We start from the raw sequence: 72089 nt of genomic DNA, 5'->3' as shown, positions 1-72089 counted from the left end.
TTCCTCCTTTGGTCAGAGCTGTCCTGTGCCATCCATCACCACCAGGTGCCTTGGGCCTCCAGCAGCACTTCCAGCTGATTTTCATAGCTCCTTATCCTTACCACACCATGGTGCCTGATAAACACTCAGAGCACCCAAAGGAGAGCCGCCCTTAGAGAAATCCCCAGTGACTGGGCACAGGGCTTTCTCTATGTCTAACAGAGGAATGGTCTTGACAGAGGCAATGGCCTAGACTAGATAACTCATTCATTCATTCATTCACTCATTCACTCTTTCACTCTTTCTTTCTTTCTTTCTTTCTTTCTTTCTTTCTTTCTTTCTTTCTTTCTTTCTTTCTTTCTTTCTCTCAGGCAAGGAGTGGGAGAATGTGCCATGGCACCCATGTGAGGTCAAAGGACCATTTGTGGGAATTGGGGTCCCACCTCCCACTATGCAGGTTCCAAGGATTAAATCAGGTTGTCAAGATTGGCAGAAAGCATCCTCATCTGCCGAGCCTTCTCACCAGCATGATGTTTTGTACCACTTCTCTGAAGAAGAAGGCAGAGATGAAGGGGGATTTTTTTTTTTTTATGCTTTGCCTTTGGTCCTGGTATCATTTTTCATCTTTTCTCTACTCCTGGGTGTTCTCTCATCTACAGGGAAGTTGTTGCTCAGCCTTCTGGGTAAGTGAAGTGCCCAGCTTTGGAGGATGAGAAGGATGATCCAAGAGCAGGCAGACTCCTGGGTATATCTTCCATTTCCAGACAGCTCTCCTGGGGATCGGCTTCTGAGGGGGCTAGTTGCGGTGTTCTGGGGACAATACCTTGGAAACAGGAGGGGAAGGAGTAAGGCTGGGCAGAAGGAGAAGGGAGCTGGGATGAAGCTCTGACAGAAACCCAGCCATTCCCGAATGGGTGCTACAAAGATAGGGTAGTTGGCATCTGCCATTCCCTGCCGCCTTAGGCGAGCGGAGGTGAACTGCTCTGTGAAGGGGTCCCCTTGGGAGAGGAGTGCTCTCTATCAATGCAATCCTCAGGGGCATCACAGGTGAAGCCTAAGGGGACCTGGGAGCTTATCTCCCTGATGCAAAGAAAGCCTGAAAATTGTACGGGTGAGGTAAGGCTTGAATCCAGTGTCCTCTGTGAGAGCCAGTGCGGAATAAATTCTAACACAATGTGTACATGAGGAGGGCCCTCTGTCTGCAGCCAGCCTGCATGCAGCTCCGATTCCATGCTGAGTAAATGAGAACAAGGGCACTCCGTTTTTTTATCTTTGTGCATACCTTTGGGGACCTCAGAAGGAGGCATGTGGGCCCCTACTTCCCTCACTAAGGCAGCAGAACTTAGCATCCCATGAGAGAAAGAGCTCATCTTTGGGCTGGCTTTCCAGTCATGCTCCTGAAAGCACCACTCCCCCACCTCTCCTCCTCCTCTTCCTCCTCTTCTTCCTCCTCCTCCTCCTCACTCTTCTGGACTTTTCTATCTAGCAGTGGGAGAATCTACCCAACAGACATCCTCAACGAGATTCCCTAACTCTCTGCTTGACTGCTGATGTATCGAGAGCTGGACTCAGATTGTCTTTGATCTTCTACCAGCTCTCACTGGCTGTGTGGCCCAGGGCAAGTCCTGTCTAATTCAGTTTTCTGCTTGGGAAAAAAAAAAAGCGACAAAAAGAACAGAGAGGATAAAATGACCTCACATGTATAAAATCCTTACAGCTGTCCTAGTCATGAGGGAAATTTGAGATTCCTTCCTTCCTTCCTTACTCTGGCCTGGTCAGGCCCGGGGGACCCACCTCCCTCCTTCCAGCAGCAGCTACCTCCTTGTATCCTGCCATCTCCTTCCTTCCCCAGCCCACCGCTGGACACTGACCAGGTTAGTGAGCTCAGAGCTGGTGTGGAGACTCAGGGAAGGAGTGCACGGTGGGAGACTGGGAGCAGTGGACCATTGTGAGGCAGCCATCAGAGGCAGTAGCTGGGCCCTGTGAAATGAGCAACTCACTCAAGAGGAAACACTGGAGGAGCCACGACTTCTCAGCCGTCTGTGGAGCTGGTCAGGCACAGGCTGACTGATTGAAATCTTGAGAGACAAAATTCCACAGGAAGGGCTTGGAGATGCCTCCAGCCCCCTGGGATCCACGTGCCTTTCTACACTCCAAGCCCCCAGCTCTAGGAGCTTTGGTTTTGTCAAATGCCTGGACCCCTGGGCTGGGGCTGGGAAGGTCTTATGCCCACATCTACAGGACGTAACTAATGATGGAATCTCTTTCTTTTAATTGATTCCCCAGCTGCTACAGCTCCAGGACCCAGGCCTCCAGCTGGATCTACTACCGGACCTGAGGAAGAAAGACTTGGGGTGGCTTCTGGCCAGTCAGGAAATTGAAACAAAATGATGATGACAGGAAAAAAAAAAAACTAATACTTTGTTGCTGGGGGGGACACACCCCCCCATTCCAGACCACACAGCATAGAGGCAGGGACAGGGCCTGGGGAAGAAATTCTGGGGGGACAGTAAAAGATGATGGGGTAAATATGATAAAAGAACATGCTATTATCGAATGAAAATATCATCATGAACCTTGTTACTCTGTAAAATAAATATAAGACAATAAATATTTATAAAATATTTACCCAAAACAAAACAAAAAAACAGTTTTTGTTCTTCCTTCTCTAGGATGCTTTGAATGATAATGTCATTTCATTCCATCATGTCCACCTCCTAGGAGATCTTTGATCCTGGTTACGAAGGTGGAGGGTCCACCAGGTATGAGAGAGAGAGAGAGAGAGAGAGAGAGAGAGAGAGAGAGAGAGAGAGAAGAGACCACTAAGAAGTAGCTGGCTGCACAAACTCATGGGAAGATGAGACGGAGCTCCAGCTCCAGAAAAAATATCCTAATATTTCAAACAGAAAACAAAATCGCTTAGACCACCCCGAGAACAGGACTCTAGTGAAACGCCTAATTTTCCAGCCTGAGGAGTCGAGGCGTGGTGCACGTGGGGGAAGCTCCTGGTGATGTTGAATTCTAACACAACCTGTGGGCCACCGAGCAGTCTGAGGGACATTTGAAGCTGGGTGAGGTATAAGCTGCCTGGAAACCTGCTTTCTCGTGATGTCTTCTTAGCTGCTCAATTCCCTGGCTGGAAATCCTCTCTGTACCTCTTTCGTTGAATCTCTATCTTTGCTCGCTTTTGTCTGTGTATAGCGCGCCTTTCTGGCTTCCTTGCTGTTTACCTGTCTGCCTGTCTTCCTGTACTGTAAGCTACTCAGGTTCAGGATTCAAGTCCCGCTAGCTCCCTCTTCCCCGAAGTAACCTGTCAAGCAAAGTGGGACTGCAGAAAAAGCAACAGTCCTGAGAGTGTTATTCTCCAGAAGATGGGCAGAGGACGCAGCTTCTTCCCATCCACCTGCTAGACGCTAAAGGGGTGGGGGGTCGGGGGCTCGCAACAACTCTACCTCATTCTCAGGAAAATTGCTCCCGAGCCGAAGAAGCTGACCTAGAGGCTGAACACATCAAAACTGATAGCAGTAACGTGAGGGAGCCTTCAAAGGTCCTAGCTATTTTCCAGGGCTTCTTTGTATGAGTTCAAGAGGAAAAGGCTCTGGTTACTAACGGGGTAGTGATAGGATAAATGCGGCAACCGGAGGACCCATGCCAAGGTGGACCCATGCCAAGGCGTGCTGCTAATAAATTAGGCCAAACAACTGACCTAGTGTAAAAGGTTTGTTGGAGAAGGGGAGAGTGAAAGGCCACCTTAGAGTGGGGACAGGAGGGACAGATGGAGACAGACAGACAGACAGACAGACAGAAAGAACAAGACAAAATGAGGGAGAGAGGGAAAGAGAGAGAGAGAGAGAGAGAGAGAGAGAGAGAGAGAGAGAGAATGGGAGAAAGACGGAGAGGGAACGGGAGAGAGAATGCAGTGGGGTGGTGATGTAAACTGCCCCTAGGTCTCCCGAGGGCAGGGCAGTGGAAATGCCCTCGATTGCTAACAGGTAGTTGGGTGGGTCTCTGTTTTGATTGATAAGTCAGGTCATCATATAATCCTTTCTCTAGTTTGCATGTCTTTTCCCACGCTGCATCTGATTTAACCATGTGCTCACTCAGCCAGGGATAGCCATAAGATGGCCAATAGGAAGTTCTCCCTAAAAGGTGACCAGAAGACGCAGTCTTGACATACCACATCTGCACCAAAGCCAGCTCAGGCTGGACTGGCCCTTCTAGTCTTCATACCTGGGTCCACTGGGAACTCTCTTAAATAGCAGCCATCAAAACTGGACTGTCACCTGGGCTGGGGAAGCTTGTACTATTATTTATCATTGTTTACGTGCTATTGTTATCAAGTGGGTCCCAGGGTGCATTGCTTGCAAGGGAGAGTAGTGTGTACTCGTGGGAGCTGGAGGTCAAGAAGGCGGGCTGCCAAGTACGTTACTACGAAAGGGCACGGGCAAGCATAACCGACCCCAGACGGTGATGACAAACTACACTACCTGCTGTGCTTGTGTGCCTCAGAGCCGCTCCCTCTTCTTCATCCCCTCCCCTAGTCCTCCAAAGGACCCCGAACTGATACCCCAAGAAGATGTCCACATAGTTTTAATTTCTTGCTGCTTCTCCTTCCTGCTAGACCCTGAGGCGCCTGGGCCTGTGTTCTGAGAGTCCTGGTCTCTGAGGCTGGTTACCAGTGCATGCCTACCTCCCTGCGAAGCGTCCTGTTCTTTTTTTCTGTTAGTTTTTGTTATTCCCTAGGACTATATCTACTCCTTTGATAACATAGATCATGTCCATAAACCAGCCTGGCCGAAGGTGGTCTGTGAGGCCCCTTGTTGCCATACTTTAAAAAAAAAAAAGCTATTTCATTTGGGTTCTTACACTTCTACCTGCCTTCCAAACCTTATTCCATCCAAATCCCCTCCAACACCGAGTAGGAGAGAAAGAATGTTACGGGGAAAGGGGGTGTATCTCTCTATAGACTACTTCATGCTGGTTAGGGGAATTGGGTTCCTTGGGGCAAGTCCAGTCTTCATAATCAGGATGTCTGCAGCTTCACTTTTTTCATGACCACTTGCAAAAAAAAAAAAAAAAAAAAAAAAGTCACATCCCTGCTAGTGCAGGAGGCAAATTATGGTTAGCAGCTGTGGACAGTTTGAAGCAGCCCCATATCTTACAGCTGGGATTGAAACAAAAACATATTCCCATAGCATAACTGGGTTTAAATAAAACAGCCTTCTCACTGCAGCCCCTCCCTCATCAAGGAAGAAGGCTGAGCCTTGTCTGTCTGACTCCGGCCTCCGCTCGGGGAACTCATTTCACCGAGAAACAAAATCCCTCCACCAGAGAGGTCCAGGCTTTTGTTTGGCACATGGACCACTTCTGGGGCTTCTCGGGAGAACTCTCTCTCCCCCCCGGGGCCGATTCTTACTGTGGTCCACGAGGCAGCTGGAGCCCTTTTTATCTTACAGACTCTGGCACTCCGGTGATGGCTGGAGCCTCTCTTTTGTATTGACCCCCGAGAACGTCAACAGCCAGGTTCTCAGCCCATCCCTGGCAGATGTCAGGGATCCCATGGCTTGACCTCAGCATTCCTGATAATCTGTTTTTCTTTCACTATTTGCCCTGCATCCTTCTGCATCTAAGGTTATTTTGTTTTAAGTGCCATGCTTTTATTTAAGCCCCCTTGAGTCTATTGCACACACACTGGGGTGCAATTATGCTCATTACTTAAACGTGTCTTCTCCTTTGAGTCCTACTCAGCCAGCCTAGCCTGGTATTCATGCTCACAGCCACAGAATTATCCACACTTCATTTATAGTGTGGGGAGATGCAACCTTCAGGAGGGGATGGAGCTCCCATAATCATAGTGGATTTATAAGAGAGAAGAGTGAAGACAAGGGATGGAGAGATGGCTCAGAGGTTAAGAGCACTGGCTACTCTTCCAAAGGCCCTGAATTCCCAAAAAAACACATGCTGGCACTTAACCGGCTGCAATAAGATCTGGCGCCCTCTTCTGGCCTGCAGGCAAACCTGCAGGTAAAATACTATGTAAATAATAAATCTTAAAAAAATAAAAGAGTGAACACAACTCCTTGCACAGACAGTACTCTCCTTGCACATGATATGCCCTGTGCAACCTCAGGATTCCGCCAGAAAAAATCCCATCACCAGGTCAGCTTTTTGACCCTGGACCAGAACTATTTTTTCTTTTTAAACAAAGAAGCCTCCCTGAGTTATTTTGTTACAGTCACAAAAACTAGACTGATACAGCATTTTATTTAGCTGGAGGAGGGGAAAGAAAGAAGATATTAAAATCCCAATTAAAAATTGAGTGAGTAAAAAGAGAGATTCTTTTTGTATTATAGTTTGTAGAAGTATTTTCAGTTAGACTGTCATAACGTTGATCTTTAACTAGAAATACACATTCCCTCAGGCATGACTTTAAATTCCACAAACCTGTATGTAGAGAAAGAATGCAACTATACACCTAGACTAATAACCACATGAGAAACACTAAGTGCTTTATCAAAAAAAATGTATCCTACACAATGAATCTATTCTAGGTGCATTCCTTTTGTCTGTGTGTGTGTTTTAACTAAAAGAACACTGGCTGCTCTTTCAGAGGACCAGGATTCAGCTACCAGCATCCACTTCCAGTCCTAGGGATCCAAGCCCTCTTTCTGCTTCCATGAGTGCTCAGTACACACATGGGGAGTAGACATAGATGTAGACAAACACACATACACATAGCATAGCAACGAAGAGAAGTTTACAAAACAGGTAATAATTCTCATGTAGTTTTTAAGGATATTTGAACAAAGGTAAAATGCTAGGCAGTATATAAGATGAATACATACAAGCTAATTCTGAAATCTGACAGATACCACCTGTGAAGGGACAGAAGAACAATTCACTTTGGAAAAACAGATGCAGAAATCCCAAATAAGGAGCTAGAGAGTGTGCTCAGAGTTTGAGAGTACTTGCTGCTCAATCGTGAGATTGAAGTTTGGATTCCAGCACTCACATCAAGGAGCCCCCAAGGGATCTAGTGCCCTCTGCTGGCCTCCAAGTGAACCTGCACATACATGCACACACCCTCAGACACAAATAGACATATGCATACTTACACATAAATAAATTTTTTACAAGTCCCAAATAAAACTTAGGAAATAAAATAAGCACCTTACTAGAACCATCCACTAAACTCAACTCAAGGCATTTAAGGCTTAATCACAGCCTAACGTTAACCTAAAACAGTTAAATTCTCAACAGGATTGATCATATTACTATAAAACTGTGGCACTCTGTTAATGCTAAACAATATTAAATAATAAAAAGATGCCTTTTGAGGAAGCACTATTCCTAGTTGTCTGAGAAAGCGCCAAATTGATTTTCAGAGTGGTTGTACAAGTTTACATTCCCACCAGCAGTGGAGGAGGGTTTCCCTTTCTCCACAACCTCTCCAACACGTATTGTCACTTGAGTTTTTCATGTTGGCTATTCTGATGGGTGTAAGGTGAAATCTCAGGGTTGTTTTGATTTGCATTTCCCTAATGGCTAATGAGGTTGAGCATTTCTTCAAGTGTTTCTCTGCCATTCGATATTCCTCTACAGAAAATTCTCTGTTTAGCTCTGTTCCCCATTTTTTAATTGGATTACTTGGTTTGCTGCTTTTCAGCTTCTTTAGTTCTTTATATATACTGGATATTAGTCCTCTGTCAGATAAAGGGTTGGTGAAGATTCTTTCCCAATCTGTAGGCAGTTGTTTTGTTGACAGTGTGCTTTGATTTACAGAAGCTTTTCAGTTTCATGAGGTCCCATTTATTGATTGTTGATCTTAGAGCCTGTGCTGTTGGTGTTCTGTTCAGGAAGTTGTCCCCTGTGCCAATGAGTTCTAGGGTATACCCACTTTTTTTTTCTAGCTGATTTAATGTGTCTGGTTTTATGTTGAGGTCTTTGATCCACTTGGACTTCAGTTTTGTGCAGGGTGATAAGTATGGATCTATTTTCATTTCTCTACATGTACACATCCAGTTGGACCAACACCATTTGTTGAAGATGCTATCTTTTTTCCACTGTATGGTTTTGGCATCTTTGTCAAAAATCAGGTGTCCATAAGTGTGTGGGTTTATTTCTGGGTCTTCTGTTCGGTTCCATTGAACCACCATTCTGTTTCTATGCCAGTACCATGCAGTTTTTATAACTGTTGCTCTATAGTACAACTTAAGATCAGGGATGGAGATACCTCCAGAAGATCTTTTATTGTAGAGGATTGTTTTAGCCATTCTGGGTTTCTTGTTATTCCATACGAAGTTAAGGATTTTTCTTTCCAGGTCTGTAAAGAATTGTGTTGGCAATTTGATGGGAATTGCATTAAATCTGTAGATTGCTTTTGGTAAGATGGCCATTTTTACCATGTTAATCCTGCCAAGCCATGAGCATGGGAGATCTTTCCATGTTCTCATATCTTCTTCTAATTCTTTCTTCAGAGACTTGAAATTTTTTTCATACAAGTCTTTGACTTGCTTGGTTAGGGTTCCACCAAGGTACTTTATGTCATTTGTGGCTATTGTGAAGGGTATTGTTTCCCTAATTTCTTACTCAAGATCCAGCCATACCACTCCTAGGCATATATCCAAAAGAGGCTCAAGTACGCAATAAGGACATTTGCTCAACCATGTTTGTATCAGCCTTATTTGTAATAGCCAGAAGCTGGAAACATCCCAGATGCCCCTCATCTGAAGAGTGGATGCAGAAATTGTGGTACATCTACACAATGGAGTATTACTCTGCAATGAAAAATAAGGAAATCATGAAATTTGCAAGTAAATGGTGGGACCTGGAAAGGATCAGCCTGAGTGAGCTGTCCCAGAAGCAGAAAGACACACACGGTATATACTCACTCATATAGACTTATAGAATAAACCTAAAATCTGTCCATCTAAAGAAACTAATCAAGAGAGAGGACCCTGACTAAAACGCTCAATTCCCATCCCGAAAGGCAAAGAGGATGGACATCAGAAGAAGAAGAAAGCAGGAAACAACCTAGGAACCTGCCAAGAGGGCCTCTGAAAGGCTCTGCCCTGCAGACTATCAAAGCAGATGCTGAGACTTTATGGCCAACTGTTGGGCAGAGTGCATGGAATCTTATGTAAGAAGTGGGAAATAGTAGGTTATGGAGAGGACAGGAACCCCACAAAGAGAGCAACAGAACTAGAAGATTTGAACACAGGGGTCTTCCCAGAGACCCATACTCCAACCAAGTACCAGGCATGGGGATAACCTAGAACCCCTGTGCAGATGTAATCCATGGCAGTTTAGTGTCTAAGTGGGTTACATAGTAATGGGAAGAGGGACTGACTGCCTCTGACACAATCTGATAGGCCTGCTCTTTGATCACTTCCCCCTGAGGGGAGAGCAGTCTTACCAGGCCACAGAAGATGACAATGCAGCCACTCCAGATGTGATCTGATAGACTAAGATCAGATGGAAGGAGAGGAGGACCTCCCCTATCAGTGGACTTGGGGAAGGGCATGCATGAAGAAGGAGGAGGGAAGGTGGGGTCGGGAGGGGAGGAGGGAGAGGCTTATGGGGGGATACAAAGTGAATAAAGTGTAAAATAATAATAATAATAATAATAATAATAATAATAATAAAAAGATGCCTTTTGGTGAAAAATACATTTCGTATACAATTTCTTATCATTAGACAAGTAAATTATTTTTCTTATTTTATTTTATTTTTGTTTTTTTTTTGAGACAGAGCTTCCTTGTATAGCTCTGGCTGTCGTTGAACTCACTCTGTACACTTACCTGGCCTTAATCTCAGAGATCAGCCTATCTTTGGCTCTGGAATGCTGGAATTTAAGGTGTGTGCTACTACACTGTATTTTATGTATGTGTCTGTATGCCTGGATGGGGGTATGTGAACCATGAATGTTCTGCTGTCCGTGGAGACAGAAGAGGGCATCAGATTCCCTGGAACTGGGGTTACAGGTGATTGTGAGACTCCATATAGGTTCTGGGAATCAAATCATGGTCGTCTGTAAGAGCAGCGAGTGCTTTTAACCACTGAGCCATCATCCTAGCCCTTAAATGGGTTATTTTAAGTAGATTATTCATCATATTTCATCTTGCATTGATTGAGTGTCCAGTGCAAGACACATTATGACTTGAAGAAATGTTAAAGCCATTTCATTAAAGGCAACATGCAAACAGAAGTGAATCAGAGAGGCATCCTTCATGACACCTACAACGGAGGCAGAGCTCCTGATGACTTCTAGGGAGAGAAAGCCTATAAAAGGCATTAACATATGAAGGAAAAGAATGCAAATATCCCGTTTTACCAATTGCCTAAAATAATCAAAAGAAAGCAACTAAAATGCTGTTAGAGGTAATAAACGAATTCTCTGGAGTCACGGTGTCCAAGATGTATTCTCAAATATCAATCGTGTTGTTATACCAGGGGCACACTGGAAACAGGATAAAAACAAAGGGCACATGAATGGTCCTAAACATTTGAACAGCAACATACACCATCAGAGATTTATTCCAAAAGCATTATAAATATTTAGTAACAGAAAGAAGATACTGACCAGTGGGGAGAGAGAGCTATGTCATGTCCTGGCATAGCAAACGCCATCGGGGAAGAAAACACTGATGTTGCCTCGGCTTTCTTCAACTCCACTGATACTGGGTCCTCAGTTGTTGTAGAGGAAAAAAAAAAAGTGGGTTGCATTCTTTAGTGGAGGCCAAGGCCTTGCAGACGTGGGCAAGTGCACTGCCTCTGGACCACCCTAGCACAGCATCATCTCCTCTCTGCCTGTAATTGTGGACATCAGCCTGTGACTCTCACCCACGGTTTTAGTCAGTTTTATGTCTCTGTGAACTAACAAACTCAACTTAAGTAAGAAAGTATCTGTTTTTTTTTTTTTGTCGTTTATTTGTTTTAGCTGTGTTTTATTTATTTGTTTGTTTTTTGAACCAGGGTCTCAAATACCTCAGTCTGGCTTCAGTCTACCTACAGCTCGCTCTGTAACTGAGGATAACCTTGAACTGCTTTTTTTTTTTAAGACATTTATTTTCAATTATGTCTCCATGTGTGGGAGGAACTGTGTGCATGTGAGTGCACTCTCTGAGGGCAAGAAACAGGGTTGGGCCCCTTGGTGCTTGGGTTATAAATGATTGTGAACCACCTGCCTGATGTGGGTGCTAGACACAGAACTTGGGTCCTCCGAAACAGCTCTTCTTGCTCTTAACTACTGAACTGCCTCTCTGGATCCAGAGCTTAAACTTCTTATTCTTCTGCCACCGCCTCCCAAGAGCTAGAATTATGGGTGCTACCACGCTCAGTTTATGTGGTGCTAGCGTGAGCACCCAGGATCCCTGGGTGCTAGCCGAGCGCTGAACCGGCTGAGCTGCACACCCAGCTCAGGGGCTCACATTTTCAGAGACTGCAATCCCTGTGCCCGCCCTTGGCTGTGCTGCTTCTGGGCACAAACATGATGAGCTGGTGTATCATGGCAGGGAACGTGGGTGGGCTTTCCTTACAGCAGGGCAAGGTACAACACACATCCTTCTAAGGTACACCTCCTAGTGGCCTAGTTCCTTAAACAAGATCCCACTTTCTGGCATTTACAAAACCTGTCAATTATGCCATCAACTTATGAATCGTCCCATGGAGACTGGTGCCTTCAGGATCCATTCACACTGCCAAAGTCCCAACTCTACAGGGCTGGAACACACCCTTTCTGTATCGGAGACTTCCTTCCTTCCTTCCTTCCTTCCTTCCTTCCTTCCTTCCTTCCTTCCTTCCCTCCCTTTCTCTGTCTTTCTGTCTCTGTCTCTATCTATATCTATCTGTCCCTCTCTGTGTGTGTCTCTCTCTGTCTGTCTGTCTGTCTCCCTCCTTCTCCCTCTCTTGAGACAGGCTGCCCCACTGAACCTGATGTTCAGTAATTCAGCTAAGGTGGCAAGCCTCAGGATTCTCCTGTCTCCACCTCGCCAGGCTTGGGACTACAGGATTCTGATGTGCCTGGCTTTTTACAGAGGTTCTTGGAGTCTGAACTCAAGCCCTCAGGCTTGTGCCACAAGTACTTGCCCACGGAGTCATATTTCCTGCCCTGAACTAATATCTTCTTGACACCCGAGGCTGACTCTTTAATATTACTCTCTACAGACTCCACTGGGTCAGAGATAAATATAAAAATCGAATCCATAAAAAATTATCTACAAGAAAATAGAACAGAATATTTATCTCAGTTGGTGGGAGGAAATAAATTTATGAATATTAAAAATGGAGGCTATCAACAGAAACAAGATGGATGCGTAGAAATCCATAAAACCAGGAACTACTGCACAATAAAAAGCAATAAAATAAACATCAAAAGGAAGGCAACAGATAAGGGAAAATATAGCTGATAAATACAATCAGAAATATTTGCTGCCCCAAATATATGAAGACTTGATAAAATATATAAGATGGATGCCCAGATTCCCCAAAATAAGAGATCAAAAGAGATGAGCAGAGAGTGCTAATGGAAACTGAGGTGATAAATCAACTCAGAGAAGAGGCATTCACACTGCCAATTAAAGACATGCACACGAAAACCAACTGAAGGTGTAATTATACTCATTTAATGAGCAAAGCCAAACAAACTGCCAGAGGGAAGTGGGGATGGACTCCTTTCCCGTCAGGTCTCCAGCTACCGCTTTTCCTACCCGTGACTCACACTGGCGGTGGGCGAGCGTTCAAGGGCACCTGCACTGCTTAGATGCAGCATGAATTCTGAGCTGAGTTCAGCAGGGAAAGAAAGAAGTGTGTGTGTGTGTACAGCACTAGTGAGCCAGAGACAAAATCCCAGCCAGCCTAACTGAATCAGTGAGCTCTAGAATCATTGAGACAACATCTCAACAATAAAGTGGAGAGCAATTGAGGAACATATGGGACATATCTCTGACCTCTACATGCACACAAAAATGCATACATATACCACAGACACACAGACACACAGACACACAGACAGACAGACAGACAGACACACACACACACACACACACACACACACACGAAAAAGAAAGTGAAATTCCAGTGAGTAGCCAGTTAGGAGTCGTCCTGTGCAGTTTTATGCACAATCCTAGTGTGGATAGCTTAAAGGGCTGAGGCAGGCATAAATGTTCACTGACTGCCGGAACATGGGATAACTGCCTCTCATCTCTCCTACCCCCTCCCCCACCCCCTCATGCTCCACGCAGTTTAGGCTTCTGGGACTTTGTGGTAGGTTCATAATGAATGGATAGAGAAGTGGGACTACATTTCCCAGAATTCCCTTCCCCGCGTGGAAGACTCGAGCCATAAAAGAGAGACCAGCAGTTGAGGTGCTTATCCCAGGAAGGGTAAAAGCCAGCTGTGTGTTGTAGCTCATAGATCTTTTTTTTAATCTTTCAAATCTGCTGGCTTCCTTTGCTGGTTGGGCTGCGTTGGGTCCCTTTCTCCGGGCCGTTGCGGAAGGACCCCTTTGTAACCACAGAAGTGTGACCAGAATCCCTCCTTCCACCTGTTGCAAGGATTCGATCGATGGGCACTTACCACTGTGGCTATGTAATGGGTTCGAAAGTAACCAGGCGCTTCAGGGATTCGTAAATGCTGTTCCTAAACTGGCATTGACTCCTGAAGAGCCTGACTCCTGAAGAGCCAAATTTCCACTGTGGTTCACATATCGTGTACATGAAGGTGAGGCGATCACCCTGGGCCCAGTGAGCAGCCATCTTGCTCCTTAGGTATTTCTTTTCGTTTTAAAGGTTTATTTATCTTCTCTGTGTCTTTACATGTTTTTGTGTGCACCATGTACAGCTCATGGAAGCTGGAAGAGAATGTATTGTGCTGCTGTGTGGGTCCTAGGAACTGAAGCAGGGTCCTCTGGGGGGATACTCTTAACCAACGAACCATCTCTCCAGCCCCTTGAGGTGTCTCTTGAATCATTGTTGATATGAACAGAATTGGCTGATAGAGTAGAGGTCAGATGGCATTGAAGGAGAGTCCTGCTTTACTCTCAGGGGGTCATGCTGTAATCTTGCCTCAGTTTTCCTTCCACTGGCTCCTGATCAGGGAGTGTGGGTAGCATGCTGGGGACGCCATGTAGGGCAGTCTTTTGAAGATCTGATTACTGATACCGCTACTGGCAGCTTCTGTTGGAACTCAGGCCAGGTCCCCTAGGTTTATTATTTAAGTCAATAGCAGACACACCTTCACTCATTTTTGGACTCGGGGACTTTTGCTCATTTATGGATCCAGAGATAGAGGAGAAATAGTGTATATTTCCCATTATTATCCTTAGAAAGTCATGAGTTAAATTTTTGCTTCCCATTTCCCATGTCTTACGGCTCAGTTGCTGAATGCTGCTGAACACAATGATGATCCCATGAAATTAGAATCTGGGGGCTGGGAGGTGGCTCAGTGGGTAAGAGCACTTGCTGTGCAATCCTGATGGCTTGAGTTGGGAGGATGGGAGGCAGACCCAGGAGAAGCCGCAGAAGCTTATGGGCCAGCTAGCCTATGAGGAAAAGTAGCAGAAACGAGAGACTCTGCCTCACAAAAAGAAAAAAAAAAAAGTGGGAGATGGGAGAAATGGCTCAGTGGTTGTGAGTGCTTCCTGATCTTCCAGAGGTACTGATTTCAACTCCCAGCACCCACATCGGGTGGCTCACAACGCCCTCTTCAGATGCCCCCGAAACACATACACACACAACTTAAAAAGGAATAAAAGAAAATGAAAGTCAGTACTGTGGCCTGGGCACTTCCTGACCTCCTCAGGGTAGGGGTTCAAGAGGCAAAGAATAAGGTTAGCTGAGGTGCTAGACTCTAACTAAGGGGCTAATTGAACACCCAAGTAGGAATAGGAGTTATGCGGATCCAGGCAGTCTCCAGGGGGATACCCTAAGATTCGCACATCACGTGGCTTCAAACATGAAACACCAAAACCGTACGTGATTCAGGGTCTAGGTGTTGAAGGTTTGGACCATGAAAGGTGGAAATGGTTCTTGAGGGCCAAGAAATATGACCTGAGTAGGAGAGGAGGTGTATTAGAAAACCCAGTAAAAGCTGAACAAGGCAGATATTAATGATGGGTATTTCTTTTGTATTTAGACACAAACAGATATACATACAGGTTTATTTTCATTATTGTTCAACTATGTGTGTGCATGTATTTCTGTGTAGGTGCCTATGTACATGCAAATGCAATACTCATGGAAGCCAGAAGAGGGCACTGGATACAGAAGAGGGCCAGAGTTACGAGTGGTGTTATCCATCCAATTTGGGTGCTAAACTCAGGTCAGCCACTGTTGCTTCAAGTCCAGGATGAATGTGTTCAGTATATGTTTGACCATTTTCCCTCTGCGTTCTCCTGCCATCCGATGGAAGTTGTATTTGTGATAACTGTTTTTCAGAACGAAAGTTAAAAAAAGATAAGGAGAAATGGAGCACAACTGTGAAGAAAAGTAAACAGAACCTGGAGTTAGATAAAAGGAAACACTGTCCTTTGTGTTTGGGAACAGGCCATATTCTGTCATGTGAAGGGCAGAGTCACCTCATGTTGGGTAGGTATGTAAGTCTATAAACTTATAAGACTGAGGGATATATATGTCTATTCATAGATGCAGGCTTCTCTATTTGTCTATGAATTAGATACAGATTAAAGGTGTGCGTGCCTTCCGAACACAATTTTCCTGTGTGAAACGGGCAAGACTAATATTTATCTAATAGATTTCTACAAGTAAATGACATGGCTAATTGCATAGGAGATACTCAATTATTTTTTTTTATTTTAAAGTGAGAAAATTAAAAGAGAAATTAAAAGGAGGTGGAGAAAGAAGAAAGGAGGAGGAGGAAGGAGGAGGGAATAAGATGAAGAAGAGAAAGAAAAAAGGAAAGGAAGAAGGAGGAGAGACTTGTGTGTGTAAATGAACACTAGTTCACGAATAAATATGGACAATAATCAAAAGATTCAGAAAGCTGCCTTGTGCTCAGGCTTCAGAACACTCATATATCAATTTTCTATTTTAATAAACAATCTCATCTGCTGCTGAGGGAGATAACAGGAGGACTGTCCATCTTCATGTGTAAAATTTTCCTTGAGCTATGCTTTTGGCATCGAAAGTGTTGAGGCTTCCGGAAGACACGTGGCAGGCATCATTGTGAGTTTACTTAATACCAGATGATATGAATTCTTTTAATTGGGAAATGTGTCCTCCCCACAGAAGAGAATGAAACACCGTGATGGTCACGACTTTTATAGAATCATTGTGAGTTGATTTGATATCAAAGACCACTAGGACAGCCTGCTTCTATCTCTGTGGGGTTTGCCCCTGTGGGGTCAAGAGAAGGCAGATGGAAAGTATTTGGAAAAAATTGTGTGTGTACTGAAAATGCATGGACTTTTATGTTTGTTGTTTTTAAATTTTTTTCTCTATTTTTCATGTGTTTTGCCTGAGCATCTATCTGTAGCATATGTGTGCGGTGTCCATGGAGGCCAGAAGAAGAAATTGGATCTCCTAGCATTGGAGTTGTAGATGGTTGGGAGCTACTATAGACATGCTGGGAATCAAGGCCAGGTCCTCTGTAAGAGCAGCCAGTGTTCTTAAACACTGAACCATGTCTCTAGCCATGTATGCTCATACACTGCTATAGCTATTTAGTAGATTTTTTTTGTCTTGTCGTTGTAATAAATCCAGTGATGATTTTTAAAGTTATGGAGGATGAGTGTGAGTTATCAGCAAATCTCTACCGTGTATATAAGGGATTTGAGCATTTGTTGATTTTAAGGTCCAAAGGAGACCCTGAAACTTAAGGACAAGTCCCTAAGGGTGTGTATACCTCACTCCTGGAGGTAATCATTATATCATTTTAGTTTGTTTTCATGTGTGCATGGCATTCATCCATACACAGACTCAGATGGACCCAGAGCTCACTGATACTAGTGTAGCTAGCCAGCTTGCAATGTGTCCATCTCTCTGTCTCTGCACTGGGATTACAGGTGAGCAAATTACACGAGCGCTAGGGGTCTTGGCTCTAGTCCTTATGTGTGTGGAACAAGCACTTTGCCCGCTCGGCCATCTCCCTATCATTTCGTTTAATCATCATTTTTACTTTTCACTTGCCTTTGCCAGCATTCCCAAATTGAATATTCTTACATAATATTCTTAAAATCAGTTGCCACACTACTGGAGGAAAAGGAAAAATGGACCCTGTTAGATGAACAACTGGCCTGACAAGGCCTTGGGACCAGGGCACAGAGCTGACGGAAACTCGCAGTGGTCCAGTTCACCTGGAATTTCCAGCTGTGGACAGAAAGAAGGTGTGCAGCTGGGGTACTCACCTGTGTGTCCTCAACATTTGAGTCCCATCTGGACTGGCTGCTCTATGGATACAGCTATGTAGTTGCTCTCCTGGGCTCTTTCTTGATTGCCTCTATCCTCCTCCTACCATGCTCTTCCTCCTGTTTGTATCATTTCTTCTTTCTGGTCTACTCTCTTGTTCTGGTGGACTATTTCAACTACTACATTACTGAAAAGCAATTCAAGGAAAATAGAATTGATTCTGCACACAGGAAGATGTCATATTTGGCCTTACACACAGGTGATAGGTGGCTGGGTATAGAATTCTACTCTGACAATAATTTTTCTTTGGAAGGTTTTGATCATTGCCTTATGGCTTCCACTTGGTGTTGAGGAGTCAATATACATTCCAGTTCCTGACACTTTTAAAATGACTGATATTATTTTGGCAATATTTTGAAGTTTTTCTCCTTGTCCATAGAGAGGTTCACAGCATACATATTAACTCCTATTTGTTTGGGTGCAATCTCAGCAGGCATGGGTTGGTCCATCAGAGCAGGCACTGGTTGGTCCATCATGACAGGAACTGGTTGGTCCATCAGGGCAGAAACTGGTTGGTACATCACAGCAGGCATTGGTGGGTCCATCATGACAGGAACTGGTTGGTCCGTAATGGCAGGCATGGGTTGCCCCTTTCCTTACGGAAACACAAACTATTCTAAACCACTTAGAAAATTAAGAATGAAACCCCTACACTTCTAGATGAAGATGGATTCTCTTACAAAGCCAGTTTTAAACTTGCTTGATCCATCAGTGGAACACATCTTGGTCTAAGCCATCACTGATTACATGCCTCATTGAACACACTTGTAAAAACCAACCAGCTAATGGTAACCTTTGAGGGTTGGTCAGTTAGGCATCAACTCGCTCTACCAAGAAGCCCGCTCTAATTATATACACTTGCAGGGTTCACAACAATCTCACCCCCATCTCTAAAACCACCACTGTCTGTATTCCTAGGAAATAAGGAATCGGCCATGTGTGTCTTACTCACACCAGGATTTTAATTTGGGGTATTAATCTGGTTTGATTTATTTTACTTTAGCTTTTTAACACCTACATATACATTCATGGCCTGAGTGGCAGCCATAAGCTTAGCTGTACAGAAGGTTTGGAAAAGCTGAATTGAACTGAGTCTTTTGGGCATAGATTTTTGGATTTAAATATTGACTTATAGCCTTTTTTACATAATTACAGTCTTGACACCTTATGACTAAGTGATCATGCCACACCCCAAAACTGCCACAGAGTGACAGATTGTATCATGATCTTATGGCAAGGGTTCCCCTCCTGCTCTTCAGAAGCCACTGAGGTACTCCCTTGGTTCCTCCAGGAACCTACATAATGAATCATACATCTCCTTCTGGAATCCTTCCAATTCTTTTCTAATTACTATTTTTATTTAAAAATATGGGTATGTATGTGAGAGACCAAAAGATAAATTAGCAGCTATTATTAAGACCTAAAGTAGGTACCGTAAAGAAGTTTAGTAATGCCCTGAGGGGAAGAGCCACCTCACTGCATTCTTTCCCCACCCATTAGAGATACAGTTGCTAGGAAACTGGACCATCCCCCTAGGGAGGGACACCTGGTCATTAATGGTCTGGGAACCTTCCTATAGCCAGTTGATTCAAGATGTAACATTTTAACCAATAGGTGCTTGCCAGGCAGGAATCGCCCCTGCCTTGGGCATGCTGGGATGGACCAGAATCTATATATCACCCAACTAACCTGGGGGCGGCGCGCTCAGCTCCCACTGCTTCAGTGGTGGGTGTTGTGGGCCCAAGCTGCAGCTTGTAATTTACAATAAAAAGACCCTCATGTGTTTTGCAACAGAGTCGATTCCTGTAGATCTTTTGGGGGCTTGTGAACTGGGTGTAACATAAGTATTTGTGTGTGTGTACTTGTCTACACAGGCTAGGAGAGGGGGCTGGGCCACTGGGGCTGGCGTTAGAGACAGTTGTGAGCCACCTGATGTAGGTTTAGGCTCGTGCTCTGTTGAAGGGGCTAGACATTGTGCCGGTTGGACTCTGCTTTTTTTGGCATTCTAGGAAAGTAGGAAGCACACACAGGAGCAGCTGAAGTGCAGATCATGTATTTTGATGAGCAGAATGCATAAGGGAAGTGCACAGGAATCAATGAACACTAAGTATGGATTGCAATTTTTTTTTCTCTAAGTACGCATGTAACCCATGACTATCATTGCTGGTGATAAACGGGGATGAGGCCCATTAATCATCCACTGGCTTGTTAAAGCTATCCATGCTGGGAGGAGAAAGCCACTGTAGCTATTCCAAGCCTCACTCACAGCAGCTGAAAATCTCTTTGTCTGCACCTCTAGGCTTCAGGGTCTTTTTGTAAGCAAATATTGAGACTAGACTTGGCCACTGGCCATCATTAAGAACATCCCTGTAGTGCCCAGTGACTGAGGTGGCAGTTTCATTCCTTGGTTGCTGGTGAAGATTCTGATGCCCAAGAGGAGGCAGGGCTTCTGGAACCATATCCAGCTGTAGGAATCTTTAGAGCTGACTTTCTTTCTTCTCTTCTCCTCCCCACCGCCCCATGTGGAGTCCAGAAGTCAACCACTGATGTCCTCATCTATTGCTCTCAATCCTGTACTCTTTCTTGAGTCAGTCCCTCTCATTCTTACTGCAGCTAACCTGCTGGAGAGGTCCTGCTCCCTGTTGCTTCTCTACATGGCTGTTCAGCCCTTCCTTTCACTCTGTTTCCTTTGCAGCCCTTCAAAATTCCTTCTCTAGCCTTGTGCCTTAGAACTTGGAGAAGTCTGTTGTTGCATTCTGCACTTCCAAGTTCACAGTCACTGGCCATCACCTTTACCAGCTACTCATCCTAAAATCAGCTTTCCATGCTGGGTGCCACACTGATCACTTGAGCGAACTGAGGATTTGTTCAAAAAGATCAAGTTTAGAAGCAGCATGGTCAGGATTTAAACTTCTCTGTAACTAAAAATCCCACTTTTCCCCCCTTTAGAAAGGTTTTCTTTTCTGCTATTCCATGGGATCTCTGATAAAGCTAGTTGCTGGTCCTTTCTACAACCGCCTCCTACCTGCATTCAGCTCACACATACCGTGAATCAACATGGACAGAATGGGAAAGGACAAGGAAGATTAATCTTGGCTCTACATACATTTGCCTCTCTTCTCAGTGACGGGGCCTGACAGAGGGCAGAGCCAGGCTCTCTGCAAAGTTTTTGTGGGCACTTAGTCAATACTAATCAAGGGAGATGACAGGGACGAAAACTCATGTCCCTGAAACTTCAACAAAGGGAGGGATTCAGCCCCAGAGAGCTCGTGATCTGAGCTAACATGCCCGGGATGGATGGTGTTGGCTCACAAGGAAGGATGGAGTTAGTATGTACCACTGAAGGCATGTCTCTGAACTCTTGCATTTTCCAGCGGGGGAAAAAATGAAGCCCAGAGAAGGGAAGAGATGCATCCATGCCCCACAGCCTTAGAGTATGTCAGCGGTCAGACTTCTGCCTCTTTGTGGGTTTCCATGAGCCTGCATCCAGGAGCTGCTGCATCCCCTTGACTTTTACTATAGCTTGGATCTGGACTAGTCTCCCCACACAGGCTCCTGATAGAAGGTTTGGTCCCCCATCAGTGGTGCTATTGGAAGTACTGGACATGTTAGGAAATTGTTCCCTGGGGATGTTGTGGGATCTGCTTTACTTGCCCCGTGTGACAGCTGCCATCTTGAAATCAGAGAATCTGTGAATGTCTGCGTATCTCACAGGATGGGGCCTGTTGATATTTCCTCATAGAAGGGGATGGGAAGTGTCATTAGACTCATCTGAGATGTGATCAGCTCCCTCCCTCCTGTCCCCAACAGCTGTCTATAATCCTGCCCCCACTGCACGACCTCGAGAGAGGGGCTAGAATCTACAGAGGGTAGGAGGTTAATGGAAGAGGGGCTTCCATTTGCTAAGCTTTGGGGAGTGCCGCAGGTAGATTTTGGAGCCTGAAGGCCAGGACCAAGCTAGGAATCGGCCCCAGGAAGTGTGCTGTCCAACAGCATTTAGTGGGGACGGAGCCAACTCCTTTCACTAAAGCCACAGCAAGAGGCCACGTGTGCTCCCTCATTAGTATGAAAGTTACTGTGACTGGCAACTCGAAATTACATGTTCTTGAGCATCGGGCCTTAAGGCACCTGCTGTCCTCCTCAACTGCCTCCCCACCTTATTTTTTGAGACAGGGACTCTCACTAACTCTAGCTTACCAACTGGCTAGAGACTAGGAAGTCCTGACAATATTCTTGTCTCTGCCTTCTGGGCACCTGATCCCTTGCTTTTACATGGGGTGCTGACGATCCAAACTCGGGTCCATGTGCTTATGTGGCAAGGACTTTTACAGGCTGCTCCATCTCTCTATGACCCAGGCCTGCAGTTTTAAATGCATCCGTTTTAATAACTGTGAGAGCGCACGGAAGTGGTCACATGTACTACTGCTTCTGCACCGGACTGCACAGGTGGGCACTGATCCAGTCCTTTCTCCCTGCCTTTGCTCTGGGAATCTGTCCCCTGAGACAAAGCTCCCTCCCACCTCCTGTTAAGCTTTCACTCCCACAGTCTAAGAGGGGTATAAAGACAGCCGTGACTTCGCCTCGAGAAGGGAAAAGATAGGAGGGTAAATAGCATTAAAAAAACCATCGTGAAGATTAAGCGATTAGGAACAGGGCTCCTGTTGAGCCAGCCCTGACTAATGAACCATAGCAAGTATCAGTCTGACCCAGGAGGCGTGCACCGGGGCCCATCCTCCAGCCAGGGGCTCATGCATCTCTTCCTCACTAGCTTGGGGCCATCTGCTGTGAGCTTTCCCCTCTATCCCTATGCCTAGACTTCCAGGAGGGCCATTCAATCATGAGTTTCTTCAAACAAGGCTCAAGGGGTTCAGCCTGGCTCCCTGCGGAAAGCAGATGAACAGGGCTGGAAGAGAGAGCAAGTACCAGACAGATGGAAGAACACGAGACCCACCTCCCTCTGAAATTTCTGTGACAACACCACCCTGAGACCGACTCAGCTTCCCAATAGCCATGCAGACTTCCTGACAATCTGGCTTACATAATGAATGCAAGTCTGGCCCATAACACGTGCTCACTCGGAAACCCATATTCACGAACCCATCATTCACTGATGGATTCAACTGTGTGCCCGACAGTCACTGGTAATGAGCACTCTCAGATCAAGCACCGGGCCATAGACTGTTGAAGAATCCTAAGGAATAGAGGACTAGAGTCTCAAATGAAAAAGAAAAGCCATCTGGTGGCTTATCTGTGGTGGCACTCTCCTGTAGTCTCAGCACTTGGGGGGCAGAGGGCAGGTGGATCTTTAAGTTCAAGGCCAACCTAGTCTACAGAGCAAGTTCCAGGCTAGCCAGAGCTACACAAGACAGGCTAGCCTGTCTTGGGGTGGAGGAGGATAGAGCAGGGCTGGAGAGGTGACTTGGTAATATGTTCAAAGAGCAAAGAGGAGGATCTGAGTTTGCTCACTGAAGTCAATTTAAAAAAAAAAAGTAGGGTCTTCTAGCACTTGTAGACTAAGGCAGAAGAATCAAAAATTCAAGGACATCTTTCTCTCCATTCAAGGCCAACCTAGGCAACACGAGAGCTTGTCTTAAAACAAAACAAAAACAAAGAAACTCTACGTGCTTTGCAGTGGCTCAGTAGGTAAAGGTTGCTTGCCGCTGAGCCTGAGTGCCTGAGTTGAAGCCCTGGGACCCAAGGTTGTGGAAGAGCACTGGCTCCTGCAAGCTTCCCTCTCTCTCTCTCTCTCTCTCTCTCTCTCTCTCTCTCTCTCTCTCTCTCTCTCTCTCACCAGACAGGCAGATCCCTGGGGCTGGCTAGCCAGCCAGCCTCCCCTACTAGGCAAGTTGCAAGTTCCAAAACAAATGAAAAACAAGGTGAGCAGACCCTGAGGAATGACACACATTGGTCCATACATTGATACATGCACACATGTATGTATGAACCCCGCCCCTCAAAAGTACACCTGAACACACGTGCTCACACACATACAATAAACACACAAATGATATTACAGACAGAGACTCCCCTCCCCCTGCTTGCAATAGTCTCGCCGTCCTGCGCCTTCCTAGCTTTCTGCTTGGCAGCAGTAGCCTTGCTCTCGGTATGCTGCTGTAGAGCCATGGTGGAGGTGAATTCTCCAGCGCTGAGATCCTGCAGCATACCTGCAGAGGGAGACATCGCCTGCTAGGGGGCGCTGCTCATCAAAGAGGACTTTGCACGTCTCCTCCCTGTCTCTCCTAGGAAGGTTCCAATCAGACTCAGGGGAAAGGGAATGGGATTTGGATGCTTGCTCCCTTTGTGTACCTTCCCGCACAGCACAGTCCTCTTCCCTGCTGTCCCCAGCTCCAGTCTCTCACTCCTCAGCTCCGGGGGAATTTGCATATTAATTTGAAAGTGAGATGGCTTATTAGCCATAACCTGTCATGTATCGCCCAGTACATCTGGACCTGGATTAGATTCAATATTGCCACAGAATAAAGACAGAGGGGGGGGAAACCCTCAATAATTTAAACTCATTATTCTACTAATCCTCGCGCTTGGCTGGGCTCCCTGGAGGTGTGTTAGGAGGTAATTGAAAACATGAGCTTCTCAAAGAAGACATCTGGGTAGCAGTGCTATAGAAAGCACCGCGCTCCATATTTTCCTCTCATTGGCCCAAGAGAGGGGAGAGAGCGGTGAGGTGTGTGTGTGCGGGGGGGGGGGTGCTTAGGTGTTGGAGAAGGATCATGGGGATAATCTTTTAGGACCAGGGACATCAGCAGACTGCAGGTTGTGTTTCTGCTTCCCAGGAGAGAGGAGACTGGGGAGCCCTTCCTAAAACCTTTCCCACCGCACCCTGCCTGGGGTCTCTGCAGCCTTGTGCTAAAGAGAATGTCAAGTTCTACTTTGCAAACAGTGTCTTAAACTTGTTTGACCCCATTGCACAGTGTGTGTGTGTGTGTGTGTGTGTGTGTGTGTGTGTGTGCAAGTCAGAGGCTGACGTCAGACAAACACCTTGATCGCTTTCCACTTTTGTTGTTCCAGTGGTGGTGGTAGCAGTTGTCCGTTGAGGCAAGGTCTTCCTATGCAGACCAGGCTAGCCTTGAACTCAACTCACAGAAAGGGCCCTGCACCTACCTCTTAGATGCTGGGACTAAAGGTGTGTGCCATCCAGTCTGGATTTTCTTCCTAGTGACTCCAGAAGTGGCATTTCTGCTAGAATGTTGCTAAGCATCTTGGTTACCAGAAGGGCTCTTATCCCTAAGAATTCTCCATCAAGGCCTGACGTGGTGGTGTGTGGCTGCCATCCCAGCACCCGGGAGGCAAAGGAAGACTCACTGCAGGTTTGAGGCTGGGCGACATAGGGAGTTGTAGGACAGCCAGCCTGCATAGTGAGAAGCATCTCAGAACAACAACTACAACAATAGAAACAAAAGCAGAAGCAGGGGTTTGTAAAGGGCTTGCTTTGTAGATACCAGAAGCAGAGCCCAAGGGCCCGAATTCATATAAAAAGCTGGATGCCACAGCACATGTCTGGGAGAATGTAGAGGCAGGTTCTGAGAATATGCTGGCCAGCCAGCCTAGCCAAAATAGGAAGCTCTCGGCTTGGTGAGAGACTGTATGTGATTGAGGAAGACATCCCGATATCAGTGTCATTCATACTCATGCAACACACACACACACACACACACACACACACACACACACACACAGCATCCACCATCATCATCAACAACAACAACAACAAAAAATCACCTAAGAATTACCCAGTTCCCAGTGTCAGTACCCAGACTGAGAAGCCCCTAGAGAGGAGGGAGATCACACCCCTGGGCTAGCCCTCTGAGTCCCCTCTGAATCATGACCATGCCTTTGCAGACCTTACTCTTCTGAGACAGGGTCCCTTGTTGAACCTGCTTCTAGGCTGGCAGGCAGCCCTAGGATCCAAGCTGAATGGGGTTGACATGTTGAACCATCGCCCCGACATGGGTTCTAGTTCTCCGAGTTCCTCCTCCATGTGAGGCAGGCAAGCACAAGGCTGCCTTCTGCATCCTGTGGGTTAATTGCCATCAGCTGGATGGCAGGAAGAGCAATTCTGCCCTGGCTAGAAGTGACAAATGCCCAGATCAGAGATAGCTCCAGTGTAAGCCTGTACCCTGGAGCCTATTTCCTAGATTGGATGGAGAAGCCTCGCCCCACAGGGGTCATCCATTCACTCTGTAGACCCTGACTGAGTGATCCCCACAGTCCAGGGCAGCACTTCTTCACTTGACCTCCCCCGGCACGTGATGGAGAGCGATCATGTTGTTGGGGTCTCCATTAGTCACGCCCAGGGAAAGGACTGCAACAAAACTCCAGCTGCTGTGCCTGTGATGCGCTGTCATGGCTGATGCTAGGCAACGTGATGCAAGAAGGTGACACAGTCCAAGGACACACAGGCACCATTTATGGGGGTGCCTGAATATGGGGCTGCATTGCCCCATGCTCTTCTTTGAACGAGGGTCTTAGGAAGGCCTTGTACCTTGCTACATATTTAAAAATGCCAGGAAGTGGAGAGATGGCTCAGTCTCTAAAAGCACTTGCCAGGCGTGGTGGTGGTGTATGCCTATAACCCTGCCTCTGAAGCAGAGGCAGGGGGATGCCTGGAACTCACTGAGCAGCCAGTCTAGCTGAATCAGGTAGCTCATGACTGATGAAAGGCTGCCTCAAAAATCAAGGCAGAGGCTGGGAGCTGGCTTTGTGGATAAGGGCCCACACTGTTTATGCCGAGAACCTGAGCTGGATTCCCAGCATCTATGTTGGATGGCTTACAAACTCCTGTAACTCCAGGGCATCTGACATCGCTGGCACCTCATTCAAGTGCATGGATCCATCTCCCCAGACACACACACACACATAATTAAAAACAGTGAAAATAAAATAAGGTGAACAGCTCTCGAGGAATGGTCCTCCTGGTTTTCGGCAGTCTCCACGTGCATGTACACACACATATACACAGCACAGACACACAGACACACAGACACAGACACACACACACACACACACACACACACACCCCAAAATGGCAGCCCAGAGCACCCCAGACAGGCCCCCATCAAAGGAACCCTGTCTCTTCTATAACCATGCCAATAATTTTTGTACAAAGACCAATGTGTTTCAGGGTGTCAGGCCTGTACCCAGAGTAGGCAAGAGTGGTAAGTGAGAATGTGAAAATGCAGCCAGTTTGGGTATTTGGCAGCCTGTAGATTTTGAAGCAATCAATTTGTCAGTTGGAATTCAGTTTTTCTTTTCCTATGCTGAGCCCCAATCTGAGTCTGCAGGCTTCGCAGAGTCTGGGAAATCTCTCTGTGGAAGACAGGCTGGCTAATTGTTCACCCTGACTCGGAGATTCCGGCCGATCCTGAGACACATAAATAAGCCTGTTACTCGGGCACGGAGGAAAGTGGGATTTATTAATTTAAACGAGCTGGCGTGGAGGTCTCTGGGGAGGATGCCTGCGTTACTCACCCGCGAGACCCGGGGTGTAATTTACAGCGAGTTCTCGCACTCTGGTTTGGACTCAGCCAATGCTGGGGCATAAATTCTCCCTGGTTATTATTACCATAATTCATTATTCATTGAATGTTGACTTTATGCAACACAAGCAATGGAGAGAGGCACGATCCTCCCGAGGGACAGGAAAGACACATCTGCAGCAATTCCGAGGAGGTGAGGTATGATTCAGGAGAGGGGGGATGCCCCCCAGGACCCTGTCTGAAGCTTGGGAGTACTGGTTAAGTCTTTAGTTAAGTCTTCTCTGAAACAGCTGGCCTTGGGGCTCACTTAGTAGTAAGTGGTTAGGAAATCTGAGCTCTTTGTTGACACAAAGAATTCAAAGAACTGTAAAGGGCTGGAGTATAAGAACAGGGACAGAACCGAAGTCCTAGGGTTGGTGGAGAGTAGCAGGAATGTGCCTGCCAAACCATTGCCTTCGGTTAAGAAGCAAGGCTCAGGAGACAGCTGTCACTGTCACTCTTGTAACATCGTTCACAGAGTCAGCAGTCATGAAATCAGCCCGGTGCCCATCCATGGAAAGCAGGTAAAGAGAATGCGGTAAAGGTATGTGTATACAGTGAAGTATTACTTCACCAATAAAAAGAGTCAAGTCATGATTATTATTATTGTTATTATTTTTGCAGGAAAGAAAGGACAGATCTGGAGATCACCATGTAAAGCGAAAGATTCAGAAAAACAAATACCTTGTGTTTTCCCTTATGTATAAATCTAGATTTAAAAACAGCAACATGTAAGTGAAAAGGAACTGCTAATAACAAGAGAGAGGAAGCAAAGCAGAATGAGGGGGAAATATGGTCAAAGTACATTATAGACATGTGAAAATGCCTTTGAGAAACCTGTCATTTTGTGCAGTAATATATACCCCCCCCCACACACACAAACACACACACTTCTGACAGGGTCTCGTATAGCCCGGACTAGCCTAGAACTTACTATGTAGCCAAGCATGACCTTGAACTTCTGATCTTCCTGTCTTCATCTCCCAAGTGCTGGGAATTCCATCGTGCCTCGTAAATGAAATAATTCAAAGATACATCCATGCGAATAATACATGAGGAAGGGTCAAGGCAGGTAGGATGAGACAGCAAGACATGCACAGGGTCCCACCTAGGCTTTCATCGTTCCATTCTCCCCCTGTGCTCATTCTCTTCATTTCTCAACAGCACCGAGCAATTGTGGGGCTCAGAGGTGTGTGCCAGCAGACAGAACACTTGAGACCCAGCAACAGAAAGCAATTAAGGGCTGTTTGGCTCTGCCTCTGAGTGTGCTGGGAATTAAGGAGGAGACAGAAATGACTTCAGAGCATCAAGGAGGGGTGAGTGGTTCGATGGCACGCTCTTGCTCTCCTCCCTCCCTCCCTTCTTCCCTTCCTCAAGCACTTATTGAGCACCAGTTGTGCGCCAGATTTTGTGCTATGTGAGTGAGGGACTGAAGTGGGAACTGACACAGATCATGAGGGGTGTCTAGGGGTGGCGGCAAGAGTCCCAAGATCTCAGCTGCAAAGTGAGGTACCTGAGCACCTCACCCGTTAGCTGGGAGGGAACACACCATGGTCAGCAAGTGCCCGATGCAGAGGACTCTGCAAGATTGGTCATTCTTTGCTGCTCTGGGCAGCAGGACTCCTAGAAACTCCCATGAAAGATCTCTCTACACACATATACAAATACATATCACAAATATATTGTTGGAGCCAAGCATGCTGACACATGCATTCCCACACTCAGGATAATGAGACAGGAGAATAAGAGTATGAAGATAGCCTGGGTTACATAGCAAGGGCCAGGCTGAGCCTGGGTTATATGAGACATTGTCTCAAAAGGAGTATAGCTGGATAGAAGGCTCAGTGGTTAAGAGCACTTGTTGCACTTTCAGAACACCTAGGTTCAATTCCCAGCACCCCTACAGTGGCTCACAACCACCTGAAACTCTGGTCCTAGGGGACCCAATGCCTTCTCCTGGCTTCCAAGGGCACGGCATTCACATCATACGCATCCATGTAACCAAAACACTCACACACATTAAATAAAAATAAATATATCTGTGTGAAGCAAATACACACACACACACACACACACACACACACACACTCTCCATACTTTTTTCTGCATTCTCCCTTCTCCCACTCAGCCTTCCATTTGTGAGGTTCATTTCAATTGGTTACGTTCACCTGAGAAATTTGGAACCCATCCTGTGTTCGAAGACATCTGACACAGAGTAACATTCACTTGCAGAAGCTTCCTGGGGCCCTGGGAACGGCATTCTTGGCACCAACTTATTCATATTTTCCCCTCAATTTCTCAGGCACCTTATACTATTTATTTTGGCGAAGTGTGAGACGTTTATAACTGTCCTTGACTCCTCTTTGGAGAAGCTAGAGAGACAGCTCAGTGGTTAAGCGCTCAGTCACTTAGAGTGGCTCCTATCACCACCTATAACTCCAGGTCCAGGGGAATCTGGCTGTCCTGGTCACGGGGGACACCACACTCACACATGCACCCTCCTCCCCTAACACACACACTGTTTTTCTCCTCTCACACTGTTTCCTAGAGATGACGGGTAAAGCTGACAGATGACCACAAAGATGAAGATGAAGGTGAAGACTGTGATGAAGGTGAAGCCAGCCCACACAGAGGACAGCTTCATTCCAACAGCTTCTTTGCCCATTTTTTTTTTTTAAAAAAGATGCTTTAAAATGTTTGTGTATGTGTCTGTGTGTCTGTCTGAGCATATACCGTAGGTGTGTTGGTGCCTATAGAGGCCAGACAAGAACATCAGATTTCCTAGAGTTGAAGTTACAGGCAGTTGTGTCCTTCCCAGTCCTCTGAAAAAGCTGCAAGTGCTTTTAACTCCAGAGTCATGTCTCCAGCACCACCATGCCCATTTTTAATAAAACACGCCAAGGCCCAGAAAATCCAAATGCCTAGCTGGAGGCCGCCCAGCTGCGAAGTGCCAAAGCTTGGATGGGAGCCCAGCCTGAGCCAGTTCTAGAAAATTCTCTCTGCAGACACAGGGTCCTTCCCTGTGCTTCACAGTGAATGACCCCTGAGTCCCTCATTGGTGACCCTTTCAAGGCAGAGCTCCTGGCTTGCAGCCCCGAACCACTTATCTGTTACCAAAGCCTGCAGTGACAAGCCTCCTCCGTATGCCTGAGTGTGTGGCTGCAGGGATGGAAACCCTGATTTTCATGCAAACGAACTCAGAGCTGAAGGCTCCAGCTCAGCAGGCCTCATCCCAGCACCAGGTACAGCCACCAGTGTATTTCAACAGAGCCCTGGACAGCCTTCAGTGGCATCCAGGGCTGTAAGAGATGGACCTGAGCAGTCTGGCTCAACTTATAGGACAGAGGGAACCCTGTTGTTTGCTAATGAGAAGCCCAGAAACCCCTTAGCAGCAGTTTGGCTTCCACAGTTCCTGTTACCTATAATCAAACATGAGCCCAACAAAGGAAATGGAAAGTTCCAGAAGTAAATATTTTATAGCTTTTAAATCACATGCCATTCGGAGTAGCAAGAAATTTGCTGTCTGTTCCATCCAGTCCAGGACTCAGATCATTCCATTGCTCAGCACGTACCTGCTCTATACACTTACGGCTGTTTTGATAGTCTCACTGATGTTAGTATTTCAGTGCCATGGTATATAATAGTAACAATAAATGCAAACAAGCTTTAGGCAGGATAGAAAGACAGGGAAAAGAGCAAGCTTGAGAACCTGAGTTCAAGGCCCAGAACTCATGTAAATTACCAGGTTACAGGTTACTCACCTGTAACCTTAGCCGAACCCTAGCACCCAGGGGGATCAGAGATCATTGGGGCTTACTGGTTGTCAGCCTAGTTTCAGGTTCAGTGAGAGAGTCTGACTCAAGGGAGTAGGGTAGAAAGTGATAGAGTAAGACACCTGACATCATCCTCTGACTTTTGTTTAAACATACATACACACACACACACACACACACACACACACACACACACCTTTGAAATAAAAAACAAAATAAAGGAAACTAGGCACCCACCTGACCCAGAATCTCCTCAAGTTCTGCTTCCTCCACTCCAGCTCTTTGCTTCCTTTCTTGGCCTTTGATCCGGCCAAGTCACTTCTTGGTACATTCCAATGACAATTGGCCTGTGCTTTCTTGGGGAGCAATGAAGACCTGGTAAGTCAGAAATCATTCCATCAATAACTGTCCATGGAAATAATTGAGAAACTCCTCCTTGAGGCTGGGTAGAAAAGATGGGGGAGAAAGAAGGGCCATTTACCACCTACCATGGGGCTGGGGACAGCAGCGGGGGGCGGGGGGCGGGGATGCCCAAACCAAAGCTGGCATAGCCTTTCCCCAGCCCAGCATGCTGGCAATCTCAAGAAAATAATTCCTCTGAGACACTGAAAACTCAGCTCTAACAGATTCCTACAGAGCACCCCAACCCGGCAGCCATTTCTCACTTATCTCCTTCAATCCCCAGGATAGGCCCACACAGCTGGAATTATTATCTCCATCAATTTGTGTGTGTGTGTGTGTGTGTGTGTGTGTGTGTGTGTGTGTGCATACTGAGGCTCAGATGGGTTAAGCAGTAAGTCTAAGGTCACACAGCTTGGCTGTGGCAGAGCCGGGACAGAGCCCTGAGTGGTTGACTCTGAGCCTGCTTCAGCTCCAAATGCTATCAATTTCCCTTATGGACAGACAGTGGCTGTTAAGTGCCTGTGACCAGTCTATGCTGGGAGATGCATTTTGCATACTTCTGACCACCCTTCTGCACCCTGGCCCCGATGCCTTCCACCCCAGGGATTGTTTGTCCTACTCTGCCACCCATGTGTCTGTTGTACATTCTGGGAACTTGGCCTGAGGGCAGCTGGGGCAGGAGAGGAGGAAGGAGAGGGAGCATTGGTGGCTCCCCTCACTTCCTTCTTCCTCTGCCTCCTGCCTGAAGGCTACTTCTCCTGCTTCTTGGCCTCCTTGCCAGGTTCTGGGATGCGTACCTACCCTGGGTTCCTTCTGTTACTGCCAGGCCCCATGGCTTCCCTGTTCCTACTTCTTAGTCTTTTTTTTTTTCCAACCCTACTACATTTACCTTCAAGAAAGTAAGCTATTTCCCTTGCTCTTGCTCTTGCTCTTTCCCTTTCCCCACCCCCAGAGACAGAAATTAGAGGAAAGTTACCTTCTTTCATACCCTGTGTGACTCTTCTTACTGAATAAGCAAACTTTACAGATAGCCCCTTCTTTTGAATAAAAGGAAAATGTTTCAGACCACACTGAAATAGCACCACAGAAACCCTGCAGACCAACCCTGTCTTTTGAAAGGGGAGAGAGTCTGAGGTTAGGAAAAGAGGCAGTGGGCTAGCCCCCTGACAGTGCTAGAGAACTCACTGAAGAATCACGGCCCTTACTCATGCAGGATTGGGGATGGGGGTGCTGAGCTACCCAGGAGTCTTTTTCCAGGTAAAAATACCTAATAGGAGATTAACTTTCTAACAGTTTTTTCCTCTCCTAGTTCCTTTCTAGCTTTGTTGTCCATGCTCACAGTATTACATGCAGCCAGGGTTTTTGGAAATCTAGCTTGTTAGAGCGGGAAGGGACCCAGCAATTGCTTGGTCCTGCCTTCTTATTTTACAGGTGAGGAAGCCATCTCCAGCAATACCACATGCCACTAAATCAACTCAGGCTGATTCACAGCTCCTTCACTCAGGCTGAGACTTCTAAGCAGCTAAACCTTTCCCTGCCAAGAGTCAAACCATATGGCCTGGTGCCTGTGGCCGCCCCACGGAGATACCCAAAAGGCAGGAGGCACCCAGCTTTACCCATCCTAGCTCCTCTAGCCTATAGAGCATGGTGTCAGGAGTTATAGGGAAGAAAAAGGAAGCCCTAAGGTCTCACTCTGATTCAAAGAACCACCGTCTCTGAGAATGGGGCATTGCTGACCAGGATGAGGAGAAGGGCCAAACTCAGGGCAATGACCTCATATCCTCATTGGCTGCCGCTCTGATTCCAGTGTCTGTGGGCATGACCTCCAAAGCAGAAACACATCCCTGGGAGGTAAAAGAAGAAGTTGGAAGGCTGGGAGAAAAATATGATAATATCCATTTATAAGTCTTTTTATTGTTATTAAATTTTTTTGGCCTTTCATTGTTTAATATCATGGCTCTCCATATTATATGTGTAAAACCTACAAGTCAGTACACTTACTTTAGAAGGTGTACAAGTCTGGAAAAGGTTCTTAGCCATTGTGTCGGGGTGACTCTGAAACCAGAATCCACTCATTATAAAGAACTTTTGAATCCTAACCAGTCTTGTGGCCATTTTCTGAGGGTTGGGTAGTATTGTGGGGATCCCTGCATGGTTCCAAGGCAAGACCAGGCCAACCCAAATAGCCAGAGCTTCTGTGGTGTTGCATGGCTTCAACAGGAATACAGAAAGGTTTTTTTTAGGCGGCAAGTATAATTTCCAAATTAGAAAGCGTGAGCTGGAAATCCATTAGCCCATCCATCCCATGACCAGGTACCTGTGCACAAAGCCAGCATCTACACTGGGTAGGGAAACCCAGAAGGCAGCACTGTGGAGTGAGCTTTCTCTGCTGCAGCAGCAGCAGCAACACCCAGAGTAACCATCATAAAGCATGCTATGCAGAGACCAGTGGGGAAGGCTCCGCTATATGCTATGTGAACCTTTCCCCAGCTTGCTCCGGGAATACCCAGCCTCCCACTTCCCAAGCATAGGAATGGTCCTGCGCTTTCACAGTGAGTGCTTTATCTGCTGAGCCAGTATCTCCTGACCTGTCCTAATCTCAAAATATTGTCCAAGTGCATCAGGCCTGTGAGCCAATGCCTGATGACAACAATTTAAGGGGGGGAAAAAGGTTTATTTTGGCTCATAGTTTCAGAAGGTTCAGTCTGTTGTTATTTGGCTTCATACATGTCAACAGAATGCTTCAGTAGTGGGCACCTGGGGACAAAGGAGAGTTCACATCATGGCTGTTGGTGCAAAACACAGCTGTTAATAATAACACTCCTATTCAAAGGGAATAGGAGCTTCGTCTGGGGCCAATATGAGTGACATGGCCCCAGGTACACAGATTCAATTTATCACAAATTATACATTGCAAAGCTGTAAACTTCATCACATTTTTATAGTGACAGAAGAAAGTTATAAATGAAGGCACTTTTCAAATATGTTGGTGGAGACATAGGGCAGGCGGTCCAGCAAGGTAGAGAAATCTCTGCTCTTGGCCTCAGATGCTATCTGATGACGTTATTACCTCTTCAGTTGGAAGAAACTAGGCTTTTGTTAGTTCCTCCAAAGGGGTTCACCTATTAATCACAAGGTTAAGTTTGGCACACAGGTAGACAAGAAATGGCTTCTAAGTGAGCTAAAGATTGGCCCAGATAAATTATAATCAGGCTCTGGATCTTCAATTTCCCAACCTCTCCACGGTCACGAAGATTCTAGTCAGCTAATCATCTGTAAAATGTGGTTCTTTCCAGAAACTTTTGTTCACATGGCAAGCCAGGAAGCAGAAAATGACAGGAAGTGACCAGGGATAATACAAGGACCTGTCCCAAACAATTTACTTCCTCTAGCTATACCCACATCCTACAATTTCTACAAATTCCAAAAATAGCATAGCCAACTGGGGACCAAGCCTTCAAAACATGAGCCCCTGGGGACATTTCAGATACAAACCATAACTCCAGGTTATTTAAATCACCCAGTCCTGTGTAAATAAGATGTAAATAGTGGTTATATTGGTGAAGGAATAATCACAAGAGAAAGAAGCCGTGGGGCTGAGGATGGCTCAGTAGGCAAAGCCTTCCCACACAAGAATGAGGACCTGAGTTCAGCTCCACAGTAGCCACACACAGGCATGCTATACAGGCATGGCAGCCCAAGCGTAATTCCAGTGCTGGAGGGATGAACATGGAATTTCCAGGAAAGGCTAATGAGCCTGAATGAATCGATGAGCTTTGGATTGAAGTGAGAGACACCGCATTAACATATAAGGTAGAGAGTGATTAAGGAAAACATTCAGTGTTGACCTTGGGCCTATGCACACCCACACACCTGTACATACTTGCACACACACATATGTCGTCATACTTATACATTCCCATGTATACCATATGTTTACACACGGAAAAATGCAAACCTTGTACACACATACATGCTCAGTACCAATGCAACGGGGTAGGTAGAATTCTTGGGCATTGAGCTCACCAATAAGGAAGGCTGACTTTGCATTCCTTTCCCCTGGCTAAAAATGGTTGAAGAAAAGAAGGCTTCAAACCAATGATAAGGAATCCCAGGACTCATCACTACTGCAGAGAAAAAGGGTCTTCCCATTGAAATGTCTTCCTGTTGGCCATAAACCCCATTGCTCTGCTTTAGCTTCTGGATAATAAACCAGTGAATTCTCTAGTAGGCTGTTTCAGCCAGGATGCTGGCTGCCCGATGGCCATTCCCAGGTGATTTGCACCAATTGGAATTCTCCAAGGTCATTGCTATTATCACTGATCAGGAGTTCATCCTGGGGGAATTTGGTCTGTGCTGATTTTAATAACCAAGCCCCAGAAACCTGTGCCATGGAGGCAAATGTTTACTCTGATGGAGAACAGGCAAGAGTCCAGCATCTTCTCCTGTAGATCAGGCCAGAGCTTATTTAGGAAGAACGAAAGTTAAAAGTGCAAGAAGAACATTTGCTTGTTTAATTGACCATAGATTTTCCTGGCAATAATTTGCAGTGAGATAAGGGACTTCTTCAAGGTCACGGGTCTGGGCATGGCTGGATGAGAGAAATGGCTGGTGGAAAGCTGGGCGGCTGGCTTTTTAAATGACTTTGGTGATTTTTCCAGGACTTGAGCTTCAGTTGACGGATGTCTGTTGTTTAACGGATGACTCCCACCATGCTGGCTTCACTCTCCACCCCAACTCATGCAAAAACAGCACTTAGAAGGAGGAGGAGAAGCACTAGCTCCACCCAAGGTCAGTTGGTGGCTCACTAAGCATTCCCTAGAAAGGCAGTGTGGGGGTCAATAGAGAAGATGGCTGGACATGGAGCAGGCTGAGGCTACAGAATCCTGTATGGGCTCACAAGGTTCAGGTCGGGCTACTAGCTGTGTCAACCCTTGACCCATGGGCTATATGTATCCCAGGATAGCAGCATGTATAAAACATGAGATTATTGAACTTGGGGTTCCGTTTGTGCCCCAAGAAGTCAAGTTCGGTCACTCATCCTCAAGAAGCCAATTAAATAGCCAAAATATAGAACGGGGGGGAATAAGAGGAGGAGGAGGAAAGGTGCAGGGCCTGTTCTCCTGAATGCTGCAGCCAGTGAGGGGCAGGGACAGCTCTCCTTCTCTCATGACCCCAGGGCCATCTTTCCTGACTGCCACAGTGGTGAGGGGTGGAGGGTGGGGGCAGAGTTTGTTGGTGTATAAAACAGTTTCTCCTTGTTAAGATGCTCTAGAGGCTCATGTTCTAGCTTCATCCAGATTCATCCAGGTGTGTGAATAGCACTGTACTCACAATATGGCTTTTCCCCCCCCGACTCATACACTGGCTGGTCTTGTGTGTCAACTTGGCACAAGCTTCAGAGTGAAAGGAGTAGGTTGATGAAACGCCTCTATGAAATCCAGCTGTAAGGCATTTTCTTAACTTGGGGGAGTTAAGAAAGTGGGGGAGGAATCAGCCCATGGTGGGTGGCGCCATCCCTGGGCTGGTGGTCCTAGGTTCTGTAAGAAAGCAGGATGAACAAGGCTTGTGAAGCAAGCCAGTAAGCAGCACCCCTCCATAGCCTCTGCATCAGCTCCTACTTCCAGGTTCCTGCTCTTTTGAGTTCCTGTCCTGACTTCCTTCAATAATGAACAGCAATATGGAAGTGTAAGCCAAATAAACTCTTTTCTATCCAACTTGGTTCTTCGTCATGCTGCTTCATCGAAGCAACAGAAATTTAAGACACCTCATTTTTTTTGTCACATTAATTAGTAGGACCGAATTCATGACTCTAAATGTATAGGGTAGATTTTTCCTCTCTTTTCTTTTCCCACAGTTGGATACCTCCCATTTTAAACCTCTTAGAAGTGGAATGGCTTAGGAGTCATCTGTGGCCTGTGAGATATAGACAGAGGCCAGGATCCCCCAATGGTGGAAATAAACTAACACTCAGGGGAAAGGAGAGGGAGGAGGCAGCTCACCCTTCCCTCATCCCAGGTGAAAATAGAGAGCAGAGACTGACCTGCTGCAGGAGGGGTAAAGAAGGCTGAAGTTCTCTGCTCTGTTCTGCATTTATCTAAGGTTAAGCAGGGCTAGGCTAACACCCAAGAGGACAGGGACTCCTAACACTGCTCCTTGGCCCTAGCTAGAGGGCCCCACCCACACTGGCCAGCCTCCACCCCTGTTCACACATACACACACACACACACACACACACACACACACACACACACACTCCAAGCATGTAGCCAGAAAAAGCTGCAGTGTGAAAAGGCCCCTGCCTAGTTCACTGCAGCTACTGCAGAAAGAATGGGAATTGTCTCAATCAAAAGAGGAAGGCGTGGCCTCCAATTAGCCCTGAATATGGCAGATTAATATTAGCTGAGTGTGCCAGGTTAATCGCAATGATTAATCACCGGCTGCGGAGAGCAAGAATGGAGTTATGGAGTTATCAGCACCCTCCCATTCCCTCTTATTGTGGGAACTGGCTTCTGGCTTGAGCATGGATAGTTGGGAACCCAATCCAATCCTTGATGATTGATGAATTGTTATAGCTCCCACTGTGTGGGGTTGCTCCCCTGCTGGAGATGAAGAATCCAGCCCCAGTGATTTGTGAGGGAACTCCAACCAAGACAGCTCACTTGCCTGTTCCCACGATAGCTCCTATGCTCAGGTGGGGAAGGTGCTGATGGTCAAAGTGAGGATGTGGTTCTTGTCCTAGCCCCGCTGTGACCCACCTGGAGAGGCTGGAGTCCTGTTTTATGTGAGACTCAAATGCTTGATCTGTAGCATTGCCATGGAGTTAGTCTTCTTCAAGTCAGGGTGTACTAGTGACACCCTGGAGGACCACAGGAGGGAGAACAATGACTTCCTCCTGTACTTCACAATGAGAAGGGGGCAGACATTACCTCTCACCAGCATTTACTAAATATCCCTGCAGCCCCTCCTCCATGCTGCAGTCCCAGTATAAAGACAGGAACCCACATCCCTATACTGGGGGACAGAGCTACCCTGGATGGCAACTGCTATTGGTAGCAAAGCCTTTCTGGAGAGTTGAGTGGGTTATTTTGACCTCAAAGCTCTCATTTCAGGTATGGAAACTCTACTGTGTGACCCCTGACCTCTCTGTGTGTGTGGGTGTGTGTATGCATGCACAGGTGCACATGTGGAGGTCAGAGGACAACTCCTGGTGTCGATCCTTGCCTTCCAGTTTGTTTGAGGCAGGGTCTCTCTTGTTCATTCTTGCATACAGCACACCAGGCTGCCCCATTAGCTTCCGGTGGATTCTCCCAACGGCGTTTCCCCTTTTCCCACAGAAACAGTGGAGTTATGTGCTCACACTGTGCATCCAGCTTTTCGGGTCTTCACACCCGCACAGCAAATGTTTTTACCCACCGAGCCGTCTTCCCAACATGTACCTTTCCTCTTGATGGCACATCCTGCTTATAAAATTGCAGCACCATTGAGGATAGGTGCTTCTCCTCAGGCTCATACACACAGGCAAAGATTCGCCCCAGCTTCAACCTTGAGAAGTACAAACTACGATCCCAGTTGCAGATGGGGACACTGGGGGTCTGAAAAATTAGATAAGTTAGCTATCTTGAACAGTGGATTCCGTGTGGCTTCCCAAGACTGAGCTCTTTTGTGGGACCTGGCAAAGACAAGCACTCAGTCCTCATTAGGAAACTGTCCATTCTGTGACAAAGGGAATGGGCCATGGCCTGGGGGTTGAGAGGTATGAGGGTCTACGTCAGAACACTTCCTTCCTGGTAGGCCATTCTGCAGTCAATCAGCACTAAACCTGCTGCAGAGTGCTTGGCTGTAGGCCATGGGTGGGATTAGTCAGAAACGCCACGGAACTCTTCCCACCAGTCTAGACACAGCCACACGAACGCTTCTGTGCAGACTCTAGCAACCTGTCCAGTTCCTGATGTTAGAGGATTGTGGGCTCCAGCCATCTCCCCTTCTGATTACATCTTCTTTGCTGTTGCTACTCCCTTATAGCCTGTCTCCCTGACCCTTCCTTCCACAGACCTACTATAGGAGCTCAGGCCACACAGGACCCAAGCTCTGCTGTGGTCTGTGAGCAGCACCTACCTGGAGCAGTGCAGTACAAGGTTGGGCTGCTTTAAGCCCCCAAGCAAGCCACACCCCAAGCAACAGCACCAGTCATGGGCCCATCTCAGAAAAGACACTTTTGCGGTCCTGCACCTTTTTATTGTCAGTGGAGGTTTATATTTTATTATTTGTTTGTTTGTTTGTTTGTTTGTTTATTTTGTGTGTGTGTGTGTGTGTATGTGGGCATGTACATGTGAGTGAGGGTGCCCACAGAGGCCAGGAGAGGGCACCAGTTGCCCTGGAGCTGGAGTTACAGGCAGTTGTAGACCTTTTGGTATGGCACTGGGCAACTCAAGTCCTCTGAAAGAAAGCAGCAAGTGCTGGGACATGCCTTCAGCCCTGTAATCCTGCATCTCAGTTACTGACCTGGTTGAGTGACAGGGAGAGAGGACTAGCTCTTTACCGTGCCCTGGACATAAGCTTAGATGTTTCTTTCTGGGCTCCAGTTTTTCCCAATTATAAACAGGGATGAAAGTAGTCTGCACCCCACTTCCCATTTTTTGAGGCTTGGAAGATGTGAGGGAAGGGGGGGCTTGGCTTGGTACTGGGCACCCTGTGGCTACGTTCATTTCAAGGTGTGCTTCCTTATAGTCCTCCATTTACAATTATTCCTCTTCCCGTGGAAGTCATGTATAGGCAGGAGCCATTTCTAGCAAGAGATAAAAACCTTTGGCAGAGAGAAACCATTACCAGCGATGTTTAACTAGCCCAAGTCCTCGTTCGCAGGCAGGCAGGAGGACACGCTCCAAAGCCTTTTATCTTCCTCCCACAAAGAGAGTGTGAGAGCCCCCATGCTAGGCCCAGATGAAGCCTTGATTTTTTTTTTTTTAAGTAGACATTTAGAATTCTACTGAAGCTTTGCTAACTCCCAGTCAAATCATGACATCAAGGAAAGAAAAACTCCATTTTCTGCTAAGATGTTGAAATGGCCCTTGCCAATTAGGCAATGGGGCTGCGGGAGGGTGAGCCAGCCAGGCTGCCAGGTGGGCACCTCCTCTGTTCCTCTCTGTGTTGCTGGTCAGTCAGCGAGCTCTGGGAACCGCCTGAGCACATGCTGGGGGCTGAGCTCTCTAGGGAGGGAGGGGGCCTCTAAGGGTCTTCAATGTGTCTCTCACCAGGCTGTCCCCAGAAGTGCTGGAACTGATGTGAGAACTGTCCACTATGAGTCACATGGGCAGCTAGCGCTCCCTGTTTACAGCTTTACATCGTGAGCTTGGAATGGTGACCAGAGACTGTTCTTCTAAAAGTGCTCCTGAGACTTGGGACTAACTGCTCAGTGCCCCACCTGCCCAGAGCCTGCACACCCCAGAAGCTGAGGATTGTGGGAATGGTCACTCATTCTCCCCACTCAAACAACACCAGGGAGAGGCTGTTCAGGTTTTCTCTTCCAGAATCCAAAGGGACCCCCCTGCCTGCTCTCATCCTGTGTGCAGAGCCCGTTTTAGACTGGCCATGCACATTGCTTTCAGCTCTGACCACACTCACTACCAGCTCAGACCACAGAGGGAGGCCAGCTGTGAGTGATCTAGCTGACTGTCTCATTCTCTCAGTCACCCCAGCCCAGGTACGAGGCATGCAAACAGACAGCATGCTGAAATGAGCCGAAGCCTTCTAACCCCCAAGAAGCACATTCAAGCTTAAATAAAAATAAGAACACTTCCTACTTCCTACTTCCTCCCAGGGGAAGCCAACTCTCTCCTCGAGTCGGAGACACGGTGGTATGTCTCAGACTTCTTTGTGAACATAGTGAAGAAGAGGATGAGGCCGATATCCTTACTTTGGGGAAGAGCTTGCCTGAGGACCTGAGCTCAAGCCTCACAACCCATGTGAAAAAGCTTGGATTTGTAATCCTGCCTCCAGAGAGGAAGAGACAGGTGGATCCCTGGCAGTGGATTAGTCAGGCTCCAATCCTTGGTGAGTTCTGGGCCAGGAAGAGACCATATCTCAAAAAAGGAAAGTGGGGGTGAGGTGTGGGGGAGGCCAATTGGCTCAGCATTTAAGAGTACCTGCTGCTCTTGCAGGGGGCTTGGCTTTCCAGCACCCAGGTGAGGACTCACAACTATAACTTAATCCTAGGGGATCCAATGCCCTCTTTGACTTCCAAAGTCTCTGCGCACACGTGATACATAGCTAGACATAAGTGATGGAAAATATGCATTGACATGAAAATATAAAAAGTTGGAGTATGACACCTGTGGCTATCCTCCGGCCTCCACACACACATGTGCACACGAACCTACTTGAATATGTGCACAAACAATGAAGATTCCCCTCTATGGAGCTGCTTCCCACGTGGTGGAAATTGGAGAACAGGAGATCTCATGGCAGCATTCTAGGAATCTGTTCAATGGCAAGATGAGAGAGTTCTAGAGACCACTGAAGAAGTGGCCTATGATGTCAATACACATGCTATGCAATTTGAAGCCACTGAGGGCATTTTAACTGAGCTGTGGGATGGGAAGAAGGATCTCACTCGGCTGAGTAGGAACAAGTCATCAGCAAGCAGATTTACCAGAAGGTGCCTGTGTCCTTCAAATCTGCAGTGGCAATGGCCACCTGCAAGCACCATCTAACAGTTGGAAGCGTCTGTGGGAACAACTCGTTCTCCCCCTGGGTGACATTTCAGTTTTGTGAAACTGGAACTTGCCTCTGCCTGTAGAACAGCACTTACATTCAGGAAACATGTCCAAGAGCTGGCTTCCATGAAGCCATTCCTGCAGGTCTGGCCTCAGTGGGTGGAGGTCTTGCTTAGCATTCACAAAACCCTGGCTTCTACCTCAGCGCCTCATGTATCATAGATGCTGCCATGTGCCTGCAATCCTAGCAGTTAGGTGGTGGAGGCAGGAGCATCTGGAATTCAAGGTCATCCTCAAATACCTAGTGAGTTCCAGACCAGCTTGGGGGAGGAGGGGAAGCCAACAAAATCTTCCAAACCTGTAGACTTTCCAGAGAAACTGGAGTCCCTAGACTATTTTTAACAGCAGTGTTCTCTTTAAGATTCTAGGTGAACAAAACTATTTACATCCTCTTGTCCAAGAGCATTTCTTGGGAAGAATGATCTTTGCCAACTGCAGTGGGAATTTCCACTGGGGCAATTCTGTTTCTGCATGCCTTTACATGGTGCTTCATTAAAGGTGCAGGGCAGAATTCCCAAGATGTCAATGGTTAGGTTACAGAGTTCGCAGTAGCAGATAAAAGGAGGCAAATAAGTTTATCTGGAGACATGAATTTTTTTTTTCTGTGAAGAAGGTGGGCTCTGTTCAGAATTTTGAAGGAGCCATTTGTCATTCTGGGGAGATTTATAGCATAGATGCCTTTACAAAGGATGTGAATAACATAACAGATGATTCAGAGATGCTCAGTGTGTCATGACTCTCACGAGAGTGACCAGGACAGCAGACTCTAAGTTGCCATAGAAAATGACCAGGACCTTATACAACACTGTTCTCCACCCCTAAGCACCTCCAGTTGTCACTTGGTCTTGGTGAAGGAAGATCTGAGGGAAAGGCTTAATCCGGAGCCAGATTCCCTCTGCCGGAACTCCCTTCCTTATCAAATGTAAAGCTAAGAAATGCTCAACAGCAAACCATGATGTAATATTTCCACTATGTAAACACCCTCCCATCCAGCGTGCATTCATCCACCCCTCCACTCTATACACACCCACTCCAGGTCCATTACCCACCTCCCACCCCAAACCACGCATGTTGGATATCACTGGTTTCTGAGCTCATGGACCAAACACATGAACTGCATAACCAAGGAAAGAACCTCCAAACAGAATGAAGCTGAAGATACAGTGTGTTTGGAAATCTATCACATCGGAGGCTCTGAGAGTGAGCTTCTCCAGGGCTAAGGAAGGCACTTGTCCCTTGAATGCACCTCAGCTTCTGCCCTTTGCAATGGCCATTCCCTCCACTTGGACTATTCTCCCTCTGACTTCGGTCCTTCCCGTCACAATGTCTGTCTTTAAACACCCTGGTGGTCTGTAGCTATCTCCTTCAAAGGAAAGCATTCCCTCCTGGAGGGAGAAGGAAGGGAGGAGCTAAGACCCTGAGACTTAATGGCTCAGAAGGTTAGAGGATTCACCAGGTCCCCACCACCACCACATAGGTGCTGTGAGTAGGAACAATTGCTGGGTTGGGAAAAGGACACTTCAATGGAGCCGCCTGCATGTTGAGCAGAGAAGGCTCAAGGAATGCAACTTTCATGAGTCATTTTGTGCTGATCCAGCTGCCTTGGAGGCACCCATGCTTCTATAAATAACCCTAATAAACTCCCTGATTCCCCACACTGGAGTTGGGTACAATCGTTTGTTTGTTTGTTTGTTTGTTTGATCTGCTGTAATGGCCCCATCTGAGGTGAACAGACTTCTGTTCGTCTTCCCAGGAAGCATCATCTCATAGCGCCTGCCTCAGCACACCACAGCTTCTGAGAAGTTACTAAAGGTTCTCTTCAGTGAGGTGATAACCACATCTACCTGAGAGCTCAGAGAGACCAGGGGACAATGTCTCTTCATTAACATATTCTGATCTCTCTGGGTCCAGCACTGGGCGCTTGAAGGAGCTATGGCTGACTCCCCAGGTGAACTGTGGGAACAGAGAGCCAGCTTGGGAAATGGAGACAGGAAGAAACAGAGAAGTAGGAGAGGCAGCTGGAGAATAGGATGAGGGCAGAATGAGAAGCCAGGAGCTGGGAGTCTGCCCATTCCTATGAGTAAGCGCTGTTCCCATGGCCGATTTCAAGCTGCCAACAGGGGGTCACCAAATGCAGAGCTGGGAGGGAATACACATCAGCCACTCATAACACTTCCATCACACACACACACACACACACACACACACACACACACACACACACACGCCCCCGGATGATAGCCAGATGTGAGCTTCCTCTGTGATAGGTGCCTCAGACAGAAGTGTGCACAGCATAAATCTGCATAGCAATTGCATTTAACAAAATCTGACATTTCATCCTTGGCCTCCCGTTCGCAGCAGCACTCAGCAGCTCCTTGGGGCACAGTTCCACCCCAGGGCCTTTGCTCTGGAGGTCCCCCGTCTCTGGCATGATTTCTACTCTGGGTACACGTGTGAGTGCCTTCGCATTTCCACCGTCTCCTTCACACATGCTTCATTACTTTTGGCCTGTAAATGTTGTAATTTCTTTTTCTTCTTTCACTCAATCACTGTTGATTTTTTTTTAACTGTTTAACTTTTTGAGACATCCCCACACTGGTTTTCAAAATGGTCATACTAGTTTACAGTTGTGCCAGCAATGAATGAGGTTCCTTTTCCCTCAGTCTCACTTTGACATTTATGAAACAAGCAAACAAACAAACAAACAAAAACCAAACAAATCATCTCTACTATTTCATGTTAATCAGTAGCCACCCACCTCCCACTACTTCCCAGCCCCTAGTCCTGCTTCCTCTTCTTCAAAGCCCTCAGCGCTCCAGGCATCCACACATCTGATCCTGCTACTGCTTCCCACACTACAGTGGGAGCTATACGGGGGCAGGTATTTCTGTGCCTTGGGTTTGCACAGACCCAGCGCTTTAATCATGTCTGCCTCACATGAGTATAACATATACACACACTCATGTAGACCAGCTGACCTCAGACAGGCTACACAGCCAAGAATGACCTGGAATTTCTTACCACTCTGCCAAATGAAATACATCCCTGGCCTCAAATGCTAAACACATTCTTCTGGAACTCACATCTACAGCTAGGTGCCCACTGTCTGAATGGAGTGTGGCCACAATTGCTATTGCCTGGCTTTGCCCAGTAAGGCAGATATAAAGATCCAGGTTCCCGAGGATCCTTTCCTTCAACAAGGGCTTTGTGGACTCTTAGAGAGAGGGGGCGCTTCCAGAGTCACAAGAAGTCCAGAGAACCTGGCAGAATGGTAGTAAGTTAAGCAGGGCTCTAACCTTTAATACGGCAAGTCCGGGGAAGGACTCTGCTGGCGAAAGCCTTGTAGAATCCTGGGACTTGGGGGTCAGACGATGTGTTACCTGTTCTGTGCCCACCATGAAGTCTCTAGGGCACAGTAACTGCTCATCTGCCATGCGTCTAAGCTGGCATTAGACAGCTATTCGTCACTGTCCTCTTGCTTTCTCCTTGGCCACACAGAGTCCCCTGTTTTATATTTATGAGCTCTCCTCATCATTGGATGGTCTACTGGAGCCACTGGGTTCATGATCCACCTGCCAAGGATTTAATATATATATATGGGGAAGGGGAGAGAATCATGTAAAGCTACCAGGGACCCTCAATGCCAGAATGCCCTCAGAAATTAAATGCTGAATGAATGAATGAATGAATGAATGAATGATGTATAACAGGGTGACATGCAGGAAGGATGTCACCCTGAGGGTGGCATTTCAGGCGAGCTATGAGAAAAAAGCAGTGGAGGGGCCTCTTGAAAGCTCTTTGGGCACAGGGGCAGGCACCTCTCCTTCCTGGAACTCTGGAGACAGTGGGTGGGCCCCAGCTCACACAGGTTCAATGGGGCAATGGCAGGTGGAGGCTTATTTTCCCAAAGACTGGTAGGCCTGACAGCCGCTTTAATCTCCTTGTTATTCTTGCTTGGCAGGGAAGAAAGCAGAAGGTGAATTGGGAGGGCAAGGAGCCAGGCTCCACGGGCTGCCTGCGAGAAAATGAGATGTCGGCTGGAGGGGATGAATTAATAAAAGGAGCAGACCCTCCTGACCAGGCCCCATTCTCGGTGTGGGAGGCTTTTCCATAGACTTGGCTTCTTAGGGGATGCTCGGAGGCTGCCTTGGAGAAGTGGACACATGTGTACGTGGGAGCTAGCCTATACTAGAGAACCAAATGCCTGTTCTGGTGACCCAGAGGCAAGTCAAAAAAAACCGCCGAGGCCTCCCCAGAACCGAAAGCTAAAAACCGCTCTCCTTAATCCAATGACACACACTATGAGTCACAAGGCGTCTTACTTCAGCATGCATCTGTTTGGTGGGTCTAAGAGAAGCCTGACAATGGGCATGTACCATTGTGCTAGCATTACTGCAGTAAAAAATATCCTGACCCAAAAGCAACAGAGGGGAGGAAAGTGCTGATATGGTTTACAGTTCAGGATTCAGTCCAGGATTTCCTGGGAGCTGAGGCAGAAGTTCACATCATATCCACAGGCAAGAGCGGGATGTTGGTTACTTTTCTGTTGCTGTGATGAAACACCATGAGCAAGGTGATTTGCTGAAGAGAAAGCTTAGCTTGGCTTACAATCCCAGAAGTAGAACAGCCCATCATGGTGGAGAAGCATGGCAGAGTGGCAGCCATGGGACCTGAAACAGGAAGCTGAGAGCTCACAACTCGAACAACAAGAAGGAAGCAAAGAGAGCAAACCGGAAGTAGGCAACGCCCTTTTTCACAAAGTTCACTGGCGAACTTCTCCCTTCCCAAGTAATTCCAGGTTGTGTCTGCTTGATATTTTTCACAAAGTTCACTGGCACACTTCTCCCTTCCCAAGTAATTCCAGGTTGTGTCTGCTTGATATTTAAAAATGAACCAAGCCGACCAAAAGTACCTAGAATTCTCAGCTGTATCCTGTCCATTTCCTGTTTGTTTGTTTTACAATATACTAGCACGTCTTGGGTTATATGGTCTTGGGGATCAAATCCAGGGCTTCCTGGTACTCTAGGCAAACAATCTACCAATTGTTACATCTTCATCCCCAATGCTAAATGCATTCATTTAAAAAATTTATTTTTAAAATAATAAGATTTAAAATAAAAAGCTTTATTTTATTATTTTATGTGTGTGATTGTTTCCTCTGTGCCATGTCTATGGAGCACATGTGTGTCTGATGCCCACAGAGGTTAGAAGATGGCATTGGATCCCCTGGGAAGGGAGTTATAGATGGCTGTGAGCTGCCCTGTGGTACTGGGAATAGAACCTGGGCCTTCTGTAAGAGCAGCTAGTGCTCTTAAGCACTGAGCCAGCTCTCCAGCCCCTAAATACACATTCTTGTGGAATGCAGGCCGACAGCTGCCCACTATCTCTGCATGGAGTATGGCCACAATTGCTATTACTTGGGCTCTGACCAGTAAGACAGTTATAATGATTCCCATTTCCAAAGAATGGAATAGAGGTTGCCTTTGGCTTGTGATTTGAGTTGAAGCTCCAGGAGCTGGATCTTGTGTTAATCTTCCTGTAGGAAGCCTCCTCAGGTGGGAAAGGGCATGTCAGAGAGGGAAAATGATGTAGGTCCTGGTCTGTCTCCTCACAAAGAAACCAGGATTCAACCACAGGGATGCCACCCTGATGACCCTATCTGACCCTGACCTGATCCTAAAGGGTCCCTGCCCCCTCCTGTAGCCCCCTAGTGTGGTAAAGTTTCTGTCCTATTGCATGAGCTTTTTCTGAGGTAACATCAACAAGTATCTACTCAGAACTGGTAGGACACCAGGGATGGAAACAAGAAATGGCCTCACCCATGAGTGGAACTGCAGCTTGGGAAACTGCGTGATTTACTGGCAGCTGCATCACTGGAGATGAAAAAAAAAAAAACAAACCTCTTTCCTAGCAACTGTTAACTATGCAGTTAACAGACTCTGCTGCAGGGACCCTGCCTCTCCTTTCACAATGGCATCTTCATGGGTGCAATCTTATACAGGTCTCGTGGAAATCACACCTGAAAGTTCAAGGGTACCATGCCATGTCCTTCCCAGGAGATGGGTTCCATAGTGTGTCTTCATACTTCACAGTGGGACTTAAATCCAGCATTACTTTGAGGGATTCAAAGCACACCAGCCACATACCCCAGCTACTGCCCCAGGAATCCTCTCGAAGGAACACTGCCCTAGGATTCTGACCAGACGCTCCCCAGAAGAGGTCAGAAACATGGCCCTTCACAGCTTCCCAGGGCTCCTTAGAATCCAGACAGTTTAGAGTTACTAAAATGTGAAGGCAGCAGGGCACAGTGGTGCACGCCTGTAATACCAGCCCTTAGGAAGGCAGAGTTAGGCATATCTCTGTGAGTTCAAGGCAAGCCTGGTCTACAAAGCAAGTCCAGGAGAGCCAAGGCTGCACGGAGAAACTCTGTCTCCAACAAACAAACAAAACAAAACATAGCAAAGCAAAACAAAGTGAGGGTTACTGATAGTGGAAGAACCTGGCCCTTCATTAAAATTCAGAATCCCAGGCCTTGTCTTGACTCTTAGGACTTATGTGTTCATTGCTGGGATAGCTAGGAAGCTAGAAAGCAGCATAACATTAGTTTGTCAGATCTATCTATCTATCTATCTATCTATCTATCTATCTATCTATCTATCTATCTATCTTTTTCCTTTCTTCCTATTCTCCTTCCTCCCTTTCCTTTTCTCCTTTAATTCATGTATATATATATATATATATGTTGTGTGCATGCATGTATGTATGTTCACATGTGTGGGTGCATGTATGAGCACGGGTGCTCATGTAACTGTGTGTGCACATAGGCCCAAAGTTGACACCGGTAGCTTTGATTGGTTGTCACTTTATTCGTTGAGGCAAAGTCTCTCAGTTGAACCCAGAGCTCACAGATTCAGCTTGTGCAGCTCGCTGGCCCCCTGAGGGCTGGGGTGACAGGTGAGCAGCCACAGCAGCAATGCTTTTTCGCTGGCGCCGTATATTGAAATGCTGATCCTCGTGCGGGAATGGCAAGCGCTTTTTTTCCACCGAGCCCTCTCCCTTCTCTTCAGATGTTTCTAAGCTCATTACAGTTTGAAAGACAGGACCTCGCAAACCAGTGGCTAGTAAACTGAGCTCCAACAAGGCTGAGAAAGACAGCTGACGCCCCCACCAGCAGCAGTAAAGAACTGTTTTCCAGTAAAGGAAGTCAATCTGAGCTCGGGTTGCTTGGAGAATCCCAGAGTCTTCCAGGAAGGCTGGGCAGGGCCCTCTGAAGCCTGGAGCTCCTTCTCCAGATGTGAGAGCCCCGGGGTGCCATTCTCTAGGCATGATGCCCTGCCTTGCATAATGGCACAAATGCACAGCCTATAAGATGCTCTTTATCTTTCCAGAGGTTTCACCTGCCAGGACCACTTTCCTCCAGTGCCAGAATCTTGTCTGTTTGCTTGTGACGGCTTCTACTGATGTGAAAAGAGCCAAGTTAGTAAACGATCACCTCTGGACACACTTTGGAAGGGTATTTATGCTGCCAGGTGGCTAGCCTCTGTTTTGCTGATCCCTGGTAAAGAGCTGGGTGGGTGGGGGTGGGGGGTTCTGGGTAATGGGTCGGGGAAGGACACTGGGATAGATGCATTAGAGAGGCTGTGAGAACGTGAAGGTGCCAGCGTTTTGAACAATACAGACGTAACTGAAGAGCATTTTCAGGAAGGAGGTGGGGTGTCAAGAAACCTTTTGGCAAGTTCTGCTCACTGATCTGAAATGCCACGCCCACTGCCTTCTCTGCAGCATCCAGGGACCTTCAGTGAGTGGCTGCTCTTCCACTAGAGTAGCACTGTTCAGAAGCTTTATTTGAGGACATGAGTATACCTAAGAGGTACCTGCATGCCTCATGGCCGGGACACCTGGATGGACCAGCTCATCTCCTCATGCCTAGCCCAGATTTCTGCCATGACTTCTTTAAGGCGCCCCTAGACTAGTAGCTTTATAGTACCCCCACTTCCCGATACCCCTCCTGCTGTACAGGTTCTCTGCTTGCTTCTGTTTTCTTAAGTTATACCCATGAACCCACACTAAACTCCTTTCCATCATATTATCTACTGTGTATGTGTTGGGCGGTGGGGGCAGGTGTGCCTGTGCCACAGGGAATGTGTGGAGGTCAGGGGACACCCTTTTCTTGAACCCATATTGTGAGACTTGGCAAGAATCATCATCTTCACCCGCTGATCCATCTCGGGCACAAACCATCCATAATCCAGTTCCAGGGGATTTAAAGTCCTCTTCTGACCTCTTAATGCAATAAGGTACACACACAAACATGTAGGCAACACACACACACACACACACACACACACACACACACACACAAAACAAACCTAAAAGAATGTTGAGGAAAAAACAATAACAACTGTTAGCTTTTAGTTCTCTTGCATCAAGCTTTGGAGGCACAAGCCTGGCCACTGCACCTCTCAGATTTCCCACCTAGCACTTAAGATTTGAGCAACCCCACACCAACTTCCTGGGCCTTGGTGGCCTTCACCTGAAACTAGAAGTGTCCCAGACCCCAGAGTCTCATTTACAGGCCTGTAAGCAGATGGGAGAGGATCCTCATGAAATATGAACTCAATGCCTGTGCCAAACGCTTAAGCTTTTCTTTGCCATCCTGACCCCAGCCCGTGTTTCAGCTCTCTCTCCCAAAACACAATGAGACCTGAGGAAGCATGGCTGTTCCTTTTCCTCTGCTGCCTGAGGTCCTGCCATCATTCTTGCATTTAGTGGGCACCAAGGGCTCTTCATGAGCATCCCTTTCGGTCCCCTTTATAGTTGTTCATGCACAGTCTGAGACCAGCCTCCTTTGTTTCTCAAGGCCATACCCTGGAGAGGCCAGATCCACACCTGCTGATCAGCCACCAGCTGTGGGGCAGGGCTCAAGGCTGTGCAAGCCTGAAAGCCTCCCAAACGCTGAGGTGTAGCTGAGGTCTAGCTGAGGTCCAGAGTCCTAGCAGGGTCTTACCTAAAACTCCCTTCTTTGCTAAGCTGCTCCTTGATTGGCTCTCAGCTCTCCAAATACACAGTTTTCACATGACCTCAGTGCATCAGAACTAACCTTAGAAATCCCCATGCAGGCTCCCATCAGAAATGAGCTGGGCAGGCCTGGTGATCCCGAGGATTTAGCATGCAGCCACTTTTGCGAAGCGGTCCCCACTTGGGAACAAGTTTGATGTGGAGCCTGGCTCATCATGAGTCTGAAAATGACTGGTCGGTGAGCAAGTACATGAAGAAGCCGATTCGCTCCACAGTCCTCAGCTTGGACTGGCATCCCAGCAACGGCTTGCTGGCTGCAGACTCATGTGACTTCAAGTGCAGAGTGTATTTGCTACATCAAAGATGAGGATGAGAAGCCAGCCAGTACTCCCTGGGGCAGCAAGCTGCCTTTTGGTCAGCTGATGTCTGAATTTGGTGTCAGGGGCACCGGCAGCTGGGTGGACGAGATCAGCTTCTCTGCCAGTGAAAGCCACCGGGCCTGGGTCAGCCATGACAGCAACATATCCATCATTGAAGCCTCAAAAAGAGTGCAGGTTTCAACTCTGAAAACGAACCTCCTGCCACTGCTGAGTGTATCATCCATCTGCCAGCCACAACTACTGCTCAGTTCTCTGTAACTACTATGACCATTGCTGCTTGACCATCGTGTCCAAGCTAGACTTCCCAAAACACAGCATCCAGCACAACACGTTTGCTCTGGAACACTTCCACACCCTGGACAAGAGGGCCACGAGTGAGGACGGCCACCCAGCCTTGAAGACGCGGCACCAGGACAGCATTACTCAAGTGTCTATTCATGAGGTTGACAAGCAAGACCGTCGCAAAGTTTGCACCACTGGCATTGGCGGAACCATGACAATTCGGGGTTTCAAGGCCATCCAGGGCCTCTGGATAATGTGAAGCATCCAGCGTGAGAGGCGGGGCTGAGCACACTGTGCCCTCTGCATGCTGCCGAGAGTCGCCAGCCCATGGAGATGCTGTCACCCCTATCGAGCAACTAGCGTGCGTTCCTGTGAATGCTGTGGGTGAAGTGTGGGTTTTAAAGACAGCAGTGGGTTTTTTGTTTTGTTTTGTTTTGTTTCATTTCATTTTGTTTTGCCATCTCATTCCATTTTTTTTGACCAAAGTTTCTCTTTAAGTAGTTTATTATGGAAGACTGTCACATTAACTTAAAGGGCAAGGGGACCATATACATTGTCTGCTTTAAAAAAAAACCTATTTGAAAACAAACAAACAAACAAACAAACAAACAAACAAATGATCTGGGCAGCATGAAGGGGCCCATAACTCTAGGAGCTCTCCAGAAAGAAAAGGCAAGAAAGGGTCATCGAAACAGCTCAGTGGGTAAAGGCACTTACTTGCTGTCAAGCCTGACAGGACTCCAGTCTCCAGAACCCACACAGTAAGAGGAGAAGCCTAACTCCTACAAATTGTCCTCTGATCTCCTCATGTGCATCATGGTGCATGTGTGTAGATGTACACACATGTATATAAATGCATTTAAGAAAATGAATAGAAGAAAAGTAAAAAAAAGGGAATCCGTATCATGCCAGCTCCTGATCATCACCAATGCTACCACTGGGGGGAAATAGGTGATTAATTTTAAGTTTACTTTTTCATTAAAATAACAAACCTCTGATTTTTATTTTTCAGGCTTAATTGGATCTCTTCGTGGGTATGACAAAAAAAGTTAGTGTGAAATGAAAGGGGCATATCAAGGAAAAAATACATTCCAAGTGAATAATTCAAGATCACTTCCATAATTAATGGCATTTGGCTCGCTTCCTCTGGAAGCCTAATCATAGCGCAAGGTGCTAATTAGAGCGGTTTGGTGCGGATCAATGGGCCAGGTGTGGAGAAAGGCGCCTGGTTTCCGTCAGAGCTACAGCTCCGCGGAAACACCTTACGTGAAATGAGCCTTGTCTTTTTGAAGACTTAGAAGCAGGCCCGCTATCTAAAAAAGATACAGACAGACAGGTGTTTGATCACCACACACAGCAGGTTGGGGTCGGAGAAATTACTAAGCCCATTTTCTCTGCCGGGGGTATAGAAGGCAATCAGAGGAGCTGGTACCTCAGCGCCTGCGCAAGTCGCAGGTCGACCCACGTGATCTGTGGCAGTGCTAGGAGCCCCCTGGGAAAGGCAGGACAACTGAGCATCTTGCGTTTATTCTTCTGAGCTCCGCACTGCCTTTCTCTGCCTCTGCATGTTGAAACCGCATGTCCAACCCAGGGCTCCCGTCAAGCCACACTTTGAGTTAGATCTGGCACGTAAGGATGCCTGCCGCATGTCTAACTTCCTGCTGGATGTAGCAGTGTTCCCTCCATGACTGACTTCAGGCGGGATGTTGTACCCGAGGAGGCCAGAGGAGACTAGAGGGAGGACAAAACCTCCTGCTCCCGTCCGTCTCTCCCCTCAGAGTGGGAACTGAGATTTCAGATCCAGCAGAGGCAGGGCTGGACACAGCTCTATCTTGGGTTTGCTGCAGAAAAGAAGAATTTCAGGTCAGGCTAGTGTGAATCTGAGAGGGTCCGTCTCACCTCATGTCCCTAAAATCATCAGCTGGATTTGGATGGTTTTTGAGAGTCCTTTCTGTTACCTTCTCAAGTCTCCCAATTTGCTGTCCTGCCCTACCTCGGAGGGATATGACTGTCCCTGTGGGTTTCTTTGCCTCAGTCCAGTGACCTGCATGCCATCCCTACCCTCACTAGCCTACTCACAGCCTTCCCAGTGGATTGTCAAGCTCAGTCCATGAGAGAGTAAACACCTTTGTTAAGTATTTCTCAAATGATCCTTGGGGCTGGAGGGACAGCTCGGTGGCTGAGGATGTTTACTGCTCTTTCAGAAGATCCGGGTTTAGTTCCCAGCACCTACATTGGATGGCTCACGAGCCACTTGTAATTCCAGCTCCAGGGGATCCAGCAACCTCTTCTGGAATCCACAGACACGTGCACACACCCACACACAGACCCATGATTTAAAATATAAATTAAAGATTTTTAAAAACTTTAATCCCAGCGATCAGCTGAGCAGGAGGATCGTGAAGGCTAGCCTGGGCTACAGAGCTAATGTTTGTCTCAAAAAGGTATAAATCTGAGGGCAACATCCCTTGACAGCTCTTGCAGGACCGTATGGACACAGTTCCAGAGAACCATTTCCTAAGAGTGATGTTTTTGCTCAGTAATTAGTGTTCTCTGTCGTCTAAAAGCCACCATTTTGGCAAACAGTCACTTTAGAAAGGAAAGCTTCATAAAATTCATGCCTCTTTTATTCCTAATACCTTAAGAGAAAGCCAGAACCCAGGATATCTGTGCTGCTCTTCCTAAATTCAGATGCATCCTGTGGACTGTGTGCAGTGCTGCAGAATTTGGGGACTCTTGTGGATGGCTTCTTGGCACCCCAGATGGATGTGCAGAGGCCTTATTTGGGGGTGGGGCTTTAAGGTATTCTAGATTAAGAAGAAGCGTGGGGTGAATGCTAACACCACCCAGCTATTATTCTTCTGAACAGAGGAGGAGGTGCTGGTGAGGGAGATGACTCAGCAGTGACCAGTGCTCGCTGTGACAGCAGGATCATGGCCACCACATGCCAGTCACCCAGAGCTCAGATAGGAAGATCTTGGGAGCTCCCTGGCCAGTCACTAACCTAGCCAAATGGAGAGCTTCAGGTGTAGTGAGGGACCTCAAAAAACAAAAACAAAAAAAACAAATCAAACCAGAGGCACATGTACACACATGTTGCGTGTGTACCCTTAAACCCTTAAACACTCCCAGAGTACATTCGCACAAGATCCTGTGCCTGAAACACACACACACACACACACACACACACACACACACACACACACACGCACACGCACACACACACACACACACACACACAGAGAGAGAGAGAGAGAGATTATACATACTTAGCATGTGCAACACTCTGGATTTCATCTCCAGGACTGCACAAATTAATTAATAACAAGTATAAGTGTGGTGGCCTAAGTCCTGCAACTTCTCATTTCTTTCCTAAACCAAAGTGGCTGGAACACAATGAGCTTCAAGTCTTATGAGATCAGGCATTTCCTTGGGCCATTGAGACCTTCTGGCTAGACACTATGGAGAACATAACTTTTATGTTACTCCTTTTATGTACCAATGGGGGAACAGACTCCAGATTGATCTGTGGCTCCCAGGGACTTTGGCCAGCACTCAGGCCTTGCATTAACCACTCTTTGTCCTGGCCTGGCTGACGCTGTAGCCAGTCATTGGGGCCGAGTCGATTAGGTGCTACCTGTGTAATGGTGCGTGACTCCATCCACCCTCCTTGGCATGGGATGCTCATGGGTAGAGACAGCTAATCAATAGTTGCTCCTCACCAGCCCCATGGATATCGACTCCTGGCTTGGCAAGACTTTATAAGGAGTCATTGGGGGGATTTTTTTCAGTTCAAATTGAATTGTAAGCCATTAAATCTCCTTAGTAAAAAAAAGATGCGCCTCATCTCATATGCCGATGGACTTTCTGAAATTTTAACCAACGCCAAGAACTTGCCACCCTGGATGGAGCCATCTCAGCAGGCCCAGGGTTTTGCTTTCTCCGGCACATCTGGTTAATTGTTATAGATTTTCCAGTAGGTAAAAGCATTTGGAGTTTGGAAAGGGCAAGCTTTGTTTTCCTTCCAAAAGAAAACCAATTCAGGCTTGTGATTCCTAGGGACATGAAGCAAAGGAGTGGGGAGAAAGGAGAGAACAGTTAAAGGAGAGAGGATGGAAAATGGGGTGCCAGTTATCCAGGGTATCTTGGGGACCTGGGCATCTATCAGGTAATACATGTGTGTACCCTGCAAGAACACACACAAACATCCATGTTCATGTTCACCAATGACACGTAGTCGTGAGAATGCATGCTTAGACACATATGCATGCACAACCATGTAAATATAGCTATTCATGCGCATGTGGACATGAGAGAGTAAAGATTCCAGTCCCAGCTGGGCACAGTGGTGCATACCTTTAATCACAACGCTTGGAAGGCAGAGAGGCAAGCAGATCTCTGAGTTCTGGGACAGTCTGGTCTACACAGAGGAACCTCGCCTTGAAAAACAAACGACAAACAATTCGTTGGCCAAGGGCAAGTAGGGGCGAGAGCCTGTCAGAGTGAGAGGCAGTCCAGCCTACCACCATCACTGCCCACTTTGGGACATCAGGAGAGACTTCTCCTAGCCTCACTGTCTTTACCTCGTTAGCAGGAAGTCCTCCCTGCATGGCAGGGTCATCAAGCAGATGTAAACTGTGGATGAAAATCCCTGCTTCAGTCTTTGCTGAGTTTTCTCTGGGATCACAGACAGGAAGGAATTTAAGATGGTAAGGCTGAGAGAGCAAGAGTGAGTGGGGTGCTTCATCCAAGGACAGCAAGTTGGCTAATAACTGGCTATGCTCCTGACTCACTTCCTTCTGCTCTGTCTTCTGAAGCAGGACCAAAGAGCCTGTCAGCTCCGGCCCAACCAGTCTGAAATATATGTGTGTGTGTGTGTGTGTGTGTGTGTGTGTGTGTGTGTGTGTGTTCTCATTTAATATTTAATGCAGACTAGCCTCAAACTTTCTGTGTAGCTAAGGATGACCTTGAACTTCTGCCCTTCCTGCCTCCATCTCCCAGACTGCTAGGATTATAGGTATGTGCTACCATCCTCAGTTTATGTGGTGCTGGGTTTTGAGCCTAGAGCGTTGTGCACTGTAGGTGTCTTACCAACAGAGCTACAGTTTCAGCCCCGGGCTGTTTTTCAGATTTATTTTTATTTTTAATTATGGGCATGTGTGTGTATATGATACTTCTGTTTTCAACAAACCAGGGTCAAGGAACTGAATCTAAACAGCATATTTGGGAGGTGATCTAGGTAACGCGGGAGGAGCTTGAGGAATGGGATCAGCAAGAACAGGTTCTCAGCTAGAGTGCCTTTGTAGTGCTTGTACAAGTAGCTGTACCTTGGACTTGCGCCCCCTGGAGGTCAGGAAGTCTGGTCGTCTACATTCTTGCTTGCTTGCTTGCTCTTCTCTATTCTGGCCTGAGGGCTGCTTGTGAGTCACCGAGCTCCCCAAATCTTCTGGTCTGCAAGAGTCAGGCAGGGGATGTTTTAGAGGCCAATGTAAGTTCAAGAAAAAAAGAGAAAGGGAGAAAGAGAAGAGGCAGCTATTTGGAATTCTGCCAGTATGTGTCGTTCACCAGGAGGGGAGGTCATGGTGGGATGTCCCTCTTGCTGCCCTGACCTCCTTCATGAAAATAAAACAATAGGGGTCTTCACTTCCAGCTCCGATATACAAAAGAGGGATGAGAAGTTACAGATCTGAAACACCTGATCATGGCTCTGCTTCCCACTGTCCCCACCAGGCAGATCAGACTCTGTGTCACCATGCATTTTTCTACATCCCAAAATACGTTGTCACTGCCAGCTGTGGGTGATGGAAGCTCAGGGAAGGGACAAGAGACCACCCCTGCTTCCACGGTTGTATCTACCCACTCCCGAATGACACAGCAGGCATCTGTGAATGGAGCTACCTCCTCGTCCCACTTTTTGTTTTCACCTTTAAAAATTATGTATACTTGTGGGCATCCGTGTATGGGTATGTGCCCAGGAGTGCAGGTACCAATGATGCCAGGAGAAGACATTGGACCCCCTGGAGCTGCAGTAATGGACTATTGGGATCTGCCCACGTGGGTACTGAGAAAAGAACTTGGGTTCTCCACAAAAGCAGTGCATACTCATAACCCCTGAGCCATCTGCCTAGACTCATTTATGTCTCGTTATGTCCTTTCTTCTTAGGAGGCCTGTGGGCAGGAGAAGGAAGGGCTGCTATCCCCACAAAAGCGCTGCTGGCCCTGCTCACATAACTTCTCGTTGCTTCAAATCGGTGTAACCAGCCCTTCTGTTAGTTACATATCGGAAAATCCCAATGGAACGCGGAGAAAAGTCAATAGACATATGTAAAAAGAAATCATTATGCTGAAATGATCTCCCCGGAAGGCCTCGGGAAGCTTTGGCTGTCAGGGAAAGAAATGTGTCCCATGGCAAGTCTGGGGACTCTGTGGGCTGAGGGAGCCATGAGGGCCTGAGGTTCTTCCTTCTTCCAGCTGCCCTACCGTATGCCAAGCACTGCTGTAGGGAACAGAACAAATCGAGGATAGTCACAGTGACTTCGGCCTCAGAGGAAGGTAAGACCTCTGTGGGACCCTCTGGACTAAATGAGTCTCCACTTCCCCCCCAACTTCTGGGACTACAGACCTGTGACAACAAGTGTGGCCTGACTATTTTTTTATTATTATTTAGTTAAGACTGTCTCCTTTACTAGAATAAAGGCTGTAGGGGCTGGAGTCTTGTCTCCTTCATGCAGGGCTGAGGTCTGGTTAATGGTTACAATGCTTCACCAGCATACATGAGGCCCTGGGTCCAATTTCTAGTACTATAATAATAACAACAATAACAACAACAACCAAATGAAGTAAAAAAAAAATAATAATAAGAGGAGCTGTGCCTTGGAAAGGCGCTGGGGTATATCTCTGAGTCCTAGATGGCTCTTGCTGAGCTGAGCTGAGCTGCGGAAGTGCTTGAGAAGGCTGTTGATCACTGTGGATGTGAGAGCTCTCCCCCTCAATCTTTAGCTTGGCAGGCTGTCCCCACTGCAGTCTTTAATCTCTTCTCCCCACCAAGCGGAATTATTTTTGGGGAAACATCCGTAGCTACCAATGAACTTGACCTGCAGAGGAATCTTACATCCTCTGCAGAGGTCATTCTCCCCAGGTTGCTAGGGAAGCTTAGAGAGCTTCAGGGCCAGGCAGATCCTCAAGGACCCTTGCCCTCACCGGTTGTCTGGAAGCCTGAGCCAGCTGCCTCTACACATCCCACTGCCCATGGAAAAGGCACAGAGTGTCCCCGTTTGTGTCCTGGTAAAGAGTGGTTTCCGTTCTGTAGTTAGATTCCTCTGCCTACAGCGGGGAGGCTCTCTTCATCATCAAAGGATAAGCTTGTAGCTAGCATGATGCAAGGCATACACAGGCGGGGGCGGGGAGGGGTGTGCAGACAGGCCGGTAGGGATTCAGTTCACACAGCGAGTGGGAGGCAGAGATCAGGGGAGTGAGGTGAGGCCACCTGGCAAACAGCTGGAGGAGAGTCCCAGGTTGTGATCAGGGAGAGCTGGTTTGTCTCAGGAAACAGCCCCTGGTCTCAGCATGCTGCTCCCTTCAGGATGCAAATGGGATTTCTGCACTCAGCAATGGAGCCCAGCTCTCCAAGATGAGGATGAAGACAAGGGATCCTTTCTCAGGGTTTCCCAGACTAATAGCAGCAGGAGGGAGGTAAACTGGGACACTTCCTACTGATTATCAAGTTGCATCTGCCTCTCACCCAACCCTGGCTTGGAAGCAGGGGCTTCTGCTACCTTCCCTCAAAGGCTCCTAAGTATAGGCAGTGTAAGGAAAGTGTATAGGACGCTGGCCTTCCTACACCAGTGTGAAGGCAGTGCGCCTGTGGGCCGGCACGCCACTCCAGGTTTCCAGGCAACACTACAGGAGCACAGAAGGCTTAGAACATTGACTAGTTGCTGCAGTGGCAGGACCAGGCCTTGGACCTGCTCCTCTATTTCTGTATCTGTGAGCGGAAGTGGGGCAGATGGTAAGACCTCCCTGTGTACGATTTCTCCTGGGAGCCTGTTTGGTGCTGTTTGCAGAACATGGCCAAAAGGCTAGCGCTCAGGGATGGTCCCATCTCCCCTGGAGGGGCCACCCATCCCTTTGTAGTTCTGTTCTCTATCCTGGAGCATCCTGTAAAGCTTGAGTGGCACACCCCTGCAGTGGCACACCTCAGGGAGCAGTGGGAGAGTCACGCAGGATACTCATGACCTAGAGAGGTCTCTTTCTGGCCTCTTGTCATTTGCACACAGGGTTCCTCCTGCTGGGTTCTTCGCCTCACACTCAGCCACCCCATCTTGCAATCCTATCACTACTCCCACAGCAAAGAAAATACTTCCAGAAACCTCTCCCATAGCTCCAGCCCTCAGTGCTTTCTGAGTCTCGTTCTGTGAGGTCAGGAGCTGTGAGCCCTGCACAGAGCCTGGCACGGGCAGGCTTTGAGAAGCCTTGTTCCGTTCCTCTGAGCAGACCACGGGAGCAGGGCCTGAGGGCTGGGGGCTTTCTGAGGATGTTAACCCTGTGCTTCAGCCTGCTTGGCCCTCCACACTTCCTCCTTCCCCAAACCAAGTCCCTCATTGATGCCCTGGCAGGATCGAGCATTTTTCTGTTTTCAGTGACCTGTGACCAAAGTCACCACAGCCAATTAGCACTGTGTGTACTTGACCCCTGACCCTGGCTGGCACTCCATCTTGTGTTCTTAATTAATATGTTCAGTGGCCTTTTCTCCTTTCTCTTCATGTGATTTGGCTTCCAACATGCAGGCTCTGACTTTCCTCTCCCTTGCTTTCTTTCCTTCCTTTATAATTAACACTTGCTTCTGCTCTCCCCCAGGAATTGTGTATGAGTTTGGGGGATGTCTCTTCTTGTTCCCTTAGGTATAAGATTAATAGATTAGTAGATATGACACCTCCACGTGCAGGAACCTTTAGTTGGGACTGACATGCTGACGGGAAGGGCTCAGGGATATGCAAAAAGAGAGGGGAATGGACGAAGGGAGAAAGAGAGAGAGAGCACATGTCAGATCACAAGGTCCAAGGGGGCTTATCTATTTGTTGTGCAGAAGAAAGGCTAAGGCCCAGAGGGGGTGAGTCCTTCGATGGATCACTCAGGACTTTGATAGCAAAGTCTAAAATGAGTTTTTTGATGAAGCTTCTGGGTTTTGGCGGGGAACAGAAATAGCCAGAGTACTTTGCCAAGCACCTGGCTGCAGTGAGAAACCAAGGTTCCACTGTGCTTGTGTGCTGCCCTCTGAATACTGCTGGGGTGCCGCTCCTGGGGGAAGCAGGGCCCTGTTTGGAGCCCTTGTGTTCCTGGGTTATGTCTGTGCTGTGTGGCTATGGGTAGGTTCCTGTCGGTGCCCTCTGGGGAGGGAATGTGCTGGTGGAGGACACCATGTCTAACCAATGCAACAACAATGGCCACGTGAGAGGAAGTTTGGCAGTAGTAATCAGAACAGCTAGTATCGTTGCTCCTGAAGGGCGCTTTGGTTTCCCTCCAGGCAGCGGATGGGCTTCAAGTTCAGCTCCCAATTCTGAGATTTCTTTAGACTTTCCCCACTGTGAGTGCAGGATGGCTGCTGCAGCTCCAGACATCATATTTTCATTCCCAGCAGGAAAAAAAAAAACTGGTGGAGTGAGAAGGGAGGCAACAGCCGGAGCAGCCAAAGCTGTCTCAAGGCTCAGTCATAGCCCAACCCCTCTGCCAGAGGTCACATGGTTAGAGTTACAATGGGACAGGACTTGACAAGCTGGTTTTCTCTAGGTTCACACCTAATACTTTCTTCTTGATCCTGGCTTCTAGCTGGCCATGGGAGCCTCTGGTGTGTGGGGGCCATTGAGGGATGGTGTTAGGTTCCTCTACTGAGGCCAGGTGTATAAAATGGCCACAGGCTTCCCGTTTCCATTACCTGTTGTCCTATAAAAGCAGACACAAGGACTCAGTTGGGTTTCATCAGTAACCAAGCCCTGAGCCTGGGCCAGAGACACCTTTGTCTTCCAATTCCAGCCAGTGAGTGCTTTTACATGGCAACAGGCAGAAGAGCAATAAGGAGGAGCAGCGCTCAGGACATAGCTCAGTTGGTAAAGTTCTTGCCTAGCATGAACGAAGTCCCGGGTTCAATCCCCAGCACCTCATAAAGCTGGGATCTGCATGTCTGTAGGCCCAGTGCTTGGGAGGTGGAGGCAGGAGGGTCAGAAGTTCAAGATCACACTGGGCCACAACATGAGTTCTAGGCCAGCCTGTAATACAGGAGACTCAGGAGAGAGGCGGGACAGAGACAGAATAGCCGCAACTGCTCTGTCAACGTGGAACACTGGGAAGCTGGCAAAAGTGTCTGAACAGGTGGAGACTTGGCTGCTCCATTGTCGGGTTTAGGTTACGTCTGACCTCTTGGATTGCAGGTGAAGGTTTCAATCTCATGGTCTTCATCTAGGCTCCTGGAAAGGACATCCCTGCACCAAATCCTAGAATGAGGACATGAGATGGGACACAGGTAGGAACTTCTGGCCAAGATCTCTTCCCCAGGTACCACGTAAGTATCCACGGCCCAGCTCCACCGGGAACCTTTGGGAGACACATAGGGCACAGCTTACAGATGTTGATTTCTAAGTATTAGACACATGGCCCCCAGCACAGCTGCTTCCAAGAGATACGGCCAGCGGGGCAGGTACTGGCCAGTGGCCAGTGAGCTAACAGTGGCCACCAAAGGCACTGGGTGTCTCTTCTGCAGCAAGGAGGAAGGGCCGTCTTCTGAGACATTGTTGGCATTTCTGAGGACAATCTCTTGAGGAGGAATCTCTGAGGGAGAATTGGCATTCTGCCAACATTCACTCAAAGCCCGTCTCACTTCCTGTCACAGAATAACCAAAAGTCCTTCTCCCACCACAACATTTCTAGACTCTCCCCAGGGGAGGCTACCTGTTCCTTCCAGCCTCCTTATCTTCAGGTGAAGGAGACCGCTTAACCAGCACAATCCAGGAGGAGCTGAGTTGGCCTTGAACTTGGGTTTCTGAGCTGTTGTACTTAACTGTTCCAAAAGTAATGGGGAAGCGGGGACGAAAGACTAATTCATTCATGACTGAGCTTGACTTGCATGTCCTCTCTGAGCTCAAGACCCTTATGTCTCCTGATTATAATCCAACTTGGGGACCTCCTGTTATGGCCTGGACTGACCCCACATCTTCAGGCCCCTTCGGCTGGGAAGCTATCCTGCTGTCACTCCAGAATTGCTCTGGATGGAATTTCACTCCCTAACACCCTGTCTCAGAGATGCCCTTTCCTGGTGCTGCTGAGGCCTCGCAGCTGCAGTGATGGTAGCGCAGCCCTGGGTACCAAACAAACACAGCACTCTCCTGGCGTGCTGCCAGCAGCCCTTGCTGGCTGTTGCCTGCCCTCGATCCGTCTGCTGCCCGCCAAGCCACCTGCAGCTGGGCTCTAGGCTGCTTTTCACCCCCCAGGCCCCCGGATCCTCTGTAATTGGCTGCCAGTGCAGGTCTGGCACCAGTTCCTGGCACTGGACACCACATGCAAGCCATGCCAACCTTAGGCATGATGGAGCATCCCTGTCTGCCCGATGGGCCTGGTTATCAGAAGCACCTCCAGCCAGAATCCACCTGGCTGCCTCAGCACTCAGCTACGGCTGGGACCAGATGGCAAATTATTGGGGCTGATTTACAGGACAGCAAAGTTGGCAGACAAGGCCATGTGGGTGCCAGTGGACATTGAGGGATGGGCCTGTGGAAGCAAAGGCAGGGGAGAAGGGAAGGATGCCCAAGAAGATAAAGTAGGGTGGACAAACACAAAGCTTCAAAGGGAAAGAGATGAAGAATAGAAGCTAAGGAAAGAAGGGTAGAAAAGTGTAGCATCCCTGCTTATTGAGCCGAGATCATATTCAAGGCGTTAACAGTCCCACAGGGCATCTGCTTTAGAGCATGGCAGTGTCCAATATGGTGGCCGCATGTGGCGTTTTATATTAACATTGATTATAATTAGCTGTAATGAAGACTTCAGTCCTCTGGTCATACACCAGCTGCATTTGAAGTGCTCCAGAGTCACGTCTGGTTATGCAGTGAACTATACTGACAGGGGACAGGAGACATTTCCATAGTTTCTGAAGGTATGAATGGAGCACACAGGGGAAGCTTGGGAAGTCTGAAATCATGCAGGGTCAAATACACTGTAAAATAAAATAATATCGTATAATTAGTAAATATATCCAAAATATAACTCTCAGAAAGTTAAAGATTCTTTGGAAGATATTTATTGATTTTTTTTAAAATAGGTTTTATCAGGAAATGTGTAGACAGGATAGAACACGCTCTAGGCCACTTCTCAGAACAACATGAACAGATGTGTCACCTGTCCTTACAAACATGAACTAAGTTAACAGTAGTCTCGTGGAATACTGTTTTCCTGAGAGTGAAAAGCAGACATGCTGTGTTCTTGAAGAAAAAGCTGAAGGAGACTCAGTGTTTCCCTTGGAAGTGGCCTCTTGTGGTTGCCCATGCTCCAGTAGTGGACTCTTATTCTGGTTATTTTTGTTGTCAACTTAACATATTTGGGAAGAGGGCTCCTTAAGTGAGGAACTGCCTTCATTGGACGGGCCTGTGGTCTTGTCTATGGAACATTTTTTATTTGAGTGCTAATTAATGTAGGAGGGCTCGGTCCATGGAGGGTGGTAACATTCCCTAGGCAGGTGGAGTTGCAAGCCAGTAAGCTGCATTTCTCCACTGTCTCCATTTGAGTTCCTGCCCTCCAGGTTCCTACCTGGAGTTCCTGCCTTGTTCTCCCTTAAGGATGGACTAGAACCTGTAAGATAGAATAAACCCTTTCCTTCCCAGCTTGGTTTTGGTCAGTGTTTTATCACAGCAAGGAATAGCAAAGCAGAGTACAATGATTAGCTCAGCAGGTGATGAGAAGAGGACTTGAAGCTGGGAAGAGAAAATGGTGAAGAGGGCCTGGGAGGATTTGGAGGGTGTAGTGGGTGTTGATTTCAAAATACATTATGTGTGTGTGTGTGTGTGTGTGTGTGTGTGTGTGTGAAATTCATAAAGAGTGGTGAAAGAGAGAGAGAGATCAAAAGGTAAACGGATAAAGCCCAGAGAAAGGTACACAGCTTTATGCTGTGGTTACCTGAAAGGCCACGTGAACACTTTTGGCCAGGTTACTCAAAGGTACAATCAGTTGCCTCTCCTATGTACAGTGACCCTAAGAACTTAGATCCTGAGAAAATTGATCTTTCATAAAATGTATGCCTCTGTTGATTAGGAGAGGAACGCACAAGATGCTAGAAGCTCATACAACTTACAAGGTTCAGGAAATTCAGAAAGTTAAAAGATTCAGAAGGCCCCTCCCCAAGGACATAAAAACAAAAAGTAACTGTTGGGGAGAGGAGACTCTTCAGTGGAACTGCCTACAAGTTGGGAAGGAAGCTCCAGGGAGGCAGCTTTCATGAGCTGTTACTCCTGCTGGGGGTGGTGGTGGTGTCAGCTGCTGTTGAGTCACCCACACTCCTGTGAGTAACCCCAACAAGCTCATTGGTGCACCAAGTAGACTCGAGTGGATCATTTATTTTGTCTGTCACCTGTACACTATCTGAGATGACTAAGTGTTTATGATGTTGTTTTGAAAAAAGTCACGATGCAGCCTCCATTTGTCAAGGAAGGTGTCACAGTGTTACATTCATTCACAGAGTGAACCTCATGACATACATTTGCAGAGTCGGGCTTGCAAAAAAAAATGCACGAAATAAATTAGGAGGCCAGAAACCTTTGTGCAATTAATGAGAAATATTAGAAGCGTCCCAAGAATGATGTTGTCCTTAGTGGATGGAATTTTAAAATACAGAGCTTGTGACTTTTGGTAAGAAGAACCACAAAGAGAGGAACGAAAACAGTTAACACTAGAACTCAGATTGGATGGATGTGAAAGTATATCACAGGAACAGTTGGCAGACAGCTGACTGCAGGTGGCCTACAGGAGCTGGTCGCTGGCCGGGTGCACAGCTCTGAGTCTCAGGCTGTGGTGGACACAACGGTTGAAGGATGTAGCTCTCTTTGGAGAACATGGTTGGTCATGGCATGTGTTTTTCCAAGTGCTTCCCTTTCCCTGCTAGTAATTCCCTTGCAATACAGCCTCAGGTAAGGCTGTACCGCCCCCCCCCCCCCATGCTCCTCTGCCGGGTTTCTAGATACTTAAATATCCGCACCCTGATGCCCCTCTCCCTCAAATGTCTGACCAACACACACTAGTCTCTGCTCCAAATCTCACTTTGTACTTCTTTCTTAGGTAGCTTTTCTGTTGGGTTGGGGTGGGGGTGGGGCTTTGCAACAGAAATTGTAATTTTTAGGGACTTGGGGCTGGAAAGATTTCAATGTTCAAGATTTTAATCTTTTCAGGTTGTAATTTTGGGAGGATGTTAGGTTATTTTATATATTTTTTAATTTTTTTATGATTTATAAGACTTATTTATTTATTGTGTGTGAGAGATAAAGAGGGAGGGGAGGAGGGAGGAGGGAGGTTGGGGGTGGGGTGGAGAGCCATTGCTCAGCAGTTAAGAACACTGGCTGCTCTGGCAGAGGACTGGGATTTTGTTCCCAGCACCAATGTGCAATGCCTGGCAGCCTTCTGTTACACCGGCTTCAGTGGACTGCTCTGACACCTCTTCTGGCCTCTGTGAACACCTGAATGTATATTACGTGCTTATAAACCTGCAGGCACTCAAACATACATATGGAATAAAAATAAATCTTTAAAGTGCATGATATATAACCATTTAACAATACACGTATGAGTTATAGAATAATATGTTGGCTGTACTAACGGGTGACTGCTGCCTGCTCAAAGGGAAGGGGTGAATATTGAGGGCAGTAAAAAAAAAATTCTCCTTAAATAGTGTTTGGTTACTTTAAGACACTGACATTTCACGGGGGAAATTTATATTTTAAAAATAAGAAGAAAATAATACAACAACTTAGGTTGCTCTGGAGAACAAAAATTTAGAGATATGAGATTGCCCCTCCTGACCAGCGTGAAAACATTGCTTTATAGGGTTTCCGGGTTTCAGACCTGTCAGGGAGCTACCTCACCACGTGGCTTGTCTTCCCAGGGTATCCCCCCTGCTTAGCTGCGGAGGAGGCACGGGACTTCATCCTCAGACCTGTATGGGCAACATAATGTAATCAAGGAGCATGAGAAATGGATATTCACCCTCAGAAAATGAGACTCGGCTCTTCAGTTTCCAGAATCCTTTGGGGTTGGGGAGGCACAGGCACAGGTGTTCATTTGTTAGAAGGAACAAAATGCCAGCAGAACCACAAGGCCGTCGTTCTTTGTTCCTGGAATCGATAGAAGGCTCAGTATCCCGGATCCGGATTAGGGGTGAAGGTGTACCAGGTGGGCCCCGCCTGGTCGGATAGGGCTCCACACAGGGGTCTTGGCTCTTGATTACTGACCAGCAGCCACTGTCCAGTGGAAGGTGGGTGCTGTCTAGGAGGTTACCTTCTCCCTGGATTTCTGGCTCACAGCCCCTCTCCCAAAGCCAAGGTAAGAGGATAGGAGCTCCTACAGATGGCCGCTCAGACCTGAGCGTGCTGAACTGGCGGCTGCGCTGCACCATCCAAGTCCCTGGCATTTCCTGGGCTCTCACCCGCTAAACGGCCTCAGCGATGCTGAAGGCAGGTCTCCACTGAAGGAACCTGATGGCAGTCATGCCAACCTCAGCCCCATGACCTCTGGATGCCACTCGGGTGGCCTGGTCCCCTTCCCTCACCAGCTTTCCCAGAAACTCCTTGCAACTCTCTACCCAACTCCGACCTCTCAGGTCTTCTAGTTGCCAGGTGACAGACAGCTAGAGACCTCAACCCCACACTCCAGTTTACAGACCAGACACGCAAAGTTCCCGCCTGTGGCTGCAGACAGCTATTGGAGACTTTGAAAGGGGTTTTGGTTTCCGTGTCTGGATGCCCCCCTTAAACCCCAGGCAGGGTTAGAGCCACTGCTCCACCTGGTGGCTGGTCCTGGAATCTCTCTCTCACTCCCCCCTCCCAACACCCACAGAGAGAGAGAGAGTATACATGAAATAAATTTTGCATCGTAAGAAATTTTGGAAAATGCTGAGTTTGACAAAACAATGTTCTTCACGCCAGCAAAGGGTGGAATACATGATATCACGGTATCTCTCCTAACATCTCGAGGCTCTGACCTTAGAAGGACATGGTCTAGTGGGACAGAAATGCCTACAGACCATAAAATACTGAGGGCCAGTCTCAGCCATGCTGGCCAGGGATGCCCAAGGTGGGTGAGTGGGGCCTGTCAGGAAGCCATGAGAAGAACTCCTTAATCTTCATCTCTCCTTTGTTCTCATTCCCAGATGGGGACGCTGAGGCCGGGAAAACCAAGGTCATTTTCCAATGATGCCCACAGATAGCTGAAGCTATCTGGCAATGATGATGAGGATAAAGACACTGAGGGCCATTTGTGGAGACCTGGAGGTGGGCACCTGGAGCCTGCCTGAGAGGGACTGGGGTTGGCACAGGACTGTACTCAGGCTGGGATAAACAGCCCTGGTGCTGACAGACAAAGCCTTCCACTATAGCACAGCCCTCCACCCTCCTTCAGTTCCCATTCCTGGATGCTCCTGCAGTTTTAATTAAATGCTGTGTAGAGAGGCTCAGTGAAGAGAAAACAGTTGCTATTTCTAAGTGGCCTCAGACTCCACTCTGTTTTACTGCTGGAATGCCACTGCGGGGGATTTAATAGTGTTTGAACTACTTACCAGTGCCTAGGAGCACAGCAGGACCTCCAGGCCAGACTGAAAGGCCATCAGCCCCAACCCACACTGTCCTTGTTCTACCAAGGAGACCCTATCAGAGCAGGCTCCCCTTGCCTCCTGAGCTCCCATCCCAGACAGAGCTCAGCTTGTCTGAGGGCGGCTGGTGCCTGGCTCCACATTGACAGGATACAGAAGAGCTGGGAGGGGTGAGGCGGTGTGCACCCATATTCATTACTGGAAGGTGGCCTCGCTCCTGGGCTTTGACAAACACCGCTGGGCAACGAGGTTCTATAAAACCCCTGGTCCTTCCTGAGAACCATCTGGCCGGACTGAGTGTCAACTTCTTGTCTCCCCATGCTATGAGCCATCAGCCATCTATCTCTGTGCTTGCTTCCTGCCTGTGGAATCCTCACAACCTCCCTGCAGGAACTATTACTATCCCGTTGAATAGATATAGGAGAACTGAGGCAAAGAAAGGGGGAAGCTTTTTTTTTTTAAAGACTTAGTTTTAACTGCATATGTGTGCATGTGACCACAGCTGCCTCAGATGCACAGAAGAGGGGTCAGGTCCCTGCAAGTGAGGTTAGTGAGCACTCACATGGATCCAGGGAACCAAACTCAAGTCCTCTGTAAGAGTAGCAAGTTCTCTTAACTGCCTCTTAACTGCTGAATCACCTCTCCAGCCCCAGGGGGTCAAGCTTTTTATAAAGGATTGATCAATGAGGACAGGGATCCTCATCAGTGAAGACAGGATTCCAGCCCAGGCAATTGGCTCCAGAATATTCCTTCCCCTAGCCTTCTATAACCTGACCCCCCATTTTATCTTTGCTCTGTTCAATTTCCCCACTCAGGGTCACTGATTCCAGCCAAGCAAAGGCAGGTCTCTGTCCATCACCTGACTCTTGATTGGCCTCACCTATAGTAGAGATAGATGGTCTCTTCAGAGATAGTACAATGGTGTCACTAGAACTTTCTCACACCCCTCTTTCTTGGCTCTAGACAGATTTTGTGACTGCCTGTGCCAACTGAATACAGCTCAAGTGACACTGAGTCTCTGGCACTTGTAACATTCATTTTGGAAACTCAGCCACCAGGGGGTATGGAAGTTTGAATAGGACCCATACCCAGCTAGAAGGACATGGCCACTGGCCTGCTCCAGGGCCATTTTGAAATGTACCTTCCAGAAAAACACCAAAGGGATATCTCACTGGTGCCAAGTCAAGGAAAAGCAAGCTATCATGTCCAATTGTAAAACTATTTTTATTTTTCTGTTTAGTTGTGTGTGTGTGTGTGTGTGTGTGTGTGTCTGTGAGCTTATGTGTGTGAGCATAGGTGCCCATGGAAGACAGAAGGTGTTGGATCACCTGGAGCTGGAGTTACAGGCCAAGGGAATGAGCCGCCACCGGCCATGGGTGCTGAGAAACACCCATGTTCTCTCTGCGAGAGCAGTGAGCACCCCTGACAGCGGAGCCATCACTCCACAAGGTGCAGATGCTTGATCAAAACAAATCACTGCTGTCTTGAGCCCCAAAGTTCTGGGATGGCCTATTACTTAATTAACATCAGATACCCAAGCACCCATGTCAGATCTCTCCAACGTCTGTTTTCAGGATTCCTTCCTGCCCTTCCCCATAGAGGAAGTAGAACATCCCTGCTTTTCCTCTACAGGTGACAGGACATTGAGTGGGCTGAGCCCACCCTCACACACCTGTATGTAGGAACGTGGCCTGCCCTCAGCATCTTGCTCCTTATGATTGTCATTGTCATCGAAAGGATTCAAGTTAGACAGCACAGACATTGTGTAGAAGACAGGCAGGCCGATTTTATCACTGGTAAAGTGGGCACTCTCTGGAGGGGTCCCTCTGGCCATGTGGAGGAAAACACTCCTGAGGTGTGAGTAGGCTAAGACCAGTGTGACGGCAGCTCTTGACACCGTCTAGAATCTACCGGAGGGCATGCTGTTGTGCTCCTAAGCAAGGGATTTCTTAATCAGATCGTCTTAGGTGGGAGGATCCACCTTGTATGTCGGCGTTGGCAGCATCTGGTGACAGTCTAGAAGGGAGCATGGCTGTTTGTTTCCTTTCTTTATTCTTGCTGCCCCACTTAGAATGAACTCATAAGCAATAGTGGGTATCTTGGTAAATCCTATCGCTGCCGCCGCTGTGCTCTCCGCTGATAGTAAGATCCAGCTTTAGCCTTCCAGTGTGAACTAAAGGCCAGCATCTCCCCCAAGAATCCTCCAAGCCTTCAGCAGCAGGTCGGTAGGTACTGCTGAGACCTCCAGCTTCATTGGCTGAGCAGCTGTTGGGCTCTGGTCCTCACTGATATGAGGCAGATGTTTTTGGACTATCTATACAGCATTGTATAAGCTCATCTAGTAAGCTGCCTTTTAGTATATTAATCCTATTGGTTCTGTCTTCTAGAGAATCCTGACTAACACAGCCAGAAAGAGCAGGGGTGCCAATCCACCTCTTTAAGCAGGATTTGTGCTATTTATTACAGTCTAGAGTAGATGCCTTTCCTGAGAGAGTTCTCCTGTCCAGGTGACTGACAGGCCCACTTAGAATGACCTCATAAGCAACAGAAGATGTGTTGGTTAATTTTTATTGTTAACACAACCTAGAGTCACGTGGGAAGAGGAGACCTCAGTTGAAAAACTACCTGGATCAAATCAACCCGTGGCCACATTTGCGATTACGTGATGGATGATTGGTGTGGGAGGGCCCAGCCCACTGTGGGCAGCTCTGTTCCTAGGCAGGTAGGCGGGCCAGGCTGTGTAAGAACGCTACCTTTACAAGGCAGAGAGTGAGCCAGTAAGTAGCATCCGCCCCGCCCCCTGCTTCTGTTCCCATCCTGTCCTAACTTCCCTCAGTGGCAAACAGTGACCCGGGAGTGTCCGCTAAACACTCTTATGTTTCAGTGTATTTTAGGTTTGTGGTTTCCTATAACTCTTAGTCACAGTGGTTTGTCTCCTTGTGGGTCTGAGGATTTTAGTCTAGAGCTTATGTTCTTCACTTTGTCACCCATGGGATCCATGCTTAGTGTGTATGTGCTTCTGTCAGGCTGCTTGGTACCTCCAAATGTGAGCTTCACATTAACCACGAACCTTCAAGGACTGGTTACCATATTCGGCTCGTTTCTGATTCTCATTGCCCATTTCTGTATTTTCTACCATTCTAAGTACTTTGGAGGGGCAGTTTGCTTTGAGCCCTACGCTGCTTCCCATATCTAGGGATACAAAAGTTCATAGCATTTCCTTGAACCATTTTTCTCAAAGTGCTTGCTTTCTTACCAGAACTACCCAAAACAACCTTAGGACCTGTGGAAGAAAAGAGATTGCTGGAAATGCAGAGGTGAAGATGAAAGAGGAAATAAAAGCCGGGGTTGGCTAAGTGGTACGCCTTACCCACAAATACCTCACTCGTCAAAGGCAGAGCTGAAAGAAAGAGCCCTGCCTCATCTGGGCACTATTACAAGGGGAAGGGCAAGAACATAGGAAGATGAGGACTTGAGCCCAAGGATGCCTCTGCCACAACCTTAAGGGGAGAGGCACTCGAGGCTACTATTGAAAGGAAGGGGCCTGGGCATGTTTAGACTGGGGCATGGACAGACCCCTCCCTCACCTTGCTCAGTCTGATGTGGGCGTTGGCTACAGAGTGTCTGACTTATTCTCTTACTGCCCACCTGCCCCTGGTGAGGACTGAAGATGGCTCAGCAGAGCCCTTGACT

The 72089-nt window shown here is 47.5% G+C and overlaps 1 pseudogene; it reads left to right on the top strand.

Annotated features, from left to right (window-relative positions):
• The first annotated feature begins 51017 nt into the window (after positions 1-51017).
• On the top strand, positions 51018-51824 carry LOC110548170 (actin-related protein 2/3 complex subunit 1A-like; annotated as a pseudogene).
• The last annotated feature ends 20265 nt before the right edge of the window (positions 51825-72089 follow it).

Source organism: Meriones unguiculatus, chromosome 16 (assembly GCF_030254825.1).
Source record: "Meriones unguiculatus strain TT.TT164.6M chromosome 16, Bangor_MerUng_6.1, whole genome shotgun sequence".
In the NCBI taxonomy this organism is placed as follows: domain Eukaryota; kingdom Metazoa; phylum Chordata; class Mammalia; order Rodentia; family Muridae; genus Meriones; species Meriones unguiculatus.
Note: the sequence above shows the minus strand (reverse complement) of the source record. Positions and strands in the feature narration are given on the sequence as shown.